The 72,089-nt window shown below is 35.7% G+C and overlaps 1 protein-coding gene, 1 long non-coding RNA gene and 2 other non-coding genes across 4 annotated transcripts; 2 read left to right on the top strand and 2 right to left on the bottom strand.

The window, feature by feature from the left end:
• The first annotated feature begins 2,706 nt into the window (after positions 1–2,706).
• Positions 2,707–9,932, top strand: LOC113287394 (casein kinase 1-like protein HD16). The gene is made up of 16 exons (XM_026536137.1): positions 2,707–3,667; positions 4,358–4,486; positions 4,578–4,651; positions 4,777–4,846; positions 4,941–4,996; positions 5,817–5,888; positions 6,055–6,149; positions 6,226–6,292; positions 6,497–6,626; positions 6,710–6,928; positions 7,019–7,161; positions 7,801–7,975; positions 8,069–8,159; positions 8,840–8,997; positions 9,088–9,276; positions 9,539–9,932. Exons 1-16 carry the CDS (start codon positions 3,089–3,091, stop codon positions 9,596–9,598), a joined length of 2,307 nt encoding a protein of 768 aa, XP_026391922.1. The 5' UTR covers positions 2,707–3,088; the 3' UTR covers positions 9,599–9,932.
• A 27,122-nt stretch (positions 9,933–37,054) lies between these two features.
• On the bottom strand, positions 37,055–37,141 carry LOC113292292. The gene has a single exon (XR_003331774.1). It is a non-coding gene; the product is annotated as a small nucleolar RNA snoR116 (small nucleolar RNA).
• Positions 37,142–37,202: 61 nt separating this feature from the next.
• LOC113292295 lies at positions 37,203–37,280 on the bottom strand. Its single transcript, XR_003331777.1, has one exon. It is a non-coding gene; the product is annotated as a small nucleolar RNA snoR117 (small nucleolar RNA).
• Positions 37,281–51,183: 13,903 nt separating this feature from the next.
• LOC113285607 lies at positions 51,184–54,084 on the top strand. The gene is made up of 3 exons (XR_003328786.1): positions 51,184–51,233; positions 52,603–52,678; positions 53,892–54,084. It is a non-coding gene; the product is annotated as an uncharacterized LOC113285607 (long non-coding RNA).
• The last annotated feature ends 18,005 nt before the right edge of the window (positions 54,085–72,089 follow it).

The following is a 72,089-nucleotide window of genomic DNA, read 5'->3' as shown; positions in this document are numbered from 1 at the left end:
AAATCAAAGGACAAGTGAAGTTTGGGGATGAATCTTCTGTATAAATTGAAGGGAAAGGATCAATTCTATTTCAGAGCAAGACCGGAGAACAGAAGCTTGTCACAAACATCTACTTCATCCCAAACTTACAAAGCAACATTCTAAGTTTAGGACAAGCTATAGAAGTTGGATGTGATGTTAGAATGCGACAAGATTATCTAACAGTTCATGACCCAAGTGGAATACTTTTAGTTAAAGTCTCACGCTCACAGAATAGACTCTACAAGATAAGTCTCATGATTGGAAGGCCATTGTGCCTGAATATGAGACTGGAAGATCAGACATGTAAGTGGCACGCAAGGTTAGGACACATAAGTTTCAGAACCTTAAAGGCAATGTCTCAGAAAAAGATGGTTCTAGGGCTACCACAACAAAACGGAGTGGTGGAGAGGAGAAACAGGACTCTAATGGAGATGACAAGAAGTTCTTTAAAGGCTATGCGGGTACCTAATTATCTATGGGGAGAATCTGCACGACACTCCACATACCTAATAAACAGGATACCTACGAAAGCTCTGAAAGACATGACTCCATATGAAAGTTTGCGAAAGAGAAAACCAAACATAGATCATTTAAGAGTGTTTGGTTGCAAAGCATACGCAAAAGTTGATTCTGCAACTCTTAAGAAACTGGATGATCGATCTCAGACTCTTGTGAATCTAGGAATTGAGCCTGGATCCAAAGCTTACAGATTAGTCAATCCAACAACGAAAAGAGTGATAGTGAGTCGAGATGTGGTATTCGATGAAAAAGCAAACTGGAACTGGAAAGAAACTAATAATTGACCAAGTAGGGATCCAGGAATGTTTCACATGAGATGGGGTCAAGTAATTGATGAAGGCGAAGGACCCATAATCATCAATACCAATGGAAACAATGATGTTAATCAAGTATACAGAAGAGAAGAAAAGGGAACGCTTCTTGTGATTGCAGTCTATGTAGATGATCTATTTTTGACTGGCAACTCCCTTAAGGTGATCAATGAGTTCAAGAGAGAAATGTCATCAAAGTTTGAGATGTCAGACCTCGGAAAACTCACTTATTACCTTGGCATAGAAGTCCATCAAGGAGTAGATGAGATTCAGATTAAACAAGAAGCTTATGCAAGGAGAATTCTGAAAGAAGCAGGACTTGAAACTTGTAATCCAACTAAGATACCAATGGAGTTTGGACTTAAAGTTTCAAAAGCACAAGAAGAAGCTGAGATTGATCCAACGAGTTATAGAAGAAATGTCGGATGCCTTAGATACTTGTTACACACAAGACCAGACTTGGCTTTCTCTGTGGGAGTAGCAAGCCGTTATATGCAGAGTCCACGCAAGTCTCATGGTGATGTAATAAAACAGATATTGAGATATCTAAGAGGAACAATCAGCTATGGATTGAAGTATGGTCGAGGAGGATCAAAAGGAATTGTTGGGTATAGTGACAGCAGTCATAATATTGACCAAGATGATGGAAAAAGTACAACTGGTCATATATTTTATCTAGGAGAAGCACCTATACATGGTGTTCACAGAAGCAAGACATTGTAGCCCTCTCATCCTGTGAAGCTGATTTTATGGCTGCAACAGAAGCAGCTAAACAATCAATATGGCTTCAAGAACTGTCGGGTGAAATCAAAGGAAGAGAACCTGAAAAAGTTCTCATCAAGATTGATAATAAGTCTGCAATTGCACTCACTAAAAATCCAGTGTTTCATGGGAAGACGAAACACATTCACAAAAGGTATCATTTCATACGAGAATGCATCGAGAAGGAGGTCATTAACGTTGAACACATACCAGAAACTGAGCAGAAAGCAGAAATATTGACAAAGGCATTAGCTCGGATCAAGTTTGAAGAAATGAGACAATTGATTGGAGTACATGATATGTCACGGGTAAGGTTAAAGCTTAACGGGGAGAATGTTGGTTAAACTTCAACATAGAAGTCACTAACAAGCTGGTTAGGACAAGATTAAGAAATTGATGTAATCCTAAGGAAATTAGAAGTCATCTAGTTCTAAGAAAAGGAAAGACATGTAATAAGGTAATATGACTAGGAAAAAGAATTTATAGTTCTATATATAAATACGATCACCAAAGTTGTGGTTGATCATATGAGCAAGATTAGAGCTTGTGTTTAGTTTTGAGAGATTTTCTAAACATCAATAAAGAAAGTTGTCTTTATATAAGCTAAGTTTCATCTTGCAGTTGCCATTAAGTTGTTCTATCTGTAAACGGTACAACTTATAAGACTCACTCAAAGAATTTATGTTCAGTTTATGTCGATTTGGTATTTGAATTCGATTCATTACTTAGCTTCACTTTATCGTTGAGTCAGGTGTCTGGCCATTTGTGTCTTCATATCTGCGATCTCTGATTCAGATACATGTAAGTCGGATGTTGTTTTTCTTTCAATATAATCGTGGATTATCAAATTTTTGAATTAAATTCAGACCAGCCCGGAAAAAAAAAGTGGATAAATGACACAATCCTTCTAGGTTTTAGTGGCTACTGCATAATGGTGCCACACTGCCACCATCTAAGACAGTAGGTACTTCTCATGGTGGTCACCTAATAATGCCTGGCCAAAATATCAAAGATTGGAATGCCCAATCCAATGTTCCCAACTTCAACCTACCTTTTTTCCCCCTTTCTTTAAGCTGGCAAAGTAGGCATACAGAACATGATGCTGGGTCGGTGTCTGAACTCGGTGACCTCTCAAGTCTTCCTAACTTATAACTCAAAAAACAAACACAACAAGCTAAAAAGAAACTCTTAGGAAGAGAAAGAAGGATCTCATCTCCGATCTCTTTCTCTTCTCTCTATCTCTTCCTCTTTTTGTAACTGTGCTTTAGTTATTGTTATTTATTTTATTTTATTTTTGTTAGGGTTTCTTTGATCGAGGAAAATCAAAAGATTGGTAATCGATTGAGATTGAAAAATAGTGATGGTGGTTGGATAGTTTTGTTGTTGTTGTTGTTTAAGTGGGGATTAAGAAATAGAATGATCAGATTTGGAAAAAAGGAAACTTGGGGTTATATGGGCGGTGGCATGAAAGAAGAATGCCAGAGTTGCGTAGTGGTGTTCGTCGTAGTAATCGAGGAGGAGGACGCCGCCATACTCATCAGGTTGTAGAAGAAGATAAAAAAAACCAACATCTCAAAGATCCGTTACTAAATATTGGTAAAGTTACGACTAGGTCTACAATCGCTAAATTAAAGGCTGCTGCTGTTGTTGGTGATGCTAAAGCTGAAATCCCCAATCTTACAAACCAAGTTAACAAGAGAGTAGCAGTAAATAAAAAGGATAAGAAAGTTACTGCAACAATCCAACCTTCTTTACCTAGACCTAGGACTAGATTAGGTATTGCTGCTGCTGCTAATAAAAACAGTAATCCTACCCAGGTGGTTGTTGTTGATGATGTTGATGTGATTGTGATTTCTGAGAGAAGTGGTGAATCAAATCGTCCGCTTTTTGGTAATCAGTTAATTCAAGGAGGAGGAGTTCAATTGGAAAGAGGTGAGAATAAAGAAATGATGGTGGGAGGAGGATGTGGAGATGATAGTGGTGGATTAAGTGCCAATAAGGTGGTAGCAGCAGGTCAGGAGGAAGAAGGCAATACTGCTCCTTTCCCTGAAAGGGTAATTCTTTAATAACCCTGCTTCTTCAGTTTTCGTGTCATTTCTATACTGCTATCATTTTTTAACAAAAACTGTTAGGGTTGTGAATCTGAAAGTAGAGTTTCTCAGTATCTCTTATCCTTATAAGAGGGAGCATTTTATTTGCTTTCTATGAGAACAGGTCATGAAATAGTTTGGCCACTTGGACCTGATGGAAATTCATGAACTTGGATCTTTTTTAATTGTTGTGTGTATTTTGATATTCCAAGTAGAGAAATGTGTAGATTAATAGACCAAGACTGGTTATATTTGAAATGGAACTTTTGAACTGTTGAACTGGGATCTCGGTGTATTTAAGAAGATGTCCATGTTGTGAACACTTAACAGTTTAGGGAAAAAGTGTAGAACGAGTGGAGAACTTGAGGTTAGTCGCTTAAGGTTTTTTTATACCCAATTTACTCTAGATCTTGTGGAGTGCTATTATGCATTTTCCATTATCCTTATCATCTCTGCTAGCCCCTTTTGTTGAGCCCTTATCAGTGCAAATCTTGCTAATTCTTTTTGTTCTGAATATGGGAAAGAATCTTTGCCTGTTGGGTCGCGTTTTTGTTTTGTTCTAGACTAAATTTCTTAAACGAAAATTCACTATGGCATCTTATTGTTGAGGTGCACTTCAGAGGTGTGTTAACATCTCTTCATTTGCTTGTTCAGGTTCAGGTAGGAGGATCACCAATCTATAAGATTGACAGGAAGTTAGGTAAAGGTGGGTTTGGTCAGGTTTTTGTTGGTCGTCGTGTTTCAGGTGGTACTGACCGGATATCAGGTCCCGGAGCTACGGAGGTAATATTAATTCTTTTTTCTTTATGATACGGAAATTTGCTAATCGCATCGCATACAGTTTTGTAGTTCTTATTTGCTTTCTCTCAAGCAGGTTGCTCTAAAATTTGAACACAAAAGTAGCAAAGGCTGTAATTATGGACCTCCATATGAGTGGCAAGTGTACAAGTACGTTTGAAAACCTATAGATTCTGGATACTTGACACTTACTGTTTTTCCCTACTTCTAAATGTACTCCAGAAACGTTCATACTTATTTGCTTGTCTTCTACTTCACATTTTTTTTTTGAATAGCACTCTTGGTGGTAGTCATGGAGTTCCTAGGGTGCACTACAAAGGGAAACAAGGTGAATACTATGTTATGGTATGATAACTGTCCTTAACTTTATGCTTAGCTTAATATTTATATAAAAAGCTGCTAAGGTTATATCATGTGAAACTGAATTCTAATTTTGTAGGTTATGGACATGTTGGGGCCAAGCTTATGGGATGCGTGGAACACTGCAGGGCAAGCGTGAGTATCTTCAAGTGTTATATATATATACAGATTTCACTGTTGCTTTGCATTTATATGGATTGGTTAACATTGAGGAACATCATAGCTCGCCGTTGAAGTTTAAATACATTGTTTTAAAAAAAAATCCTTGTCATTTGTTGGTACTTTTCTTGGTCCTAACTTTTGCTCATATATGTGCGAGCTAGGCAATTTTTTGTTTCCTTCAATATGATTGTGGAATAAAAATGGAATTGGTTTGAAGTAGTTGCATGCTTGCCGAACATGTGATTTGTACTTCAAAATGGTCTTCTTTAAGGATTCTCCTCAAAGATTCTCCTCTTCTACTGAATAAGACACACTTTGACGATTGCACATTTACCGACACAGTTTGATGATTGCGCATTTACCTGCTTGTCTTGCTTTTAAACTTGTTTTTCTCTCAGTTGACTCCTCCATCTTATGGGAAACTTTACCCCCAGACTAGCTTACCTTGTGTTATGTTGTGTTTGTTGTCAAATATGAAACTAAAGAATGCCATGGCAAACAAAGTGAACCTGTGATACATACTCTTTATGTTTTTTTTTCGCCTCTCTTGGGCACTGTTGCTGTCATCTTGATCCTTGTTTTTTACAGTTAGTAGATACAGTGCTGTGATTGTGGTCTGCTGTTTATCTGTATTAGATTGTCAAGATTGTCAAGGATTATATAGAAATGCCCTTATTTGTGTCATTGGTGGATTTTGGATGCTGTTTCTTTAGTTGTTTAGCGTGCTTTGTTTCATTGGTGGATTTTGGATGCTGTTTCTTTAGTCGTTTAGCGTGCTTTGTTTTATTTGCAGGATGTCCTCAGAAATGGTAGCTTGCATTGCTGTTGAGTCTATATCAATCCTAGAGAAGATGCATGCAAGGGGGTATGTAGTTACTATCCTATATGAATTTTTAATGTATTGATGTTTGGTTTGTTTCTTTGTAATCTACGTAAGAGATCCCGATCATTAATTTCTGAGTAATCTCTTTTATTGAAGATTTTTGTTTGGATGTTTCTCACTCTAATAATATGTGCCTTCTAAATGTTAGCTATGTCCATGGAGATGTGAAACCGGAGAACTTTCTTCTAGGTCAGCCTTCTACAGCGCAAGAGAAGAAGTTGTTTCTTGTCGACCTTGGTTTAGGTAAGGGAAGCTTACTAAACCTTGTTTCGTATGTTATATTTTCTTTTCTCCTCTTATTTTTTGTATAATGTGGCAGCAACAAAATGGAGAGATGGTGCTAGTGGCCAGCATGTTGAATATGATCAACGTCCTGATGTATTCCGGTAAATTGGCTCGCCTATTCTCGCTCCCGTTTCTTCTTCTTTTTTTTTTTTTTTTCTTGCTTCCCCCGCCATTCTTGTTCTTCTTCTTCTTCCTTGTTGTGTTTCTCTTTGCTTAACGAATTCTTGCTTACCAAAAATGATTTACTACCTAGTTTAATCCACATATTTCGTCATTGATATAATTTTGCACGTGAATATATGCAGAGGAACAGTTCGGTATGCTAGTGTTCATGCTCACTTGGGTAGAACTGCAAGTAGAAGGGATGATCTAGAATCTCTTGCATATACACTTATTTTTCTTCATAAAGGAAGATTGCCTTGGCAGGGTTATCAGGTAATGTTTTTAATTAGGACCTGTTGATTAGTGATCTAAAATCAACTTTGCAGTTCTTCACCTTCTTCATTTTTTGCTTTCAGGGAGACAACAAGTCATTTTTAGTTTGCAAGAAAAAGATGATGACATCTCCTGAAATGCTGTGCTGTTTTTGCCCCACGCCATTCAAGCAATTTCTCGAGATTGTTGTAAACATGAAATTTGATGAAGAGCCTAATTACTCCAAAATGATATCATTGTTTGATTGTCTAATTGGACCAAATCCGGCTATAAGACCAATTAATACTGATGGTGCTCAAAAGGTAGCACACGGTCATCTTTTACTACCTAAAGTATCTTTGTTTTTCTGGTTCAGTGCGAAGCTTATGTCTTTCGGTGTTGAATTTTATCAGATCATTTATCAAGTTGGACAAAAGAGGGGTAGATTAACTAGCGAAGAAGAAGATGATGGGCAACCAAAAAAGAAAGTCCGCCTCGGAGTTCCTGCAACCCAATGGGTTTCTATTTACAATGCCAGGATGCCAATGAAACAGAGGTATGCATAAGTTTAAGGTCCAAAATGAAGTGGCTTAGTGTTTGGTATAGATAACTAATAAAGGGAAAGCTAATTTTGCTTTGGGGAAAGCTGACTTCAGTCGAAGTAAAATGACTTGGGGGTAAATAAAACAACTAAAGATCTACTACTGATCTCCTTAATTACCTACAACCATTATTTTCGTTTCAATCCTTCCGAGTTTTTAAATAATTAAATCTGTTAACATCAGCCTCACCATTGATACTTCCTTGTGGGTTGTGAATTGTTATTGTTATCGACAAATTTTTATTCCAATCCTTCCATCACATTTTTACAATTTCTGCCCATTAGAATTGTGTTATTTTCCATTGTGATATGTCGCCCATAATAAGAGGGAGAAGGTGCTGAAAGAAGTAGCCTTAAATATCTAAAGATTCAGCCAATGGTAGTCTTTACCCATTGGGATTGGTTTTAGGCAGGACATAAATTGATATACTAGTATATCTTGATTCAAATATATACTTTATTAATGACCAGACAATGTCAAGCATCAATCAAATATGCAAACAGTTACTATCAGTTGCTACCGATAGAAAAAGAAAACATGAAACGAGGAGTACTTTCATATTTTCTAACCCATTTATCTTTCAAAAATTGTAGGTATCATTACAACGTGGCCGATGGACGGTTGGCGCAACACGTGGAAAGAGGAAATGAGGATGGTTTGCTTATAAGCTGTGTGGCTTCTTGTTCTAATCTTTGGGCACTTATTATGGATGCTGGAACTTCTTTCACAGCTCAAGTCTATGAATTGTCACCATTCTTCCTCCACAAGGTGAGAATTCATGTTGTGAGTTCTTATTTCTTTGGTGGAGGTCACCTTAAGGGGATCAATACATTTAACACCATTTTGTTTCAAATATCTTAGGAGTGGATTATGGAGCAATGGGAAAAGAACTATTACATAAGTTCAATTGCTGGTGCTAACAATGGAAGTTCCCTTGTGGTGATGTCTAAAGGTTAGTCTCCTTCTATTCGTTGCTTACTAGTCTGTGGATGAATGAGCGGGAGATGCTAAAATGTTTTTTTATGGAAGAATCATCAAACATGTGGGAAGGAAAGAAAAATGGATATTGTTGAATGCCACAGTTGTGAAATGGAAGATTACAGAATTTATGTTTTAAGTTCTGGTCTTTCAGTCTTTAGTTTCACATGTTTGAACTTCGTAATGTCATAGGCTTGGGTGATGGACGAGTTGGAATCTTCTAGTTCTGAATGCATCATGTGTCAAGTAACAAAGACATTGCGATAAGCTTCCGCGAAGATAATTTTCTACCTTCTCGTTGGAATGGAATAAACATACTAATGGTATACATGGTTCATTTGGACTGGTTTGTCTTTTTGATAATGGGAAACGAGTGGTTGACCTGTGGTGTGCAACAATTTCCTTCTCAATAGGTCGCTGATATAGTTACACGTATGACCAGGATAACCATTGTCTTGGCTACTAGTTTGTTAAGTATTAGGTCTGTCACCAAAGATCTTTGATTTTTTCTCGCTCACGTTTCCGCATGACATAAATTAACCTCAAATGTTGACGAAGTGTGTTTTTTTTTGTTCAGAAATTAGTTGTTTATTGTCCTATTGTGGACTTCGTAAGTGAATTTGTCATTGACAAAATGCGCTTGTATTATTTCAGGAACCCAATACACCCAGCAATCTTACAAAGTCAGCGACTCATTTCCTTTCAAGTGGATCAACAAGAAGTGGAGAGAAGGATTCCATGTAACTTCAATGGCAACTGCTGGAAGCCGATGGGGTGTTGTTATGTCTCGCAATGCTGGATTCAGTGATCAGGTTGAGCTCCATTTCTCATTTCATCCAAGATGCAGACCAGTTTATTTTCTTCTCAAAGCATGTATTATATATGTATCTCAATCTTTACAGGTCGTCGAGTTAGATTTTCTCTATCCAAGCGAGGGCATCCACAGACGTTGGGATGGTGGTTACAGAATAACAGCTACGGCTGCTACCTGGGATCAAACTGCTCTTATTTTAAGCGTCCCCAAAAAAAAACCTGGTGATGAAACTCAAGAAACCTTACGGACATCTGCATTCCCGAGTACACATGTGAAGGTGAACTCACTGATCTTCCTTTCTCTCTCTGTAACAAAAGCATTTGAAACATTTCTCTGTTGAAATTTATTTCTACAGTTAGAGAGTAATAGTCCATATATTTCAGAAGAAAAAAATATGTAAAAATTCGGCAGAACTGAAGTGAACCAAAGATAATTTGATAATTCGAATAGCGCCTATTTATTTGATAAAAGACTGATTACGTTTTTAGTTCGCAATTATTGGAGTTTGGCTGACACCTTAGTTTCCAATATGTGTGCAGGAGAAATGGGCGAAAAATCTCTATCTTGCTTCTGTCTGCTATGGGCGAACTGTCTCTTAAAATTTGAACTGTAACAGATTTCTCATTTTCTACTTCATATATAGAAGAAGAGTCAGGAAGCACGTAGAAGCCTCGAGTCAAGTCTTGTAATCCAGAGGGTGCTAAGAAGGCAACATGTACTTTCTGTGGAAGCCCAGGGAATATCATCATCTTCTTTTTTAATCTTTTTTTCAGTTTATATCGGCTTTTGCAGTTAATGTCATGTTAATTTGTATAGCTTAACTAGCAAATCTCGGTTGGACGAGCTTTAAAGAAATGCTCTTCATCCCATTGTATGAAATTATTTATAATACAACCTTGGTTGGGTAACCAACATCCTCTCCATTTTCCTTAATCAGCTCTCATACTTGCGTATAATCTCTGACGTATCAGCATGGAATTGACGCACATATTTGTACAGTGTCAAGTGAATTTTCTCACTTTATGCTGAAATGACGGTATGGGTGCAGATGACCTGACGGAACCACCATTTATTTTTCTATACTTATTTCTTTCTCTTGTTATGCGAGAGGGGTATTCCTAAACAGAAACAACACAGATTCTGATAGATTTGTCAAAGTTAAGAAGAAAGAGAAGAGTTTAGATGCTATTCGTGAACAAGTATACAATCAACATCGTGTTAGTAAACCTGGCGAGGTTGGGGTATACCCAATAAGATAAAATCTGGTTATTTTGAAGTAAAACCAAGCCACCCCTTAACCTTGTATTTTCTAAATGGCTGATATGTCATTGGTTAATTAACACTAAAATTTTGATTAGGTTAATTAATTGAGTTTAGATTAAAATTTTGTAATTAGATTAAACCTTTCATCTGTCTTATGAGTTCGATTTCGATCAAAAAACTTGGTTTTGAAAATGCATAAGGTCGGCAAGGTAAACGTTTGAATAAGGTGCTGACCAAAGGTTGTCGGCAAGGTCTACTTTGAATAAGCTGCCGACGAAGAGAGGCCGGCATGGTTTTCGGATGCAGAATACCCCGACCGATTTTCGGCCGGAAGGGTCTTTGAACGAAGTATACGCCGACTATCTTGGGCCAGAATTTTACGGTCGGCATGGAAAATTTTCCTACAATGTCGGCGATCATATGGTCGGCATGCACATAATTTTTAACACTGCTGGCTGACCTGTAGTCGGCATGATAAGGATTTATAACCATGCCGGCATGTACTTATACCAAACAGAAAACAAAATATGGGAAGATGTAATTCACTTCATTCATTCAATTTTGGTTACTACATTCATTGAAACATAAAATCTAATCCTTGTCGACGGAAAAACGAATGCACTTAGCATGTGCATCAAGCCTTTGAACCCCTAGGCGACCCTAGTGGACGAGTTATAGTCTCGTGAGGGCTTACATAGGTATACCACAAAACCTATACAAAAACTTCTAAAGCCTTCAATCTTCCTCCGACGAAGACGATACAACATCCAAGTAGTCCGGGTTATCCTCCGGGATTCTTTCGGCCAAGAAGTGATAGCTTGCATCGAACGCGAATGCTCCTCCCTTTACCTCCAAGTAGCGCGCTTTCACGACTTTGTGCTACAAAAACAAACATACATTTGTTAGTGGTGTTTCATTGGAAGATAAAAGAACATGGATCACGTAAAACTAACCACAAAAATACTCACAAATTGTGCAATGGACAAGGTGAAGGGGCGAGTGTTAAAAATCCAAGGTTGGAGAGCTAAAAATGCAAGTATCGCATTTTCAATGACTAGGTGCCTCTCATGCACTTGTTGAACACTTCTTGCATTTGGATTCCTAAAGTCTTGGATAAATTTGTTGTGTACCCTAGCCCAAAAGGTTGTGGAATCCACCCTTTCGGAGGATTGACGTCTAGGTTGTTTTTCCGCATACCATGCTTTGGTGATTGCCAAATCTTCATTTGAATCAAATGAAGTCATTGTTGTTTGTAGGGAGCTATTAGGTGAGTTAGATGGAGTGTATGATGATATGAGCTTTGGAGAGTATATGGAACTATTTGTATGTTGTTTTGTAGAGAGAAGTAGTGTATTTATAGGATGGTGGCCAAATTTGGCCGTTATAGTGCCCAAGTACAATTCAATCAATGAAATTGTACTTGCAAAAAATTTGAAATTTAAATCCACTGGCACTGTTTTATTTCACCTGTATGCCGAATAAGTAAGGCCGATATGGTCTGAAATTTGTTACCATGTCGACCTGATGATGATTTTAGGTATCAGGAGACCAGTTTATTTCGTGTATCCGCCGGAATTGTATTGGGTCATTAGCATGCCGGTTAGGATTTGTCCGGCAGGGTATGAATTTTGTTACCATGCCGACCTTATATGATTTTAGGCATCAGGAGAAGTTTTTTCTTCTGTGTATCCGCCGGAACTGTATTGGGTCATTAGCATGCCGGCCAGGATTCGGCCGGCAAGGTATGAATTTTGTTACCATGCCGACCTTGTATGATTTTAGGCATCAGGAGAAAGGTTTTTTTGCCACACATAGCCGACAAGGTCGATAACATACGAAAACATGTCCCATAAACCGTAAAAAACATTTGTCCACACCATTAACTTAAACATTTGTCCACCACAACATAAAGAAATAAACTAGGGAAGCATTCATTCACCACGACCACGGCCCCGTTTAGGAACACTACCACTGCTGCTACCTTCACCACCACGACCGCTACGAGCCCTCTTTTTTTCAGCATTCAGCTTGGCTTGTGCTTCCCTCCTAGCTTTTTCTTCCACCTTTAATTCAGCCTCAAGTTGCTTGAACAATTCATGGGCATCCTCATTGTCAACATTGCAAGCATAGTCAATGTGCTTGCTTTGCTCTTCAATCGACAAAGGCTCTCCTCTGTTCTTCGAGCAACACAACACCTTCACAAAGGTCTTCAATTTCTCCTTCTATTTTCAATTAAACAACAAACAATTAATAGAATGATTCGATAATGTAATCTTAAAATAGTAAGAGCAACTCTAAAATAATTACAAAGAACTTAAGACTTGTTGCTGGGTCTTTCGATGCCATCTTCCTATTACGAGCCAATTCTTCAGCAGTCATTTCCCTAATCACAGTAGGACGAGCCCAACCCAAGTACCACGCCATGTATTTTCACTAGCTTCATGACCGGTGGTCACCTCGATTTTACAGCGACGTCTACGGTCCAGCCGAACAATTTCTGGCTTAATTTGTAAATATCCTTGAAAGGAAACTTATTATCGAATCCCCCAGTGACTACTTTTCCATCAACCTCGAGGCCTAGAATTTGTTGAGCATCATCGAGAGTTATCGCCATCTCACCGAATGGGAATAACATTGTATCAGTCTCTCCATAGAACCTCTCATAGAATGCAGATACGGTAACTTTATCATGCTCAATATTCGAACTCTCCACCGCATGCCACAACCCAGAGTTCTTGACAATCACTTTCACATTCTCACATTCCTTGTCAAGATCCAAAGTATTAGTCACTGAACACGAAGCTTGGCGCCTCATGAGACGGACAACATGTTTGTGATCCTAAATACCAAAAAAACAAAATGAAAAGAAATACAAACACTTAACGCAAATTTAAGATAGTTACACACTTGAATAAAAAACAAAGACGGATTGAGATTACTTACGATAATATGATGGATCGTACATGTCCATGAGTCTTTGTATCCAAAAAGAACTTTTCCACCATCTCTTGGGGTCCCCCTTGGAAGCTCACCTTTTTTAAGTGTAAGCATCAAGTGACGGGGAGGCATGTGAGAATCAGCTGATTTAGTGATCACCCTCTTCCTCGTTCCGGTTTCGGTTGAAGTTGAAGCTTCGGTGGGTTGAACAATAGCTAGAGTTTGTTCTCCATCTCCATCTCCTTATTCTTCTTATTTTTCTTGTTCCTCTTCCTCTTCAACAATTTCATCTTGGATATTCTTACCTTTATCTCCATCACCATCGTCATCATCATCATCATCATCATCATTACCTCCTCCAACATCAGGCATGTCTTGATCACCATCATCATCATCATTGTTACCTCCTCCAGCAGCCGGAGTTCTTTCATCAACATCATCATCATCACCTCTTCTACCATATGGAATTGATAAGTCTTCATCTGGAGTCTCGTCTGAATCACTGGGTTCAGATGGTGGTTCAGAATCATTCGTTATACGGATCTTTGTCGTTCCCGGCATAACGCATGTCCCTCGATGTGTTAAAGTCAAGAATTTATCACCAACACGATGAGGTCTTGAAGGAGGACTAAGAGCTCTTAGAGCTTTCTTCTTTGCCTTTTCCAACCTGAACAAGAACAATTAAGAAAAATAAAATTACAGGTCGGCAGGGTCTACAAATATAACATATCCGGCGGAAACATGGCCGGAAGGGTTGGTATCTAAATTACATGCCGGCCAAACTACAGCCGGCAGGGTATCATTAAAATAGCTTGCCGGCTTATGACACATATGAACACAGTAGAAACAAGGATTTTTCACATTATAGGTCGGCAAGGTCCATAACCCATACATCGCCGGCTGACAAACCGTCGGCATGGTTTTATATAAATACCATTCCGGTTTTAAAAATTCAAGGCATCAGGAACCAATTTATTGAAACAAGTAGCCGGCAGGGTAAAAAATAATAACATGTCGGCTTCATTAAAAAACTGATACCGGCAAGGTCTACATCTGATTAACCTGCCGGCCCTGCAAGTAGCAGTTACAGATATTCAACATCCGACACGTTATTCAACCTAAGAGCCTGCCGGCCAAACCCTAACTATGAAAAGCTGGCAAGGTCGATAACATAATACCTTGCCGGCGTCGCAACTGCCAATTCACAACTTCGATTTTTCTGACCTAATTTAACATGCAAACATGAAATTGAAGTATTAGAGTGAGTTTAAGTATGCCCTTACTTTCTTAATTGCACCATTTCTCGTGTTTCAGCGCCTACGAATTCTTCTTTTTCAACCGTTTTTTTCTTTTCTTTTTGTTGAACTAATTTTGCAAATTCGGGGTTGTATTCATTGCGCTTTCTATTTGTTTGTTTCATATTACTAGCCCTAGGTGGTGGAAGATCCATTGATGAAGATCAATCGGATTTTTCGAATCGACGATTTTAACGAATTAATCAACGAGTTTTGGTGGTGGGGAATGGAGGAGCCGGTATGGTGTTTGAGGAGGAGAAGAGAAGAGAAGAAGAAGATGAAATGGAGAGAATGAAAACTGACTTAGGGTAATTAGGATTATAAAGGGTAAGGGCGGTTTTGTAACTTTATCCATTTGATCTCCCCCTTTTCCTTAAAAAAGTGTCCACTTAAAATTGGGTACACCCCAATCAAGCCAGGTTAGTAAAGACTTAAGGGGTGTTTAATGGATTTTATTTAGAAAATCATCATAACATTCCTAGGCCCATGTCTTCCAGATAACTCAGTTCGCTCTATCTCAGTCAGTGACACAAGTTTTCAAAGCCAAAGGACATGATCTGTTTTTTTTTGAAGCATGAAGTTATATTAAAATCAGAAGGAAATAACACTAGGGTACATTGTATCCATAGAGTCTTACACTACAATACCATCAATACACGAAGGTGTTTTGTGGTCCTATATTGTTGTAGATAGATTTCCAGTTGTGCTGTCGTCTGATGCTTTATTTGCTAAACCGTCTGCCGCTTGATTTCCTTCCCTGTAAATATGATTTATGGTGTAAGACGGAATTTGGTCCGGTCTAAGCTTGATTTCTGCTATCATATTGTTGAAGTACCAAGGTGGTTCGGTTGGCGATGTTAAGAACCTTAGAAGATTTTCCGAGTCCGTTTCGAATTGTACTTTTGTCCATTCTCTATCTGTAGTTGTTCTTGACGCTATGAGCATGGCCCAAGTTTCGGCAATGAGAGTTATTGTTATCCCTAATAGTTGTGAAATTGCTAAGATTGTGATAGCATTTTCGTTTCGGCAAATAATTCCCGCTCAAGACAGTTCCGGATATCCTTTAGCTGCTCCGTCCGTGTTGATTTTGATCCAGTCTGGGTGTGGTTTACTCCATCCTACTAGGATTGTGGTTGACTTGGGGATCATATGCATAATATTTGTAGATGATTGCATTTCTGGTAGCACCGGTGGGTGGTTCTGTTGAGCCCAAGTATAATCTTGTTGCAGCCGGGTAGCCATTTGAAGTATGCTTGTTGGATTCGTTTGCTTTTGGTATACGAAGTCATTTCTAGCTAGCCAAAGGGACCATAAAATAAAGAAAAAGGTGGTGATGGACTCGTTACAGATTTTAGCTTGAAGAAGTAGGGGTATGGATGTCTGAGGGTTTAGTGAAACAGGTATTCCCTGCTGGATGCTCTGTGGATTTGATATTCGGGGAAGTAGAAGGTTCCATGAAGCTACAACGATCAGATAGTGTAGCAGGATATGTTTTGCAGTTTCAGGGTCAGAATTGCATTGATGGCAAAGATTCGAGATGGTGAGGAGGATGTGATTGAGTAGTTGGAGGGTTGGTAAACCCTCGTTCAGTGCTTTCCACAAGAAAAGCTTTACTTTTAGAGGACAGGGCAGCATCCATAGGTAGCTAGTTGTAGGGGGTCGAGGGTAGTGGGTTGTGCTGCAATTGATCTGAGTTATCTGTTAGACATTTGTATCCTGAATCCGTCGTATATTTTCCGGATTTTGTGAAGGGCCAGATTATTCTATCCGGTTGGTTCTCATGTGGAAGGTGAGGTTGATGATTCTTTGCATTTTGTTTGGTGGGAGGATGCTCAGCTTTTCGTGGTTCCAAGACTGGGTTGAGGGGTCAATGTTATCAGCTACTGATTGTATGGGGTAGAAAAGTGTTGGATTTATGTTATTGTCGAACTGAGGGATACATTTTGCTTGGATTGGGGTGGTGGAGCCGTTTCCTATCTGGTGAAAGAGATACTTTTTCATGGTTGGTATTAGGGAAGCCATTTTCCTCCATAGGGGACTTCTGGACGAAGGTAGAGGGGGGATGCTTTGGAGGATTGTTTGATGTTTAAGGTATTTTTCGTTGTACAACAAGGCCACTATAGTTTTTAGTTTCTCATGTATGTTTCATATTCGCTTCATAAGTAGTGCCTTGTGATGCTCTTTGCTGCTTCGAATTCCCAAGGACATGATCTCGTATGAGCAGTGAAACAACAACAAGATACGCAAAAGAAAAAACTTGTATAAAAATAACATTACTCCCGTTTTTAGAAAAAATATGCGATCACTTTTTCATTTTTCAAAAACGGAGAGAGTAATACTTTGTGCACCTTTCATTAGACGGTATATGCTTATTGAATAAATAACTTTTACTGCTATTCATTATCCCGCGGATGATGTTTTCGCTTTTTCAAAAAAAAAAAAATTCCTTTTAAAAAGGGAAACTTTTGATTAATAAAAATTTGAGGTTACAATAGATTTACGATAAAAAACAGAAGAAAAAAAGAAAACAACAACATATCATAGAAATAAAATGAATAGGACCCGATTAAATTGGAGGAAAAATAGTTTTTTTTTTTGTGAATTAAATTCCAATCATAAAATTTGTTTTTCGTCGTCAAAAAGATCAGCGGTGAAAACTATATTGTCATATTTTATCTAATGATGAAGATTCTAAGAACTGACATTAAAGTGAAGATAAACCTTATAGAGGAGATAAGACCACCACCGTAGTGTAGACAAGTTGAAAATGTAATAACGACTAAGCTAAATTAACTAGCCAAACTAAAAAACAAGTAATAGTGAAAAAATCTATTCAGATCTCGAGCAGAGAAGATTTTCCAAAGATGGTTTTTTCATAGACAAAGGAGTAAGAGGGAGAGGAGAGAGAAGAAGGACTTGTTGTTTTGTTTTTTTAGATGATGTTTTGGCTTCTTCGACATTGAACATATGAGGTGTGAGTGTAGAGTGTGTTAGAGCATTTCTCGGTTGAATCCACTAGCGTTGGTATGTCAAGTTAGTTGTCAATTTTAGTTTCCAAAATGCATTCTTGATTTAGTATATTAAAGATAGTTTCAGACTAGATTAAGACTAAGAAGTAGAATCGAAGCTATCCTTGAAGGATGAAGTTTGAAGACTACAAGAAGACATCGACAAGGAATTCATCAACAAAGGTATGAGTTAATTGATTTCATTTGGATTCTTGTTCAATTCTACCTTTCTAATCTATCCAAACAAATGCTCACTTTATGGAAAAAATTTTATGACTGGTAAATGTACATTTATGTATATACACTCGAGGTTATTTGAGCCACGATTTTTTTTGATAATAACCTTTAACCCTGGAAAGGTTCTCATGTTATAGTGAATGAGCTTACGAATTCAAAGAGCCAAGAATCACTTAATTCCGAGTTATAACGATGAAGTTATGAGTGATTTATTAAAGTAACAATTATAAGTGTTGCTGTAATTGTTACAGTTCGTTAGTAGGAAACAATCCACAAACTGTTTGTAACGGTTCACAGACTTGAGCCCAATTACGTGACTAGAAGCCTTTTTTGGTCATGTTTGTGATGTTTCCTTATCTAGGCAAGATACCTATTACTCCAAACAAATTTGATTACCATATTAAAGTGTTTGTGATTCCTTCCTAAGTTAGAATGTGATTTATTCACATAAATACAATATTTGCTAGTTAATTATTTATTTAATTATTTTGGAAAGATTTGTAACTTAGGAAAGACTCCCAATATTAGGAGAGTCTTGAAAAAGGAAAATAGCTTTACTTAGCTTTCAAGCTACCTTTCACTATAAATAAAGGGTTCGTGAGCGCTACACGTTTTTCATCCCATTTGGAAAATTGGTGTAAGCTCATAAGGTTGTTTTCCATGTCTTCTGTTCTTCATGAACAAGAGTGAGATAAAACTCTTTGTATTGGGGATCACAAATCCAAGTTGGGTTTAATCTTCGTGATTGATTGTACAACTTGTAATCTAGTTTTTTCACCTCTTGTTCATTCTAAGGTTTTCTCTTATGTTCATAAACCCTAGGTTTTGATAGATTTCAGTTTCTGATCGTATTACCAACACTTGTTAGTCGAAATCGGAATCTAGAAAGAAAACTTCGATTAAGGTGTCTCGTAAAAATCCTTAAGAAGTTTTAAACAAGATATCTCTAGATTTATTCTAGTTATTCTTGTTTTAGAATTATTGGAGTTTTCTTAACTTAGAAATTGATCTTTGGAATCACCCAAGTTCAATTACAAAAATCAGGTTCACGGACTCCTTGTGTACGCATAATGATTGTAAGTTAAAACCCTAATCTACAAGTTTGTTTCGGTATCTCTACTTTTATTTGGTAGTTGTTCGAAACAAACACAAGATTTCCAAAACCTTGATTTACATCTAAAGGGAAATCAAATCGGTGCTTTTGTGAAAACAAAAGATCAAAAAGTATCAGTCGTGTTGTTGTATCTTCTAAAGAGAGCCTTGGGTTCTGCTAGAAGATTTACGAGAAGAATTCCTAAAGACAGTCGGTGTTGTGCTAGGAGTTCTATAAGTGATGAAGCAGGTATTACATCTAGTCCGAATAGGTAGTAGGAATTTGGTGTAACAACTTATAATCAGTGTGTGTTTATTCTGGACTAGGTCCCGGGGTTTTTCTGCAGTTGCGGTTTCCTCGTTAAATTTTTTTTTGGTGTCTGTGTTATTTATTTTCCGTATTATATTGTTTATCTTTATAATTGAAATTTCACAGGTTGTGCGTAAGTTCAATCAATTGGGAATCCAACCTTTGGTTGTTGATTAAATTGATTGACATTTGGATTTTGGTTTTTTATACCATCCAAGTTATTTCTTATATTCAATCGGGATCGCAAATTCCTATTTGTTTGATTGCGGATTGAATTGAGAAATAGAGATATAACTCTTTGATATACTTTACTCTAGATTGAGTCTGACTGTCTAGTTGATTCTCTAGAAAGTGTATTGGAGTAAGTCCTCTCAAATTGCCAAACAAATTGTTAGGTGTGGTTGTTAGACCCCCGCATTTTCAATTGGTATCAGAGCAGGCAAACACGTTAAAGACCTTATAAGTTTGTGTTTGTAGCGATCTGATATGGACAGAAGTGCTATGTCTATAAACGTACCTCCATCCTTCGATGGAACGAACTATTTATAGTGGAAAATTGCTATGCGTGCTTTTATAAAAGCGCGATATTTTCAATCATGGGTTCGCATTGTTAATGGCTATAATCCTCCATTAGTTACAATAGGCGGTGTAACTATTGCGAAGGATATTGGTGATTATGATGATCTTGAGATTCTTGCTGCCAAGCAAAAATCTGAAGGTTTAAATGCTATCATCCATGCCATTACTCCAGATCTCCAACATCATGTGACTACTTGCAATAAGTCTAAAGATGCTTGGGATATCTTAGAAACCATATTTGAAGGGAATGCCGCAGAGAAAGAAGCAAGGCTTCAATACCTAGCTTCTGACTGGGAAAACCTTCGTATGTCTGATGATGAAACCTTTGATGAGTTTAACCAAAGACTTTCTCAAATAGTTAACTCCTCATTTTCATTAGGAACAACTATTCCGGAGAAAGATATTGTGTGCAAAATTCCCAGGCCTTTACCTTTAAGATACAAGTCTAAGAAACATGCCATTGAATAAGCAAACGATATTTCTACACTCTCCAGGAATACTCTTGTTAGAAAGTTGAAGATCTTGGATGATGAACACCGATCTTGAAAAGAGGTGATATCTTTTAAAGCTGCAAACAATTATGAATCCTCTAAGGATAAATCTGGTTCGCCAGATGCTAAGGATGTTACTCCATGACAATTTAGAAAAATCTTGAGAGACAGGAAAAATAGTTTTTCTAAAGGTACAACATCTCCTAGTGATGATGTACAATGCTTTAACTGTCGTGGTTTCGGGCACCTTTCTTCAGTATGTCCTAGCTGGAGCCGCAGAAAATTGGCATATGCAGCAGCTTTGCCTACTCTTGTTGATGGACCCAAATATTATGGTCACCAAGAATACACAGGCGAGGTTGCATTAGCTTCTGGAAAAATTCTTTTGGATACTGATTCTGATTCTGATTATGTCGAAGAAGTGTTCCATAAAGATCCAGTTGCTAATAATCTTCTTAAGGAATGTCATCAAAAACTCTCGGAAGCTGAAAGCACCATACTCAGTGAGAAAGTTAAATATGACAGAATTCGTTGTCGGAATAAAGACTTGCAAGACCAACCTGATTCTATTGGTGCAAGAGATTATCTCAACGAAATACGAATGCTTAAAGAAGAAATTGCCGGAAGTCGAGATCAAGAAAATATTCTTCAAGCAAAGATAGATAACTTGGATAACATTGAGATGAACTTGTTATTTGATTCGGAACAAGAAGATCTTAAAGTTCAATGTGAATCATCCAAGAATGATCTAGTTATTGCGCTCGAAAAGGTCAAAAGGTTGGAAGAAGAAAACTCGAGCTTAAAAGAGAGTTTGTCTAGAAATAGCATCTCAGAAAAATTAACCTCGATATTGGGAGCATGTAGAATTCATCGTGATACACGAGGATTGGGCTCTGAAGGAATAAACGCTCATGTTATTAGCAAAGAGGTAAAATTTGTCAGAGCTAAAAATTCTTCTAAACCAAAACCTTCCATGATTGACAAAAGTGAAGGATCTCTACCAACTGCCGATGACGAAAAGAGGAAAGTCTGTCAAGCTCCAAAGCAAGCACATACACATTCAGGTAACACTAAACATAACTTTTTCCATTCTACTAAACATTGCTTTTATTGTGGAAAACCAGGTCACTTGCAAAGGAATTGCAGATATCTTAAACGAGATAAAACTAAATCTAATTCTGTTAAGATGACAAGATATGATGTTCCAAACTGGAGAAAAACTGAGTCTCATAATATTAGTTCTTCTAGTATTCTCTCCAATAAATTTCATAATTATATTGGGGAGAAAAAGAAATACGTTGCTCCAAAAGCTACTCGGAAATGGGTACCAAATAAGATCAATAAAGCAACGAGTACTATTAAGAAGGATCTCCCAGATAAGAGTTTGACAAGGGATAACATCTTAAAAAGGTACGGAACAGTTATTGAAAGTTTCAAGGAAGTTGTTAAATTCCTAGAGTCCATGCATGATTTTGTTTCGAATACCTATTGTGAACAAGATTTAGTTCACCTCAAACAACCTGATTGTGTTGGAAGTGCATCCTAACCAAGAATCCGTTGTAAATGTGGTGAGGATTGCAAAAACAACTGGGGTGCACATATTATATTGGGTATTTTTTATATGTGGAAGCATTTTTGCTTTATCTAGATTCATCTTATATTCTTGACGACAGTCATGTTGATTATCTCAATATTTTGAAAATTTCTTTGATGCTAATAGTGTGTGAAAACGGATATTATCATCCTCTAAGAATGTTTCAGTAATTGAAATAAAGAGTTTAGAATCTTGTAACCATCTTTGGATATAAGCATAGTGTGTTCGCACATTAGTGTATAAGTCCAAAACCGGGAACCAAAAGTATGCATACTTGTATTATACAAAATGGTTGAAGGAGACTGGGTAAGTATGCGTACCCGTATGCATACTGGCGGAATTTCATGTCCGTGAATTTATGCTCAGTTTGAAAACCAAACAAAACTCATCTGGTTACCTAAAGTACGCGTACCCGTACGCATACTGGTGGAAAGTTCACGTCCGTGAATTTCTGCTGAGCTTGAAAACCAAACCAAACTCAAATCCGGTTACTTAAGTACGCATACCCGTTGCATACTTAAGTGGGTTACTTTCTAAAATCGGTTGTGTACATGAACTTAAACATATATTATTAAGGAATGCAATCTTTTCAAACAGTATCTATAATGTTCATGTATTGATTCGAGTGAATGAAACCGATTTTGCTCCAATTGTGTTCTTGTATAATTCTATGAGAATATAGCAATTGAACAACTCTTTAACTAGTTTCATTTGAGTCATTTGAACTAGTTATAGTTAAGATGAATATGGATAAATACCACGTGTATAATTTTTAATTACCTAACTTGATTTGTGATTGAAATTCTTAAGTGTAATAGGTTAGAAGCAATAATCAAAGCCATTGGATGTTGGTTTTTATTGTCAAAGAATCTTTTTCATACACTTATCGTAACCTTTCTTGGTGTAAATCCTTGTGGAACCAGTTATTCTTCCTTCTAAGCATATCAATTCTTGTTTTTACAAGTTTTTATCTTAGAAAAGATGATCACAATACTTGATCTTCATGATTACATATTATTATTGTTACCATGAGACAGTTCTATTTATTCAGTAACACGATCTCATGAGATATTTTTAATGATTGGTCCTTAGCTCGTATCTCTTTATGGTATTTCTAAAATCCAATATATAAATCCTTCTCTCTGGAGTAAGGTCACTCTTGTGGTTCTTTAGCAAATCACATTTTATGGGGGAGAGTTCTTTTCGAACTTGTGCTTAATTGCCAAATCTTTGAGGGGAGAAGCGGTTGTGGAACATGTAGGGGCTAACTTGTATCTTAATAAACTCCTTGATGAAGTCACTACGTTTCGACTCTTTGATATCATCTAAAGTAAAGTTGATATGTTTTCTTTTGGTCAAGAAGTTTCTCTATGAAAATTTCATTAGGATCCTACTAGTTTTCGTACCTTTGCCAATTTAACAAAAAGGGGGAGAATTATTTTTTAGTTCACACTACATATACATATGGTTTACGGATCATTATGTAAGGGGGAGTGATTTTCATTGTGAGATGAAGTATTGACTAAGGGGGAGTGATACATATCACCGTAGCATTATTGTCAAAGTTGTGATACAATTGAACTTTGATGTTGTGTAATTTATGGATCTTCAACAAGTACAAGATGAGCACACACATAGTTGAAGAACCAAGGAAATCAAGCATGTCGGATTTTGGAGCTGTAATGCTTTTAACAAGTACAATCCATACGTGAAATGGTTTTGTCACTAAAATTGACAAAGGGGGAGATTGTTAGAGCATTGCTCGGTTGAACCCACTAGCGTTGGTATGTCAAGTTAGTTGTCAATTTTAGTTGCGAAAATACATTCTTGATTTAGTATACTAAAGATAGTTTCAGACTAGATTAAGACTAAGAAGTAGAATCGAAGCTATCCTTGAAGGATGAAGTTTGAAGACTACAAGAAGACATCGACAAGGACTTCATCAACAAAGGTGTGAGTTAATTGATTTCATTTGGATTCTTGTTCAATTCTACCTTTCTAATCTATCCAAACAAATGCTCACTCTATGGAACAATTCCTATGACGGTAAATGTACATTTATGTATATACTCGAGGTTATTTGAGCCACTAATTTTTTGATAATAACCTTTATCCCTGGAAAGGTTCTCATGTTATAGTGAATGAGCTTACGAATTCTACGAGCCAAGAATCACTCAATTCCAGCGTTATAACGATGAAGTTATGAGTGATTTATTAAAATACTCCCTCCGTTTCTGGAAAAGAGATACTTTCATTTTTTCAATTTGGCCTATTTTTAGGCTAAAATGAAAAAGTGAAAGTATCTTTTTTCCAAAAACAGAGGGAGTAATAATTATAAGTGTTGCTGTAACTGTTACAGTTCGTTAGTAGGAAACAATCCACGAACTGTTTGTAACGGTTCATGGACTTGAACCCAATTACGTGACTAGAAGCCATTTTTGGTCATGTTTGTGATGTTTCCTTATCTAGTAAAGATACCTATTACTCCAAGCATACTTGATTACCATATTAAAGTGTTTGTGATTCCTTCCTAAGTTAGAATGTGATTTATTCACATAAATACAATATTTTCTAATTAATTATTTATTTAATTACTTTGGAAAGATTTGTAACTTAGGAAAGACTCCCAAAATTAGGAGAGTCTTGAAAAAGGAAAATAGCTTTGCTTAGCTTTCAAGCTACCTTTCACTATAAATAAAGGGTTCGTGAGTGCTACACGTTTTTCATCCCCTTTGGAAAATTGATGTAAGATCATAAGGTTGATTTCCATGTCTTTTATTCTTCGTGAACAAGAGTGAGATAAAAGTCTTTGTATTGGGGATCACAAAACCAAGTTGAGTTTAATCTTCGTGATTGATTATACAACTTGTAATCTAGGTTTTTCACCTCTTGTCTATTCTAAAGTTTTCTCTTTTGATATAAAACTATTCAAGAGTTGTTGATCATAAACCCTAGGTTTTGATAGATTTTAGTTTCTGGTCGTATTACCAACACTTGTTAGTCGAAATCGGAAGCTAGAAAGAAAACTTCGATTAAGGTGTCTTGTAAAAATCCTTAAGAAGTCTTAAGCAAGATATCTCTAGACTTATTCTAGTTGTTCTTGTTGTAGAATTATTAGGGTTTTCTTAACTTGGAAATTGATCTTTGGAATCGCCCAAGTTCACTTACAAAAATCAGGTTCACAGACTCCTTGTGTGTACGCATACTGATTGTAAGTTAAAACCCTAATCTACAAGTTTGTTTCAGTATCTCTACTTTTATTTGGTAGTTGTTCGAAACAAACACAAGATTTCCAAAACCTTGATTTACATCTAAAGGGAAATCAAATCGGTGTTTTTGTGAAAACAAAAGATTGAAAAGTATTAATCGTGTTGTTGTATCTTCTAAAGAGAGCCTTGGGTTCTTCTAGAAGATTTACGAAAAGAATTCCTAAAGACAGTCGGTGTTGTGCTAGGAGTTCTATAAGTGATGAAGCAGGTATTACATCTAGTCCGAATAGGTAGTAGGAATTTGGTGTAACAACTTATAATCAGTGTGTGCTTATTCTGGACTAGGTCCCTGGGTTTTTCTGCATTTGCGGTTTCCTCGTTAACAAAATTTCTGGTGTTTGTGTTATTTCTTTTCCGCATTATATTGTTTATCTTTATAATTGAAATTTCACAGGTTGTGCATAAGTTCAATCAATTGGGAATCCAACCTTTGGTTGTTGATTAAATTGATTGACACTTGGATTTTGGTTTTTGATACCGTCCAAGTTGTTTCTTATATTCAATCGGGATCGCAAATTCCTATTTGTTTGATTGCGGATTGAATTGAGAAATAGAGATATAACTCTTTGATATACTTTACTCTAGATTGAATCTGACTGTCTAGTTGATTCTCTAGAAAGTGTATTGGAGTAAGTCCTCTCAGATTTCCAAACGAATTGGTGGGTGTGGTCGTTAGACCCCCGCATTTTCAGAGTGGACTTACCAATAATACTTAAATGCCAAGCCCATGGATCTCGTGCCTTTTCAAAATTGAAAGGTACTTCTACAATAGTTGAAAGACACCATTATATGGACATAAACACTTCTTATCCCCCGCTTCCGTCCCTCCTTTACCCAATGCGTCTCAAAAGTATTTTGACATCAATTTTGGCTCTGCACTCTGCAGCCTATTTGAAAATGTACACACCAAACTGTACAAATATCACTCGTCGATTGCAGAAAGAAATTGGTACTATGATAAGTATTTCAGAGAAAATCATAGCATACCTGAAGTTCGAAATAAAAAATACGTAACTACCGTATTTTGAACAAACTGTAGTATCCTGGGTAGAAATTGTGAATTACTCCCTATTTGGTAGATTATTCTATCTAGATCGTTGTCATATTAGAAGAGGTAAACGACTTTTACTGACATCTTTCCCTTATATCCAAGAATCCAAAATAGTTTATTTTTTGGGTTAGCAGTATGAGATACGTCAATAACTAAAATATTTGGGCCACAGAGTGAACAAACACTTGAGGATTGTAGTTTTCCTTCGATGTCTCACATGGGGTAGTCAATTAATATTCCTGAAGATTTCTGGAGAGATACACAATTTCTTGTTAGTGGATCTAGTCTTTTTGAAAATCTATGAAATTCTTTGTTATTGAACATAAACTTTAAAATCATATGTTAGGATATTTGAGAGACTATTCAGTTGAAATAGGCTTGAGAGAAGTCTCCCCAAAGTAGTAATATTTTAAGAGACTTATATATTTAAGTTCTTTTTTAATATTTTTAAAAGAATATGTAACGGGGTGTTAGTCAAATAAGACTTATAGAGATATCAAGAAAAAATTTATACAATAGATTCTGAGAAGTTCTATGTGATTTCATATATTTTGGGACACTTTCTGAGTGACTTATCGGAAAAAAATATTTAGGAATTTCATCTTACGTGTATCATAAAAGAAAAAAAAATCTACGAAAATTATTTTGCAAAACGAATCCGTTAAATAATTAAGTGAAACAAAGTTTGTGCATGCCTTTATAGAAATTATGACCATTATGTAAATCAAGTTGAACGTGAACACAAGGGATTGGAAGTTGTCAAAAAATCTTATGAGTTTTGTAATGGAACATTAGTTTTTCTTTTATTTATACAGACTTAATCTTAGCTTATTTGGTTATTATTATTATTATTCCTTAAAAAACGAAGAACAAAGTCTCTCAAAATATTATTTTTGAGAAGTTTTTCATGCCATATGGTATATTTATAATAAAAGTATATGGAAATCCTTAACATAAACCAATAATTTCAAAAACTAAATACAATAACACATAATGCTAAAGACTTATCGAAAGTCTTTATTCAATAACAAAAACTTTCAAATATTTTTAGAAATTCTTTATTGACTGACAAGAGATTTGGATTGTGTCTATAATTCCTTATAAGTCCAAGTTCAGTAACCCCCTCCAAATAAAATAATGAAAAATTATTAAAGAAACTGATAGCACATAAGCATGAAAGAAATGACATATTTGTGTATCCTCCCAAAGAATTTCCCATCAAACAAATTTTACTATTATTTTGAATTATCTTTTTTGTGATAAAAAATATTTTTATTATTTGGTTAGTATTTTTTGTCTATAGGTATAGGTAGTATGTGAAAACTCTCCAAAAATCAATAAGATTAATCTATGGAATCTCTCAAATAACAAGATTCTCAAAATATTCAGAAATCCTGATTTCCCTCTCCCTTTAGAGTTCAATAGTATATATATATATATTTATTTTTTTAAATTATAAAAACTCTTGTATTACCAAAGACGAAAGAGCCAAGGCGTCTAAACAGAGAACTATAATATGGGATATTGCCTGCCCATAACTAAGAAATCGACACTAATAAGGGACAAGGAAACATTCTTGTATCGGTTGTTCATCGCTTCATCTGCATTGAAACAACGTCATCACTCTTACTATTTAGTTTGTTTATTAACGAAAATGAACCCAATATTTATATTTGGGTTATTTGATTATTTCTTTTTTCTTCTAATAGTGGGTTATTTGATGTTTGATACTTAGGTGTTGTCCAAAATTAGTTTTGGTCTAACATTTGTCCACCTTAGTAGTTAGTGTTTGATATCAAACTCATCATATTTATCAATTCGCTTCATACTTCTTGTCTATGTTGTCAACTTGATTCGAAAACAAACTTACTTCTCCTAATTCTTCAGGGACTCTAATCATTCTTTAATCTAATCTACATCACTCACCATCACAATAAACGAATAACTTTATTGATGATGATTGAGGTGATGGAGCTAAAAATGAAGCAACACCTATTCTGATTATGATTTTTAATTGAATTGGTTAAAGAGAGATGAGTTCAGATACAAAAGATTTAACCCTAATCATAAATCTAACCAACAATCAGTAACAATTGAATCAAAATCATTAGGTACACTATTAGGGTTTTCCTGAGTTAAGAAGAAATTAGCGAAAATTAAGATTTTCTTCTCAAGATTCATGAATCATTAGGGAATTGGGGAAATTGAGAATTTTTACTTGTGGTTTGTAGAGATGAATATACGATATAGTGGTTTATTCTCAAGAACACATCTTGGGTGCAAATATTATAGAGAGAGTTAAGTTGCAAAAGAAGAGAGGAGGCTCCGAAAAGAGAAGAACGAAAATATTTAGCGTACAAATGTCTTTTGTAAAAATGTGAAGGCTAAAATAGTAAATACAAATATATACATATATGTATATATATATTTAATTAAAATTAGTTTTAATGAGTCAACGCCAGTCAACATCTTTTCCAAGTACCAAAGACCAACTTGGACAAATATAAGACCAAGCACTAAAACCTGTCAAAACCTAAGTACCAAACTACAAACAACCCGATTGTTTTTTTAGAGTCCGACTTTGTGTACCCACGGGTGCACATTCCTCCCCTCTTGATTTTCTGGAGTTAACGGGATTTTTTACCGTTTTAATTTATTTTTCTTTCATAATTTCGTTTAGAGAAAAAAGAAAATACAAGTTCCAAAGAATATTTCCCTTTTCTTCATCTTTCTTCTTCCATCTTCCTTACTTCTATGTTTCTGTCTCCCTAAGATTTCTTAATCCCACCCAACCTTAGATATTTTCCCCCAAGATTTCTTAGACCTCTTAAGCTAAGAAAAATTCATCAACAAGAGTAACTTTAAACTCCAACCCAATCTTAGATATTTCTTTTATCCACTAAAATTTTCTCTGATGGGTTTTCTCGTTTTCTCCATACACCCTTTTACAAACCAAAATATTATGTTTAATACCAGATTAGATGAATTATCAGTTGGTGTATTGCACCCAAATCGTTTGATGAAGGTATGAAATTTCAAAGATTCGAATACTATGGTGATTAAAGCAAAGTGAGAAGATTTTTAGTGGTCCTAGATGGGTTCACTGTTTAGTAATTAAGTTGGGGTTAAATTCAGAATTTTGTTGTTGGTGAATCTCTGAATAATTGATGAGTATATTATCTTTGATTTGATTTGATAGATGAGGGAGTAATCCCATTTGATGAGATTGAAGCAAAAATATTGTTACTTAAAATTTAGCAATTCGTCGAGTTGCTAGGGAGAGATGCGAAAGAACATTTGAAACTTTTTAATTATGTTAAACAGACAGAGTGATGAAGAATCTGAAAACAGAAAAATAAGGAAGATGATGAGTCATTAGAGAGAGAATGTTATAATTTTAATAAATAGATAAATAAAAGAAGAAAACATATTCCGTCAAATAAGAAACCCAATAAACAAGGGAGGAACGTGCACCCCGGTTAAGCCGGGGTGCACAAAGTCGGGCTCGTTTTTTTACAAAGATTTAACTGAATTTGTATAATAAATTAAACTGATTTTACTAGTGTACTCCTGAGGTGGGCTTATAATTCTATGAACTTAACAAGACCATTAACCTTACGATAATGATATACTATTCTACTCTTATTCTTTTGCTTTAACCCTAACTCTTCACTTTTTCTTTCTCCGCTACATATTGTTAGTGGAAAGTTGAATCCCGCATATGAAGAACACAACTTAAATCTATTAGATAAATTTCATCAATTACATAATCAAATCGCCAACTAACAGTATGCCCTGGGCCCTAAGTAGAAGTTGGTTATCTAGCATTACCACGTTCTTACACAAAGATGTGAAAGTTTTAGTTCAGCAAAAAATCAAGATATATATTTCCTTTGACAAGTTAATCAGTATTTTTATAACTAAGATTTTTTCAAGGGTTATTTAGTTTTTGTCACTTACATTTTGACCAACATTAATGTTTGGTCTAACATTTGTCCAATTTAGGATTTAGTACCCGGAAACGACGGTGACTATCTTTGACCGTGTTTGATAAGACTTCAGTTAAATTTGTAATATAAATAATACAGAATATACAGATATATCCCTGAAATGGGACTAGGATCCAACGGCTCTGATGAAACCATATTTAGCCGACGTACGAGATCAGATACCCATTAAACATTTAACCCTAATTCTTCTTCCACCTCATATCTGAACAGAAACTAAAAATAAAATTTCGATTACATTTGTTCAATTCCGACGGACCAGATGCTGCTAACAAAAACATAAGATCACCTCTGCCAATAAAGCAATCAAGAGCTACGAACATGAATTTCAAAGGATCACCTCTACAAATGGATCAATCAGGAGCTAAAAACAAACTAATTGTTCGATCCCCTTTGTTCCCCTTTGGTGATCCTCTTAAGATCACCAATTGTATTTTCTTCATCTACGCTTTCAATTCATCATCGTAATTATCATTATCCACAATCATTACCGAGAAGTGAATGAAGATGGAAGCCAGCACTCCACGGAATGATATCTAAGGTTGCTGATCCAGTTCAACTCCTAGCCATGATTAACTCGATTGCTAACAGCAACAACGGAATGGAATTGGGGTTTGCTGTATACTGAAATTGGGTAAATTGGGTTCGATTTGATCATAAAAGTAATGGAGGTGCAGATGATGATTGGATAGCTAATGAAATTGAATTGGAAGATACCTTGGGATTTAATTGATTCTCTCGAATCTATAATGGGTTTTGTAATTGATGCTGACAGAGATTGCAAATCAGTGAAGGCAACAGTGGGTAGTTTCTATTGCAGCAACATCAACAGATTTGGGGGTTTTTGGTTTGAATTGTGAACCTTGGTCTCGATTCAGAAAATAATTGACTGTGAACTAAGCATCAAGGCTTGAGTGCTCATTGTCATGTTTGTTCGAGTGGCTGAGATACCCTTGACAGTGGTGATGTATTCTCAAAATTATTTTAGAGCAGTCTACCTGTTGGTCTCTAACTTCTCTTAAATTCTCATCAGAAAACTTAATATTCACTCCTTCAAATGGATCGAGAAATCCCACCTAAAATCTCTTTATAGCGAAGGCATCCGTGGATATTTTTTTCCCCTTCAATTTGAGGTGGTGGCGCCGGCGATATAAGTAGATTTTATGTCCCGAGGGGGTGTATTGGTGGGGAGATATATTCTTAAGAACATAAGATGAGAAATGAAGGGCCTGTTTGGTACAGTTTTGAAAAACAGTTTTCAAAAATAGTTTTCCACTGTTTTTAAAACATACCCTTTTTTCCGTGTTTTCATTTTCTAAAAATTGTTTGGTAAACTGTTTTTGAAAACAAGGAAAACCAACTAAATCAGATCAAATGTAAAGATTCGTCTAAGAGATAGTGATATTAGCCATGACTCACTTGCAGTCATTCCCCATCTCTTACTTTGTTCTGAAAAGAAGAAAAGAATAAAGAAAAGAAAAAAAGAGAAAACACAGAAAACAATAATTTGTTGTTTTCATTTTTTTGTTTTTAAAAACATAAAACAGATAGAAAACATTTTCTGAAAATGTCCTTACCAAACGCGTTTTCTCCCATTTTCTGTTTTCTCTGTTTTTAAAAACAGAAAACTGTTTTTGAAAACTATACCAAACGGGACCGAAGTCTTTGGGTGCGTAGATATCAATGTAATTTTTTTTAACAAATAAGGGGTATAATTGTAAATGGCTAAATATTTAAATGGTTAATTTAATCAATATTTGACTTAACAGAGTCAAAGATAGTCAACGTTATTTTCAGGTACCGAATCCTAAGTTGGACAAATGTTAGACCAAACACTAACTTTGGACAAAATATAAGTATCAAAAATCAATTAACCCTTTTTTCAACAATCGATTTTAGAGACATATCAATTTTTGGTCTCTAGAATAACCCTAAACAAGGGGTAGAAATGAATTCTTAAAACTATTTTTCAAGAGTAAAGATGAAATGGTTTTTCTTTTCTGATTGATTTAATTCCAGGTCGTATGATCATCTCACTTTCTCTCCTTACAATTGAATCAGTTGAACAAACCACCTTAACTTGAGTTTTCAATTCATCAAACATTTGAAGATGATAATAATTTAGGGTTTTTTTGAATTAGGGCAAAATTAAGTTTTCTTGTTAACAATCATCATAGAATTGGGGAAATTGGAAACCTGTATTTGTGGACTTTGTTCTCACTTTCATTTTTCTAATTAAGCTTGTTGTATTGTGTTTGAAGATTGTTTCAACTAAGGTTTCTTGTATAATATAAGAAGAAAAAGAATATATATAATGTGGTTATTTGGTAACAAAAAGAAAATGATGACCGTAAGAAGTTTATTTGTAATGAGCGAATAATAAGTCTCTTCTGCGTTTGTCTTAATGGAGAATGAAGAACATTTGATTTTACAATCGCCATTTTAGAGAGTGAGCAACGTTGCAGAAAAAGAAATGAGCGTACAAAATGAGATAAACAGAGGAAAGAGTGGGGTGTTAATATCTGGTGTAAGTGTTTAACAAGCAAAAGGTTAAATAATATATATTTAAATATTTGTATGGTAATATTAATTTAAATTAGACTTAACATAGTCAACGAAAGTCGACACAATTTCAAAGTACCAACCCTAAAGTTGGGAAAATGTTAGACCAAACGCTAAAATTGACAAAATTTAAGTACTAAACATCAAATAACCTTTTAGATTTTGCAAAAACACATTAAAAAGATAGATGGTTCAAAGTATCAGGCTTTTCTTCACAAAAATTGCATTTAGTATCTAATGATTCTAAATAACACCATAATATTTGTCTAACGGGCATTGATGCATTTCCATAGAAACATTTTTATCCTTTGAGGTAAGTTTGTCTTCCAAAACTATTTTTCTGAAATTTCTACAGATCATCAACAATGCAATTTACTCTATTAATCTGTCATACGAGGATTTTACAATAAAATTGTTATTTTTAGTGAATTCCATCCAGGTTTATCCTTTCCTAAAGCATTATCAGAATATAAAAAAAAAAGGTTAACGGTTAGAATTTTCTGAGCAATGATAGGATGAAAGTTATCACTCATTTTGGCTTGGTTCTAATTATTTGTGTCAGAGCCAATCAAATGTGATACAAGTGTTAACATGTTGTTTTTGTTGGAGAAAATCCAAAGTTGTTTTTAGATCAGGTATCCATAAGTGACTCCATAAGCTTTTGGATTTACCATCTCCTACTTCCCAACAAGTGTATCAATGAACAAAATTCACATCCTGTAAAACACAGTTCCACATCTAAGAAAAATTATGATTCTTTTTAAGCTTAAAAATAGAACTATTTTAATAATATTCTTCATTCAGGATTGAATCTACAAAAATTAGTTTGACTTATAATCCACCAAGCAATCTTAATCATCATCGCATGGTTCATTTTTCCTACTTCTTTGAACATCCATACTAGTAGGTTCGCAAAGGAAATTCCAAGACTTTATATACATAACTTTAAATTATCTTCTTTAGCCCCACCAAATATCTCTCTGAATAGAGTTAATTATATTGATTATCTATTCTGGCAACCTAAAACACCTCATTTGGTAAACATGGGCCATGGGTAGAAGATCTTTATTAAGAACCAGTTTACTTGTTTGATTTAAAATCTTGTTTTTCTAACCTTTCACCCTTACTTTTCTGGAAAATTGTATCATAAGTTTTTACTTTAGAATTACTAATGAACAAAGGTCCCCTCTTTATGTCTATATTTGTTAATTTCTAAGAGAATGGACATCATCATATGCATCTTAGAATGAGTTTTCTTACTAAAAAAACATATCTGACTTATTAAAATTTATTAATTGACAATAGGTCAACTGAAATCTTGATGAATATCGAATACATTCTTACAAGTTTGCAAGTTTTCCGTAGTGAAGAGAGAACAATCGTCAGAAAAATAAAATAAAATATGTAACACATGTTTGCTATTCTTGCTAGTTTTTATACCCTGAATCTGCTTAGATTTTTTTTAGAAAGGGGAAATCTTGAAAACATATCCATACATATTAGAAACAGATATGGGGATAAAAGATCCCCTTGTCTAAGACCCCTAGTAATCTTAAACAATTCTCTAAGGTTACCATTTAGAAACACAACAATATAAGGAGTTGAAATGCATTACAAAATTGATTTACACCATATTAGAAACCTAAAGCTTGCATAACTTTCATTTAAAAAAACCAATTGACTCTATTGAAGGCTTTCGATATGTCAACTTTCACTCATAAACAACCAATTTTAGTTTTCTTATGCTTGAGAGTATGTATTAACTCATAAGTTACAATAATGTTTTATGAGAACCAATTTTGTATGGTAAGTTTAAGATAGTAATAGTATTAGGTCCTTTACGGAAAATTGGATTTCAGATGCTTCTTATTATCTTTGTCTACACTACCATAATCCCATGTTAATAGTGACAAATTTTACTAACCAAGAGTTGGAATTTTGAGCTTGTTGAAGCCTGCTTCACTATTGATAACTCTCACATTGAAATTCCTTTATTAGGTGCAGATATGCTTATTTAGTCCCACTCTAGAAAAGGTGATTTTTATGTCAAATATTTTTATAAGCAACTTGCCGAAGAAAATCCTCAGTTTAGTAATCCCCATAGCATAAAATCATCCTGAAAAGCTATTTGGAAAATCTAATTAGATGATTCAGCGAGTATAGACGTTCCCCACACCCACTGACGGACTCATCAAGGGGCTAAAGGGGCTATAACCCGGGTGTGATTTATGGAAATTTATTTTACCTATGAGTAATCTGAATGTTTAGAAAGTTTAACCCACTTATAGCTTAACATGTGTACAAATTAGTTAAGAAATTACAAGAACTTACTGAACTTTACTTGTAGTTTTACGTATTTTCACTTTGTTCCTTTCAATATCAATCGAAACTCATTCTTTCTTCCTTTAAATTACTCTTATACTACATTTTCTACACATAATTTTTACAATATATATAGTCTAAAGATTTTCTGTGGCTTAAGGCCACTTAGTGATCACCTCACACCATGTACTAGCCCAACCTCATACATGATCCTTGGTCCGTCCCTGCCCACACCCAAAACTAACATAGGGGATCCGAGTATGTCGGTTTTGACGAGTGGGTCGTTCTCCCCACACCTAAGGGTAACCGAGAGTATCCATGCAAACATGCTCCAGCCGGGACAAAAGAACTCAGACAGATATGGGAGAAGAGGCCTATTGCTTATCCTCCCATTCTCTTCCTATCCTGTATTCAAACTATGTTTTTTTTTCCTTTGCTTTTGTCCCTTGTTTTCTTAGCATTTTCCCGGATCCAAGTTTGTGTACGAGGCTTAACAGAGGCGATCCATGTATTGTGTCTGTCGTGAAGGGGGGTTGCCATCCTCATTGGGAATCTGATTAGATTTAGACATTACAAGGCATTTTTTATTTTCCATTTTCCATTTTCTTTTACAGTTTTGGCTAGTGCTGCACACGGGTCGGGCGGGTCGAGTTTCATCTAATACCAATTACCAACCCAACTATAGAGGGATTTTATTTTTATAACTAACCCCATCCGCTCAATTTGCGAGTCGGGGTTTTAACCCGCCCGCTAAGCGTCGGCCAGTTTCGGGTTTAAATCCGCTTTAACCAGATTCAGGAGATGAAAACCATGTGGTGCTTCGTATTAATAAATGTCAATCTCATTATCAGTTGCTATAAAGAAGATCTTGTGTATTCAGGGTTCGCGCAAACATATCTTAGTGCCTACTGAACTGGAATTTGCATAGTAAGAACTCAGGTAATGTAACTGGTCATGAATGATTTTTAGTACTTAGTTCTTGGAAGATTATAGAAACAAAATCGACTAAATACACTTAAACACCTCTCTCTCTTTGTTGTAGGGAAGTAGTTATTGAAAAACGTTTAAAAACAAAAAAAAACAAAATAGATCACCAAATCCAATGGTCAAATTCTAGCTATACATATTATTCCCCTTCCCACATCAATCCATTACCAGAGAAACAGTGAACTACTACTAGGGTTTCGATTGATAGAGGGCTAGGATTAGTTTCTATCAATTATCAATATTTACCGGGTTTTTGGATGAGTTCGGACGGGTTTTTGGATGGAAGGCTAGGATTTGTTTCCACATTTACGGGTTTTTATATTCATAATCAACTACCAATCCGCTATGGACAGGTTCGGTTTAAAAACCCACGTCTAGTTTTGGCTTAAAACCTTAGCTCATACACAATCGGGATAGACAATAAATCCCCACGCCCAATTTTTACTAATACGGCCAGTATATATTACACCACCCCAACTATACCTAAACATTATTATTATCACACCATCAATATTGCTTTCTAATATTAGGCCATCAGATGGTGTTTATATTATAGTTCAGTATAGGAACAACTTATCTTGGGCTCGGTTTAACTGATAATCCGGCTTTTCATTTCATTGCTGGATGAATACAGTTGTTGAGTGCGATATTCAACTAGTACAAAAGTTTGAACGCGAAGTCATATGAGAAATATACCATGCTTATGGACGGGTTCATTCTCAACCGAAAGTTGTTGCCATTGTACGCAAATTGGGTTTAAATATGGAAATAGATCGAATGAAATCCTGTTATTATACAGGAATGGATGCTTCGAATAAAACCTAAAACCTAAAGTATATGATATGATTTGTAATGTTTAGTTAATGTTGGAGTTTCAATGCGTTAAATTGCTGGTAAAAGAAGGCAATTAATGCAGAAACCTCATCTCAAAATCGATATTGGCAACGTTCAGCACTGAAATCACTATTGTAAATAAGTGTATCAGCGACTCTAATTTGTTGCATTCGACTAAAATAAGTTGAATTGGAAAACAGAAGTAAAACTGGAAAATAGGCTCAGAAATCAGTAATTATTTTTACATCAACAAGCTTTTTAAAGCTCTCAAAGTTTGATGGTATAATTTTAGTCATCACAGCCTCTAATTCTTTGATAATGAAGAAAAAATTAAAAAAAAAGTATATTAAACTGAAAAACAGATACAACCTCAGAAATTTTTTAGAGATTCATCAACGAGTAGATCTCTCATATGGTACGGAAAATATCTAACATCATTGGCTAGACTGTTTCTAGTTTGATTACGTAGAAACAATAATCAAATCTAGAAAAATACAAAGAATGAAACGAAAACTAATAGCACAACGGCGCTGAAAACCTAGAATTTAACCAGAAAGGGCAAACATCGGCATAAGGAGAAATACCGAGAAGCTGAGGGATTGGAGGCTTTATAAAGGCCGTAAGGAAACCCTAACCTATGTTGTTAATTACCAGAATATCCTCTCTGTCTTAGCTGAAGCCCTCATGGAGGTTCCCAGTTCCCATGGTAGTCATTCCTTGGGAATCATTTCCGTGGTGACTCTATAAGGTTGGGTTTTATGGAGGTTCCCCAACGTTTTCTATTAAGTGGGAATCCTTGCGAGAAGAGTTTTCAAGCAGGCAATGGTTGATTGTTTTGAGAAAGTGAAAAACGGTTAATGATTATTGGCTTTTAGATTAAAATTTTTGTAACTTGGTGGAGTCCATAAAGAAAAAAAGTGGCATAACTTCTTAGAAAACGGGTAGTCATTATCCGTTTTGACTTAAAATTTGTATAAGTGGGGGAATAAATTAGAAAACGGACAACCATTATCTGAGCAACCATTACCCGTTTTCTTTCTCAAAACCGAGCAACCATTACCCGTCCATAATACTAATAGAGAACCACCGTTGGGCCTAGGCACTTCCCAAGCTGACGTCGAAAGGAAATTGGGAAGGGCTTGGGATGAGCCATAAGACTCCGTCTAAGGCGCAACCATGCTTCCAAATTCATGGCGAACAAAATGCGATAAAATGTAACACACGAACATAAATTTCATACGAGGTAACTTGCACAATGTCAAACTAATTATCACTTGGGAAACATAAGGTTCGGTCCAGAAACCCGTTCAAGAATATAAGTTAGTCAATAGGTATGTATTAGTCTAATAGTTATTTAAAAAGATTTAAAGACGTTATTATCCTTTGCATAGTTTTCATAATGCACATATGTAGAGAATAAAACCCTCAATACAACTAACCAAGTGTACATCTTGTGGTTGCTATCTTCTTAACAATCTCTGTCTATATTAGATCACGCAAGATGTGTCTTCAATAGGTTGATACGAAAATATTATGGTGTACTTTGTATCCTTGTCATTTCATGTGTGGATATGGTTGTTCAATATGTTAGATTTATATAGGTTTGTGCATAGTTGTACATCTTTGTGGTATCTAAAAGATATATTGATCGTTATGCTGTTTTGAGTATTATGTATTCTTTCTTAGTTCTTATTTTCATTTTTCCATTTTCGTAAATTAATAGAAACGTTATAGATACGGTTTTCATGCACTCAACGATTATTATTTTTTTTTGAAAAGGATGCAGAAAAAAGAAAAGAAAAACACGAAAAATTGTGGCTCACTGAGTTGCAATTAGATAAGCAAAAGAAAATCCCGTTTTGGCATATCTAAGATTACTTTTCTATAAAGAAGAAAAGGAATAAACTTCAAAAACTTAGAAAAAGAAAGATAAATGCTTTAAGAATTCAGATTCAATATTGAGCATTTTGAAATTATATCGTCATGATTACACTACCGAAGATTGTTTAGTTTTTACTGTCATGAATAATAAGAAAGTGGAAGTAAAGATCATACTTCAAGAGTTATCTCTGATTTTTGGACTGGAGATGGTGGCATTATGTAAAAACAAATGCTGAAATGACATTTGGTTTTGTGATAAACATATTAAAATGGAAATATCGGGTAAACTGAGGAAATATAAGTAGAGCAAGCAATCTTAAACATAATGAGGTAAAACCCAAAAGTGAATACGCGGACTGAAATAGATACCGAAGATTTGGTGAAGTTGTTTGGTTGTGTCTATGCATCACAGTCTTTTTTACCCAGGAAAATGAAAGCATGATTACGAAAAACCTGCAAACTACTTTGAATCATTGGATATAATGAAGACAACTTGAAAGCCGATTCATATTCACACTTATCTGATGAAGAGCATTAAAAAACATATCCATACACCGTTATCTTTTAATGGTTGTGTGATATATTTGTTAATAAGTTTACATGTACACACTAAAGTTGTTGATGTGTCTTGTACATCTGTATTAAAGTTGCGCCAGTCATGTATACTTTTTGTTCGTCGACTTCTATTGCATTTCTAACTCTTTAACTATTTCTTAATGCAGTATCGGTTTGCTGAACACAATAAGAGCATGGATCCGAGCAATAAAAAAGGTGGTCTAAGGCTAATAAGGTGGATCATGAGCGACATTGGTACTATAATTGAAGAAAAAAAATGCAATGAACAAGGTATCTCGATTAACTTTCTTACCATAGTGATTTATGTTATACATGTACAATAATTAATATACACCTTAAATTCAAGTGTACAAGATTGTACACCGGTCATAAATTTGAAATTTTATCTTGTATACAACAATACACACCTTAAATACAAGTGTACAAGATTGTGCACTGGTGACGAATTTTAAATTTGTCTTGTGTACAACAATATTCACATGTAAGACCGGTGCACAAGATTGTACACTTATGATCAATATTTAAATTTGGCATGTGTACATTGTTCTTGACAGAGTTCTCATTTCATTCAACGTACCCTCCCCTTCACAGTTTTCAAAAACTGTGTATACCCAACTGAAGCCGACATCAACTTTTCCCATGGTACAATGGTCATTTCCTTACGTAAACTCGAAAGGAATACACGAAATACATAATCATCCAGCGAGGCATAATCGCTAGGATTGGAGTAATATCCAAGGCACTGAGGTTAATACATGTCTAGTTTTATTGTATTTAATATTCATTTTTATGTATTGTTGCAACGTAATTTATATATACCAACATTCTATGTTGTATAGTCAATGAAAAACTTGGCACAATTATCTTTTGAAAAAACAATAAGCTTGAGAAAATTTTGTATGATCGTTATATATACGACCATTCTTATCTTTGTGGCCCATTTGTGAGTCCATTCTGTTCTGAGCCATCCCAAGATGAAACTTATGTGCACGAGACATTTCGTATGATGAGATTAGGTAGTTACGGGGAGTGTAGTTGTAAAAGTCAAGCTATTGGCGGTTTGGATGATCGAAGTTATGGGTATCACCCGGATATGACTCGGGTGGATATTAGTGATAAATTTCATATTCGTGGAATAAGTTAAGAAGAGAACCCTTATTTGAATTCTAATGTAGATTTAAATATGTATATGGACTTTATCGTTGATATCCATGTTGGGAACCGAGAGCAGAGGTCATTTGATTTAATTCCGCTATGATTGTATGGATCAGACATTTTGATGTATGGAACACTTTATATTTTCAAATGAAAAAAAAACATTATATGTAATTTTTGAATATATTTACTATACGTCAAATTTTGTTCAAGTTAATCCCTATCTAAATCAACAGTGGCATAAACTAATGACTCATGAAGATATAAGATTTAATTTATAGAAACGTAATTTAGGATCGTTGAACTTCATGATAATCACACGATAAAATATGCAAGAATTTTTAATGGAGAATACTTGGTAGCGCTAATCCGTGTTACGGTACCGATCATCTTTGTAGCAGCGGTAATACCTTGTGGAGGTCATGGTTTCTCTCTCTTAACCTTATCCGTAATGAGTAAAATCCTTGGATACAATAGTAATGGTTATTGTTTCCCTTTCATAGGTAGAGAGAGGACCAATTTCCTAGGGTTTCAGTATTAGACATTAGATCTCGACCGTCCATCAAGGAAGAGCATAAATAGGATACTAACTCCTTATATAAACCATTGATTAGATATTTAGCAATATCCTAAATATAACCAGATTCTCACATGGGCCCAATAGGGATAGTTATCATATAAGAAATTATCTTACATTCTCCCACTGGTCCATGTGATAATCTATAAATGGTAATTGCAGGAAACATAAAGCGCGCGTAATTGTTAAATAATAAGTTTAGTGGTTAACGTAATACCTTGATCAAATAAGCTATTCATGCGAGTCGTAGCGGTTTCACATTGTCTTGTTATCAACATGTTCCCTTCCATGTACCACAACATGAGTACCTTGCTCAATTAGGCCTTAAATAGGAGTATCATAATGGTCCAGTGATGTCTTTGAGAAAGACGATTTCAGTTAACATTCATCCATTCACATAAATGTATACTAAACATGGATACAGAAATAATTCAGAATAACATTAATAAGATCTCAATAAGTGTCCAAAAGTAAGCACATAAATTAGATGAGTTCAATAAGCAATTACTCCCACAGACCTGAGATTTTAATCTTTTATTAAGAGGTCTTAAAAGGTAATTATTCATTAAGTGCATCGCCGAATGCAATTGTGCTTAAGCGATAAATGAACAACTATTGTTTCTGAATTTCCTAATTAATTCACGCATATATACTCAAGGTTCATGTGTTTTGTTCCCTTCGTATACATATCGTACTTTAATGCTGCGAAGCTAATACGATAAATTTCGGCAATGTAGAGAGAAACCTTAAGTCTCTATATATCGCATTCATAAATATTCAAACTCAATTGTGGGACTAGTATTAATGGATTCTTTCTTTATAGAATCCATACATCCACAAAAATTGAAGTCTGAAAACCCAATCAACTCTTGTTGGGTTTGCTAACTAATTATAAGACATAAGTTAAAATAGTATCTCAAAATTATTGATAGCTTTCCTGTAATTTGTTCTTTGATTCTTTTGGCATTTAGTTAACATATCAACAATTTGTCATAAGTTTCATATCAGAGACGTAATTAATATTAAATTTATATCTTCTATCCAACATGAAATAAAATCTGTTAGATATGTTATTATCTCAAAATTCCTTGAAATATTCGATATATGCCTTATATGAGAGCTTTAGTAATCCATATGATATTACTATCACATGGTAAGCTTCACTGATATCCTTTATTTCAAAAAATATAGAGATATGCATAAAGTCAAGATCACTACTCGTAGGTAGTATGTCTTAACATACAAGATCAAGAGTATGAATTTCTCCCACTTATCTTGAGGTATATGCATAAATCTGTAATAATTTCATCCAAAACTTGAAACATTTATAGTTTTGTTGAATTTCATATATCATTATGGGAGGCTGCTTAAATTTCATACTTTTATTTTTAAAAATTTGTAGACTAAAATTTATCATTAGTAAAGGCTATTTTCACATTTAATTAATGCAACTCTTAGGTCATACTGAGCTACTAATAGTACTATGATAATTCTGAATAAGTCTTTCTTTGACACAAGAAAAAAAGTTATTCATAATCAATGCATCGTTTCAAAGTAAAATCTTTGGAAATAAGTCTTGCTTTATACCGTTTAAAATTGCTATTACAGTCGTATTAGGTCAGAAAGACCCACTTTCATACAACTTATTTGTGTCTTTCGAGCAATTAAACAATATATGAGACTTGATTTTCAACCAATGAATTTTTCTCACATAGCATCAATCCATTAATCAAAAATGTTACACATAATATTTGTGACCTAAAACCGAGTCTTTGTCATTCCATATCAAAATGTAATAAATTCTTGTAAGAAATCACTGAAACAACATGAATAACTTTCTTTCAATCTCTGTTTAGACCTTCTTAATACCGGTTCATGTTGTTATCAAAAAATTTCTTTATTGGCAGTAGTTATATTATGGAGTATTAAATCAGTAATTTGTGGTCTTTCACTATTTAACATTCTGATAATGAGAAGATTCACAATATCTGTAGAAATCTTAAATAGAAATCTTAAATAAAGGGATCATTATCATGATTTCTTGAACAAATATATCCACGTACTCCCACTGATTAAGCCATCATTAACGAATTTATATTTTCGGTTTCAATAAGTCACATACTATGGTTAGAACGTTAAAGAATACCATTTGGATTATTTAGGAAAACAAATGAACCAATAATAGTTTCCAATTTCCATTCTTTGGAATGTAAGCCCTCACCTCCAACTGAACAACCATAACTTAAAGGTGAGTTAAACTAGGTTTCCAGCCATTCTAGTCCAAAGTGTGTCTTTGAAACTTCTTTACTCGGAAATCTATTTAAATTACACAGTTGTTGAAAGAACATACATTCACTGATATGTGGTCATTATGCATAACTCATCATGCTTCTAACCATTTTCATAAAAGTATTATTTTGCCTTTTGTTATACACCATTATGCCAAGGATAAGTTGGCCTTGTGTATTGAGCAACAAATCCAAATTTTTGGAGATACTACGTAAAAGATTTAGGATATTATCCTGTTTTGTCATACCTTTCACAATATTCACCACCTTTATCAGACTTTATGATTTTCACTTCTCTATAATTGCCTCTCAATTTCAATAATGAGTGTTCGAGAAAACATCCACGGATTGAGATTCATAATGCAATTGATAGATGTACACATTAACGCGAAAAATCATCAGGTGACAAACAATTTTATCTTCCATAAAATGGACCACCAAAAGTCTACAAAATAATCATAATCAACAATTAATAAGAACAAAAGCTGAAATTTATAATAGAGATAAATGACAATTAAGCTTACAATAGTTTCATACCTTCAATAAGATTCTCTTGTGGGTAAAACCTTATCAAGGAACAATGTGAGACATGAAAAATATTAGTACATATTTTACCTTCTCATACACACAACATTATGTTTGTTTAATACCACAACTAGAATCACCTGTGGGAGAATCTCGTCCTATCAAGTATTAATAAACTCAAATAATTCTAATGTTCAACCTAATACATCGGAATAATAGTCACATGTGGGAAGCTATTATTTTACATGTATATGAAACATTTAGATAAACTTAATGCTTGTTTAAACGTGTGAACCAAAACTACTTGTGAGCAGCATTGTTCTAATCGTTAAGTCAAACTAAAAGGACTCAAAATATACAATACTTACAAGATAAGAGTTTAGTATCACTGTGGTGATAACTAAACAATCCAGCAAATATGTACAATTCCAAATATCACGCTATCTTTTCTTGTGACATTGCATGGTCCTAATCAATGATATGGACATCCTTGATCTGATCATAAAATTAGTAGATTATAAACAATTATGAGTAACCCTGAAACATTAATCATAAGCATTTATTCAAAAAGCATGTCATATATAATTTGTGAAAATGTCCAACACCCTTTAATTAAAAAAATATCCAAACATGATGAACCTTTCATAAACCAAAATCGAGCATTAAGCAAGTCTATAAGTATAATTCAATAATAAAATTTCGTTGAAGAAAGTTCTTTCATGCATCGCTAGTTAAATTCTTATGATTAATGTTATAGTGTAGATAATGATTTTCACAAATATAAGAAATAACCCAAAAAACAATAATTCTTTATTTCTTCTTTAAAAAGTGCACCGAGCTTTAGATTTAAGGTAACATATTTGATTGCGCATTTAAAATATGAAAATCCATTATGGGTTACTCAACTTGAAAATGCTTTGATTTAAGTAAATTTTATTTTATGAATTTTATACGAAATAATGAAAAATTATGTCGCATTTTCTTAATCATGATCTTTATTTTTATGTCAAAGTGTAGTCAAAACGAGAAATGACATTAGACATTCATTTAAGCATAAAATGATTCAGATCCATAATATATGATCAAATAAAGATCACATCCTTCAATAATTTTCTTAAACATATGAACTCAAATTACCTGTGGGTAATTGTTGTTCTAATATATTTAAGCAAAAGAATTTTATAAGCACTTGACATTATAACAATTATGACTGGAAATTATTTGACGTCACTGTGGTGATTGCCAAACGACTCAAAAATAATGTCATTATTATAATAACTCAATAGTTGTTGAACCTTGCTTTATGGTTTGGCATATTAATTCATGCTTACAATAAACCTTTTATTATTGCTAAGATAAAACACTCTAGTATCACTATGGTGATAACGAAAGAGTTTTGGCATAATGATCTTAAGGACAATAATCTCATTCGATAAAAAAAATATCAACATTGGGAGAAAAACTCATAGCATAATGCACAAGCACACAAACCATATCATAATGCACAACACAAATTTAATGGTGTCAAAAATGGTTTTGATCATAAAATTTATAATGAAACTCGATAAAAAAATCGTTTTATTGTTTCGATAAAGCGGAAGTGTAAACTAATTTACAATAAAAATTGGTTTCATTAGTTTTAAAATTAATACTTTCTCATTATCTTAATATTAACTAACACGTAAACTTGCCCACAATAAAATATTAATGTTTCCAATTTTTGATGTCTTAATAACCATTCACGTTATGAAAATATTCTGTTTATCTTCATTTGCTTTGGAGCACTTATTGATTCATTCCATAAAGATATAATGCCTAATAAATATTTTCTCATTTATATCATATCTCCAATTTACCTCCCTTTCACATACAAGGCAAGTAGAATATATGGACTTTAATGGAACAATTATGCATGTTTATGATTACCTGATGTCGACATTCTTCCATTTCATTTATCATCATTATTAAGGTCATTATTACCTCATATGCTCATTATATACCATTATTTAAAAATAATATTCTTACAATGATTTTTTCTATTGTTTACATGCCAAAAATAAAATCATCAGGCCAAAAATAATCTCATTAAGCAAAAAATGTTAATTTTTATTTACATAAATAAAAGGGTAGGACATTAGTATTAAATAAAAATATATTTTCCTCCAACATTAAGTAGGTCATTAATGCAGAAATATATTTTTTCTTCCAAAATCAAGAGAGAGATAATATAAAATATATAAGAAATCATAAGTAATAATGGCCACAAGATCTTAAATTACCATAATTCTCAACTGACTTGATTTTGATGAGATAATGAAAAATTACACAGGATTTTTGACGAGGGAATGGAAAATCACACAGAAACTTGATGTGTGAGTATGATATGGGTCATGATAGTTAGATGAGAACAGGAATGCAATTCCATAAGAATGATTATGATCACATAAAAATAAAATAAATACTCAAACCAAAATTTTATTTTCCCCGATATTATTATTGCATATAATAACGGACGATCATGTGTTCTAAACACAAGCTCTATATGCCAACTATAAGATTTAATTTATAGAAACATAATTTAGGATCGTTGAACTTCATGATAATCACACGATAAAATAAGCAAGAATTGTTAATGGAGAATACCTGGTAGCGCTAATCCGTGTTACAATACCGATCATCTTTGTAGCCGCGGTAATACCTTGTGGAGGTCATGGTTTCTCTCTCTTAACCTTAGTCATAATGAGTAAAATCCTTGGATACAATAGTAATGGTTATTGTTTCCCTTTCATAGGTAGAGAGAGGACCAAGTTCCTAGGGTTTTAGTATTAGACATTAGATCTCGTCCGTCCATCAAGGAAGAGCATAAATAGGATACTAATTCTTTATATAAACCATGGATTAGATATTTAGCAATATCCTAAATATAACCAGATTCTCACATGGGCCCAATAGGGATAATTATCATATAAGAAATTATCTTACAGAAGACACGATAATAAACTAATGACTCAAAATCAACAGTGACATAAACTAATATATTCTAATGTAGATTTAAAAAAATTCTCAATATCAATGCCACCGATTTGAAGACACGATAATAAGAATGATTTCGAGTAATTTTTATTAGTTGAAAATGCGGGGGTATAACAACCGCACCCAAAAATTCGTTTGGAAATCCGAGAGGACTTACTCCAATATACTTTCTAGAGAATCAACTAGACAGTCAGACTCAATTTAGAGAAAAGTATATACAAGAGTGTAATATCTCTATCTCTTAATTCAATCTGCAATCAACAAATAGAAATTTGCGAGCCCTATTGAATATAAGAGTAGTAACTTTAACAAGATATTATGGAATCACAAACGATGAGACGAAGATGTTTGTGATTACTTTTTATCTTGCCTATCGGAGATATCTCGAGCCAATTATTCCAATTGTACTCAATAAAATAGAAACAACAAGATCAGATCACGCAACTACAAAGAAAATAGTTGGGCCTGGCTTCACAATCCCAATGAAGTCTTCAAGTGGTTAACCTACAAGGTCTCGAGAGAAACCTAAGGTTAAAGGAGAATCGACTCTAGTTATGCAATTAGTAACACATAGAGGTGTGAGGATTAGGTTTCCCAGTTGCTAGAGTTCTCTTTTATATAGTTTTCAAATCAGGATTTGCAATCTAAGTTACCTTGGTAACAAAGCATTCAATATTCACCGTTAGATGAAAAACCTGATTCAACCAAGTTAATATATTTCAACCGTGAGATCGAACTTAGCTTGTTACACACAAATGAACAGTACCCTCATTTTAGGTTTATGCAACTGTACCTAAACGTGTACACCATGTTGGTTCAATAATAGTTAACCGAGGTTAGCCATATGATTACTCTCATATCAACCTTGTTCATCTTAAACATAACTAGTTCAAATGACTCAAATGGAACTAGTTAAAGAGTTGTTCAATTGCTATATTCCCATTGAATTATACAAGAACACAATTAAAGAAAAATCGGTTTTCACTCGAATAAATTCATGAACATTATATCCATAGTTTGCAAAGATTGCATTCCTTATTATATAAATGTTTAAGTTCATGTACACAACCGATTTAAGAACTTTAACCTTCAAGTATGCAAACGGGTACGCATACTTGAAATAGCCGGACCAAAATTGTGTTTCGCCAGTACGCAAAGGGGTACGCGAACTTCCAATTACAGCAGAAATATTCGGACATGAACCTTACGCCAGTACGCGAACGGGTGTGCATACTTAGGTTCCCGGATATCTCAAGCCAGCAGGTACGCGTACGGGTACGCATACTATGGTTCTCGGACATGGATTATATATGTCAAGAGTACACAACATGGCATATCCAATAATAATTAAGTGTTCGAAACTCTTATTTCAATCATTTAAACTTTCTTAGAGGATGACAATAGCCGTTTTCACACACTATTAGCATCAAAGCAATTTTCAAGTTATTGAAATAATCATAACGAAACATTCCAAGTTTACATTAAATGATTGTATCACACAAACCATGTAAGATGTTTCTCGGAAATTTTCACATGATCATATATTGACTTGCGTCAAGAATATAAGATGAACTTGGTCGAAGCGAAAGCTTTCCAACACATATTCCGAGAAATATGTAAGCGAGTTAAACTCAACTCGAAATCTCAAATGTGTATAATAGAAAACTATATCGTAACACGACTTATGTCTCAATATAGGAGATAGAGTAAAAATATACTTTCCAAGTGATAGATGAGTTTCAGTCTCCACATACCTTTTGTTGGTGAAGTTCCACAAGCTCTCCTTAGTAGTTATTCGTCTTCAAATGATGAACGCCGTGAAGTCTAAGGCTCAACTACACAATCTATGTCCTAGTCCGAGACATCTATAAGTAGACTAGAAATCAAGACTTATAGTTTTGATCACTAACATTGACAAACATGCTTGAGATAGCAATGCATGCGAGTTCGACCGAGCAGTACTCTAACAATCTCCCCCTTTGACAATTTTAGTGACAAAACTATCAATACATATGGATTACAAAATAAATAAAACTTTGTAGCTTCTCATCCAAATGCTTGATCTCCTTGGAATCTTCAACACGACTCGAAATATTCGTCACTTCCAAGTACTCCATGATTCTAAACGTGTTCAACTCAGGATCATAGTTCTTGAAGATCCGTAGCGATAAGTGATTATCGTCGTATGCGTCAAAAATAAATTACTCTCTCACTTACTCAAAATATATAATATAGCAAGGGAAAGAAAGGATCGTTCCCACAGAGAGGACTAGGTTGTGAATATGTTTCGATTTCTTATGTAAAGCAAGGGAGGGATTTTTCTGATTTTTAATAAACTAAGTTATACTAAACACAAATAAAGCAAAGAAAACACGCAAATCAAGATGTAAAGATATTGGTTAAGGATTTTGTTTTCATTCACAAACATGTCCATGTCTTAATAACTAGAATTGATATTTAATCTCTCATTATCAAAATTCCTAGAATACCTTGTCGAAAGGATATCCCGCTAATTTCCTCTTGTCATCAACAAACACATTAAAAGATGTGAATATGAATTCTACCAAAAGAATAACCTAACGCCTTACGCTAATCAAGTTCAATTCCCATGGAGCATTAAGATTAATGAAATAAGGCTAATTAATGCAATCGAAATACATTGCGCAAACAATTTAACAAAGCTCATGGTTCACATATGATTACAAGGATGTATCATTACAAGTTATAACCATATTTATGCTACTTGTATTCAAGGATTATCGCTCGATGATGAACCCTAAACTAGCTATAGATATAAATATGAGTTCCACCAATTTGCAACTTGACAAAAAAACAATCCATCATGTTGTAATACGTCAATCATACAACTATATTTTCAGAGAATTATGAACGATAAATATGAGACAAAACTAATATATTGAATCAAAGAATCATGTTATGTGAAATCCAATTAATCCATAACGAGTGATGGAACCAGGAAATTACGTCTGGGCGAGCTAATTTCTTTTTTCATTCATTTCAATTTCAATAAAAATAAATGCAGTGAAATACCTAACACGAGCATTGCACGATGTGTCATCGTATTGCCTTCTTTTCCTTAAAGCACAAAGCAATGAATCAAATATGTTCACATTATGGAAATCAGTACATCTAGAATTGACCTACATTATATATGCGACAAGTAGAGAGGAGACGAAACCTTAAATTTGGAAAACATATTAATATGTCGTAAGTCATAATTTCGATTTGACTAGACGGCCGAAGGCCGCCCGATTTTTTTCTGGTATTCTAAGTTATTTTTGAGTTTGTGAAAATAATGAAAGGATTGTTAAATTATAAAACATTTTAAATTTGTGTATATAAGCATAACAAATCATGACATCTGTTAAAGATAATTAATAGGGGGAAAACCATTTTTGCTAAAGAGAAAGTCGGTTTTGGAGTGGATTAAAAAAAAAACTCATCTCCCACTAATAATCGTTTTTATTTTCATTTTTATTTTCCATACCACTCTTGTTAACTAAAAAGTAAAAATTAGATGGCACAACCCAAATTCATTACTTTAATTTCAAAAGACATGATTTGCACGGAAACGGAGTTCAAAATTATATTTGCTGTCCACCTTTTATCTTACCTTTCCTAATGGCGCGACCCAAATTCAAAGGGAAGTAGGAGCCAAGGGCTGAAGGAATAAGGACATATTATTACTTCCCACATTGACAATCACATTTTAAAGCTGACCCTAGCTTAGGACTGCCTTGTATGTGGAAAATGACAATTTCTCAATTAACGGAGCCAAGTTACTTAATCAAGTGATGATAAAAGCAATACGAAAAGATCTCGATCTCCAACGATCAGATTGTGCACGCACCGCCATCTAAGTTTGCATTCATGTACTCTAGTTGCTTCAAAAAAACAAAACAAAAAAGTACTCTAGTTATTAGGCTTAGTTAATTGAATGGAAAATTAAAATTAAAATAATTATTGCTAATGAGAAAGTATTTTTTTAAATCCACCTCGAAATTGGCTTTCCTTTTATTAAAAGTGGCTTTCTCCCTAACAACTATCCTTTTAAATTTGTAGGGATTATTACCAATAGGTACTAATATAGTGGTCTTAGTTAGTGTCAGGTCTGTCCATTAAGTACTCACTAACCGGAGGTCCTTCTTCTTCGATTTTGGACCAAAAATTCAATTCCAGAGTCCATACACGTGTGATACCTAAGAAGTACATTTTCTAAATTCTCTAAAATAGCCCACCTTATAAACACGGTAAAAAGAGATTATGTTTAATTTATTTTCATTTCATTTTCATCTTTCTTCCTCAATGAAAAATGTCTGCGAGAGATCCGGCTATGAAAGGTTTGTGATTAGTCTCTTTGTGTTTCCGATCTTAAAATGGATTTTAGATTTGTAATCATTGTATCATAATTTACGTATTCATATATAAATTTTCAAAAAGAAACGCCTTTTGACTTTTTTTTTTCCGTCTCTAAAATCATAGATCTGATAAAACGAAGCATCTCAATGATTGTGTATACAATCTTAACGAAAAAATATAGTTCACTTTTGAAAAATGATAAGATCTAATCGTTAATTGATTTTTTCACTGTGTTTTTAATTTCCATGCTTGATTTGTTACGTATTTCTTTCATTTCCATAAAAATAGTTTAGATCTACATGGGTAATCATGTTTGTTCTTCATTTCGTCATTTGGTTCGGCTATATTAGTTTCATTTTGTTGGTTTTAGATTTATTTCAGTTTGGTTTTGTGTATGAATTAACAGTACATATATGCAATACTGACTAAAAACATAACTTATTCTTGAAAATCTGATCATATAGTGGATTTTATGTGTTTTTGTTTTGATTGATGTTCTTATTTTGTGTTTGTGGCCATCTTTTTATAAATTCGTTCATAGTTATGGTTTCTATGTTGTTAGTTTTGGCATGATCCTACAGTACATATATGTCATACTGAAAAACGCTTTGATTTTAATTATACTACAGTATAATCATTTATTTTATATGATCCGGCACGGTACACAGTGAAAAACTGTTTAAATTTTGTTATACTTTTAAATTCATCACTTAATACCGAAGATAAAATGATTTCTTTGTATCTATAAGATATATACATCTATCTTATAATTATAGTGGTTTTATTATTGTCCAAAGAATTGAATAATATACTGTCAACAAATCGAGTGCATAATTCATATACTGGATGGAAATCAATCCTTAGCGTCCAGGAATATCAAGATTGGGCAAGGAATAGGGTATGAAGGATATGCATGAGATTGAACTGTTCAGGTTTATTACTTGAATTATGAACTGGGAGCATATTTGATATACTGCCAATTAAATGAGTGCATAGTTGATATACCGTGAGTGTATCAAGTTTTGTTTTGATATATTTGAAGAGAAAATAAAACCACTAAGTTTTCTGAACAGTGCATATCAAATGTACTGATTATAATACTAGACTTTATACTTGAATATAAGGCATTAATTTAGTTTTATTTTATTTTTTAATTTCCATATCATGGTACATTAATCTCAATAAGAATTGTCGCCTAGTCCATTGTCCAATTGTTAGGTTGTCTTATCACTTATTCAAATTAGCAGTGTATTAGAAATCGTTTTTTATATTTTTGTTCTTATTTTATGCAAGTAAGTTGTGCATTTTAAATTCCATTGATTATTTATGATATTTTCTTATGATTTTCAGATCCTTGATGAAGAGTTAGAAGGTCCAACAGATCAGTTCGACTAAGAGAATAAATTTCAATTTCCAAGGTTTTCTAGTAAGTGTCTTGTGTATTCTTTTTACCATGATCTTATTCTGATTGCACTTGCACATAAATAAACACCGTTTTTAGAAGCATTTCTTACGTTCCCAATAACATGTCCATTTGTTGATGGTGTAATAAATGAGAGAGTAATTTGCTAATCCCCTTGCAACCAAGAAGTTTTGAATACGTCCGTCTTCAAAAGTAATTTTGAATTATACGTGTGTAAGTATCCCTAGTCTCCCCGCCGTATAGATATAGAGTATATAATTGGCATCTGCCCTGTTTGGTGACCTATGGAAATTACCTCTCTTGGCCCATAATTTTTTAAGAAAACACCATGTATAAGTGCTGCACTCATGCGAAAAGCAGTGTATAAATGATGTACTGTGATATTTCAGATCTAATATTTGTTATAATATATTTATTTCTTCAAACTTATGGATCTAAATTATTAATATTTTTCTGCAACAGTATATACGGATAGATGCCTATTTGAATTTTAAACGGTTCGGCGGATATGTACTCGATTAATTGCTGCAATTTTCGGCTTCTTGTTCTTAGTGAGACATACTACCACCTAGCCACCATTTCAGCTTAAAAGATACTTGCATTGTGGACTCACTTTTCCACTGAATAATAGAACGATTATAACCAATTTAACTAGAACATAAAAACACATACAACATATCCATTACCTTCAAACTCTTGATTACACTAAAACATAATATAACATATTACACGATATTCATCATCTACGGATACTTGATTAAACTAGAACCTAAATGATTAAACTAGAACATAAAAACGCATTACATCACCTTCAAACTCTTGATTAACAAAACATAAAAACACATTACATCATAATTATTACCTTTGAACTAATCAGTCAATTCCACTTACTGACAGCTAGCACATTTTCAGAAACATTTTCCATATGTACTTTTTGCTTTAGAACGGTGCGTTTCCATGAGAGGATTACTACCAAGAGTTGTCGCATGGAATCATGTTTTTGCATTCGCTATTTTTTCCTTTAGGTTTGAAGTTTTTGCACAATTCTTCTATTGTTTCTTCTTTTTTACTTTTCACAGCATCCTCTAGCAACTATGTTTCTTCTTCTTTACCTTTCTTCTATTGTTTCTTCTTTTTTACCTTTTTTACCTAATCTTATCTATTACTGACTCAATTACCTTATTGATGCCGGAACAACCTCTTTGTGGACACTTAGAATACATCCAAGGGGACTGCATCAGACTACAATTATCCATGAAACATAATGGAAAAACGTCTTCGAATTCCAAATATACTATTTGTTTTCTTTTGCTTTTAGAAAACATTTTTTGACGATGTTGAATGAGAATGAATTGGGTAAGTTGTTTTTTTTTGAGAAAGAATGATATAATATTGCGTGTGTTAGAGCATTGCTCGGTCGAACTCGCATGCGTTGCTATCTCAAGCATGTTTGTCAATGTTAGTGATCAAAACTATAAGTCTTGATTTGTATCCTATTTATAGATGTCTCGGACTAGGACATAGTTTGTATAGTTGAGCTTAGACTTCACGAGGTTTATCACTTGAAGACGAAGAACTACTAATAAGAGCTTGTGGAACTTCATCGACAAAAGGTATGTGGAGACTTAAACTCATCTATCACTTGGAAAGTCTATTTCTACTCTATCTCCTATATTGAGACATAAGTCGTATTGCGATATAGTTTTCTGTATACGCATTTGAGATTTCGAGCTGAGTATATCTCGCTTACATATTTCTCGAAATATGTGTTGGTAAGCTTTTTCTTCGACCAAGTTCATCTTATATCATGAGAAAATTACCGAGTAACATCTTACATGGTTTGTGTAATACAATCATTTGGTATAAGACTTGGAATGTTTCGATAATGATTATTTCAATATCTTGAAAATTGCTTTGATGCTAATAGTGTGTGAAAACGGCTATTATAATTACAGAAGAATGTTTCAAATTTTTAATGATTGAAATAAAGAGTTTAGAATCTTGTAACCATCTTTGGATATAAGCATAGTGTGTTCGCACATTAGTGTATAAGTCCAAAACCGGGAACCTAAAGTATGCATACTTGTGTGTATTCAAAATGGTTGAAGGAAACTGGATAAGTATGCGTACCCATACGCATACTGGCGGAAGTTCACGTCCGTGAATTTCTGCTGATGTTGGAATTTCAAAACCAACACATTCAGTTACCTAAGTGCGCGTACCTGTACGCGTACTGGCGGAAAGTTCACGTCCGTGAATTTCTGATGAGTTTGGAAACCAAACCAAACTCAAATCCGGTTACTTAAGTACGCATACCCGTACGCATACTTAAGTGGTTACTTTCTAAAATCGGTTGTACATGAACTTAAACATTTATCAACAAGGAATGCAATATTTGCAAACCATGGCTATAATGTTCATGTATTGATTCGAGTGAATCAAACCGATTTTGTTTCAATTGTGTTCTTGTATAAATCCATGAGAATATAGAAATTGAACAACTCTTTAACTAGTTTCATTTGGGTCATTTGAACTAGTTATGGTTAAGATGAATAAGGTTGGTGTGAGATTAATCATATGGCTAACCTCGGTTAACTATTTGTGAACCAACATGGTGTACACGTTTGGGTACGGTTACATAAACCTAATTGAAGGTACATTTCATTTTTGTGTAACAAGCTAAGTTCGATCTAACGGTTGAAAGATATTAGCTTGGTTAAATCAGGTTTTTCATCTAACGATGAATATTGAATGCTTTGTTACTAAGGTAACTTGGATCACAAACCTTGATTTGAAAACTATATAAAAGATAACTCTAGCAACTGGGAAACCTAATCCCAACACCTCATGTGTGTTACTAGTTGCATAACTAGAGTCGATTCTCCTTTAACCTTAGGTTTCTTCTCGATACCCTGTAGGTTAACGACTTGAAGACTTCATTGGGATTGTGAAGCCAGACCCAACTATTGTGATTGAGTGCAACTGTAAAATTAGCTTGAGATTTATATCTCCGATAGGAAATATATAAAAGTAGTCACAAACACCTTAGTCTCATCGTTTGTGATTCCATAGTAACTTGTTTCGCTAGTCGATTAAGTTTATTGTGAGGTGTTTGATAATACTAGGATGTTCTTCGGGAATATAAGTCCGGTTTATCAATTGGTTCCTGTTCACCTGGATTTATCAAAAGACGGAACAAAAACTCTTGGGTATTTCTGTGGGAGACAGATTTATTTAATCTTTTAGACTTTTCTGTGTGAGACAAATTTGTTTATCAAGTCTTCGACTTTGGGTCGTAGCAACTCTTAGTTGTAAGTGAATCAAGTGTGTAGTATCCTGCTGAGATCATAGACGTAAGGAGCACAACTGTACCTTGAATCATTGTGAGATTGATTAGGGTTCAACTAGAGTCCAGTACGAATTTAATTGGTAGTAGGCTAGTGTCTGTAGCAGCTTAATATAGTGTGGTGTTCAATCTGGACTACGTCCCGGGGTTTTTCTACATTTGCGGTTTCCTCGTTAACAAAATTCTGGTGTCTATGTTATTTCTTTTCCACATTATATTTTTTTATATAATTGAAATGTCACAGGTTGTACGTTAAGATCAATCAATTAGAATATCCAATCCCTGGTTGTTGATTTACATTGATTGACACTTGAACATTGGTTTTTGGTACTGTTCAAGTAATTTTCTTATATTCAACCGGGCTCGCAGATTTCTATTTGCTGATTGCGGATTGAATTAAGAGTTAGAGATATTAAACTCTTTGATATACTTTATTCTAATTTGAGTCTGACTGTCTAGTTGATTCTCTCGAAAGTGTATTGGATTATGTCCTCTTAGATTGCCAAACAAATTGTTGGGTGCGGTTGTTAGACCCACGCATTTTCAATTGGTATCAGAGCAGGCAAACACGTTAAAGACCTTACAAGTCTGTATTTGTAGCTATCTGATATGGACAGAGGTGTTATCTCTATAAACGTACCACCAGTCTTCGATGACTCAAATTACTTATGGTGGAAAATTGCTACACATGCCTTTCTTCAAGCGTGTGATTTTCAATCATGGGTTTATGTAGTTAGTGGCTATGATGCTCCTGTTGTGGCAGCAGGGAATGCGACCGTTTCAAAGAACATTGGTGCATACGATGCCGTAGAGATACTTGCTGCAAAGCAAAACTCCGACGGTTTAAATGCCATCATACATGCCATTACCCCAGATCTTCAGTACCATATGACTACGTGCACTCGGTCTAAAGATGCTTGGGATATATTAGAAATCGTATTCGAAGGAAATACCAGTGAAAAGGAAGCTAGGATTCAAAACCTTAATTTTGATTGGGAAAACCTTCGTATGACAGATGAAGATTCATTTGATGAATTTAATCACAAAGTTTCTGAAATTGTTAATGCATCTTTTGCATTGGGTAAGACTATTCCTGAAAAGGACATTGTAATGAAAATTCTCAGATCGCTGCCATCTAGATACGATTCTAAGAATCATGCCATCGTTGAAGGAAATAACCTTGATGCTCTCTCCATAAATACGTTGGTTGGGAAGCTAAAGATCTTTGATCATGAGTGTACATCCAAAATTGGAAAGGATGTTGCCTTCAAAGCACATAGGAACACTAAATTACTTGACAAAAGTAAAAGTTATGTCTCTGAGGATGATATTTCTGAGACAGATTCATCAGATGAGATCTTGACAAACCAGTCTCTATGATCACAAGACAGTTTAGGGATCTTCTATTGAAGAGAAGTAAACGGTTTTCCAGAGATAAACCTAGGTCGTCAGTTAAACCTCACAATCACATTCCTTCTAAAAACAGGGATGCTGACGAGGATGATGACGAGGATATGCCACAGTTCTTTAAGTGGAAAGGTTTTGGTCATTTTGCAAATGAGTGTCTGAATCGTAGAAAATACACTAGAAACAAAGGTCTTGCTGCAACCCTTGATGAATTGTATGATCACTATGATTCCAATGAAGACGAAAAATCAAGTGTTGCACTTCTTTGTGAAGATATTGATTTTGATAATTATAGAAATACATACATCAATCTTGATATCCTTCCATAAGAAGACTCAACCAATCTGGAAGAAGAAATTAACCTTTCTGTTGGAAACTCTATGTCTGATTTTTCAGGTTCCACTCTGTACCTAACAGCTTGCACATCTCGGGCGTCTGAATCATCTTATCCAGTGACATGTTCTTATTGTTCATTCAAGGGCCATGAACTTTCGAATTGTTTCAAGTATAAACACAAGATGAGACATGTCAAGAGACTTCAAAGAAGAGAAAATCGCCTAGCAAACAAGCTCAAACTTGTTCAAAAAACCGCTGATGTATGTAAGATTTTATCCTCTTCAAAAAAGTTGGTTTCCAAAGACATGTCAAGACCACTAGAGAAAAGAGTATGGTCTAAACAATTTGATAGACATGGTTCTATGAATTCCTTTCAAAAAGGTTATGGTGTACAAATTGTTGTTCACCGTAGCACAACTTGATTGTGTTGTTTTTGTGCATCTTATCTCATGTGCCTGATCAAAAGAGACAAGATTATGCACACCTCAGGCTTTAAGAAAAGAAAAGTAGTTTTTTTTTTTAGTTTTTTTTTTTGCTTTGGTTTGCAAATTTTGGAATTTTTTCGTATCTAATTGATATTGGAAGGGACCTCTCTGTCTTATGAAAGAGGGTTATTCTCGACAATTCTTCTCTCTCTAGGGTTGTGAATTGTGCGGGCGTGAACCTATGCTGTTTAAGGTTCCGTGACCCTACATTCTTTTTTCCTTCTCTGAAACTCTTTTCATCTTAAGACTGCCTGTTGAGTTTAAATTGTGATTTCCTCTCACAAACCCATACACGTATGGAGACTCCAAGCATCATGTATTCTGATGGAAAAGATGTTAATATGATTGTTAAGCCATCAATCATGAAGGAAAAAGATAAATCTCTGTTACCTCCAACTTTGAAAAGAAAAAAAAAGGAATGTGAGGAAGCCAAGAGCTGTTCCTTCAAATTATCAGAAGTTTTCTGATGTTCTTGAAGAGTTGAAGGAAGCAAGGAAGGAGATTCAGCAAATAAAATCTTTTGTTTTGAGAACTCTCGAAATTTAGAAGGCCCTGGTTCGACATCATCAGCCTAAAAGGTTTGTTGGAATTGACTCTTTTCTCCATGAACCTTATGTTCCCATGGCTGTTGACGACAAGGAGTTCGAGGACGATAAAGATTCTTCAGAGGTCTCAATCTCTAGTTAATCTTCTTTTGAGAATTTATTTCTTGTGTTTTTAAAAGAATAACTAGGGTTTGGAATATCCATTATTGTGAGTACACATAGCTATGTCCAACGATTTTCATCTTTAATGTTTTTAGATTTATTTATTTAAATTCTAAGTTTTTTGGAAGATGATTTTTGTAATTTTAATCTTTATGATTTTAAATATTTCAAATTGTTATGGGATATGTTGTTTACGTCCGAGAACCTGTGACTGTCCTATACTTGTTCAAAAGTTATCTCTATTATGTCGGTATGAAAGTATTGACAGAAGATAGAATGAACTTTTGACATTACAAAACTTAAAGCCTTTATGTCATTGCTTTGATGGCAGAAAGGATAAAACTTTTGTTTACAAGGATTAAATCTATTGTATGTCATTGTGCAAGTAGTGATGGAAAATAGAATGAATCCTTGTCTATTCCACAGTATTGGTCAATCTCCGATCCACAGTTTTGTGCATATACTGTGTTGCTCCATAAGTTTTCTTATGTTTGAGCATGACCAATTGAATTGATCATTCTCTTTTGGTCAGTTTAGTTGTTGCTCCGTAAGTTCTCTTATGAAGAGCATGACCAATTGAATTGATCACTTTCTTGTGGTTAATTTAGTTGTGTAATTCCGATGAATTAGTCATGGGTTTTCTTGTGGTTAATTTAGTTGTGCATTTCTATTGGATTAATCATGGGTTCTTTTGTGGTTAATTCAATTGAATACTTTGGATTCAAATTCATGTTTTCATGTGATTTGGTTACGTCCAAAGAAATCCTTATTTTCTTGTGAAAGTAAGGTCGCCTTTGTTGTTCTTTCGGGAATGTCATTTTATGGGGGAGAGTTCTTTTTGAACTTGTGCTTAATTGCCAAATCTTTGTGGGGAGTGCGGATGTGGAATATTATAAGGGTTATCTTGTATCTTTATAAACTCATTGATGAATGCATTTAGCTTCGGCTTTATGATGGCATCTAAATAAGTTGATATGGTATTCTCTTCTGGTCATGAAGTATCTATATGAAAATTTCATGAGGATCCCACTAGTTTTCGTACCTTTGCCAATTTATATTGACAAAAACGGGGAGAATTAATGTGTAGTGTGATACTACAAATAAATATGGTTTACGGATCATTATGTAAGGAGGAGTGGTTTTCATGTTGAGATGAAGTATTGACTAAGGGGGAGTGATACATATCACCATAGTGTTATTGTCAAAGTTGTGATACAATTGAAATTTGATGCCGTGTAATAATACTATGACATTGTATAACTATTATTGAGAGCACTTTGTTTTCTCATTGTTATCGCTACGGATCTTCAACAAATATGATGTTGAAATTACAACCTTTAGGATCATGGAGTACTTGGAAGTGACGAAGATTTCGAGTCCCGTTGAAGATGCCAAGGAGATCAAGCATTTGGATGAGAAGCTACAATTTTTATTTATTTTGTAATCCATATGTATTGATAGTTTTGTCACTAAAATTGACAAGGGGGTGTGAATACCAATATTCCGTGGAGCACGTGTCACGATCTTAGTGGCCGCTTACAAGATAACTGTATAGCCATTGATGTACAGAGGAACCTGAGAAGCAGAAGATACCTTCGTAGATCTACTTTATCTTCCCCCAAGAAGGGATACCTCAACGGCTAAGATGAAAATAGTAAAAGCCTAGTCTATGAGGAGGCAGCCGGCGAAGGGACAGAGGTAGATGACATATCTAATCAGAATTAAATGCACAAATCTCTTATCTACATGCATAATCAAAGCACGTGGAGAGAGATGATGTGGTGGTACCAGATTAGCAGAGGCTTGCGGTGAACGAAGGTACAATCTGTACTAAGGTTGGGAAGTTTCCGAAGGAACGTGGGTCAGTTGAGGTGGCAAAGTTCGACTGGAGAAAGCACGCGGCGAACGAAGGTACCATTGGTACGGAAGGTATATCAGGAAACGATGGATCCAAAGACAGCAAAGATATACCTGGAGCAGAAGGGGCTATAAATACCAAGCCTCACCAACAAACTAAAGACATTCAATACCTAGGACAGAAGATCTTGTCTTAAGCTTATACCTCTTTAAGGTTTAGAACTTAAGTATTTACTTCAACTTGAGTTCTCTCTATTACTTTGGGAAGCATTTAAGATCTTTGTAACCATCATAACATAATACAAAGCAATCACTCATTACCCCGTGGACGTAGACTAAAGTCGAACCACGTAATCTCTTGTGTTTCATGATAACTTAGTTCCTTTCACATTATATTTGTGTTCTTTGTTATTATTGTGATCTTGAGTATATTATACTACTTAGCATTATCAGTTCAAAAGAGGCATCAATACTACTTAGTATCTGATTCTTTGAGTTGTATACATTACGTAGACTATAGGAAAACGAGTAGTCACAGTTTGGCGCTAGAAGGTTTTTGCTCATCAACTTGAGTTTTTATATTCCGTAATTAATTTTACTTACGCATCATCTTTAACGAAGAGATCTGAGTTCAACAACGATGGATCTCACTTTCTAGTGATTGGTTCGTCCATTGTTCTCGCAAGTTCTTTGAGTTCATAGCCTCTAAAGACTAGCAATCTCACAGATCTACAAAAGTCTTCACAAAAACGTACACACAAAACGTTAAAACTTTTGTTATGTACTAAAACGCCATTTCCAACAAAGCATCCGTTAGATCTGAGTACCTCTGACTACGGAGGAATCTCAGTGAGATTTTAAGAAAAAAAAAATCTTCTAAAGCATTTAATAACCTTGTTTTTTTTAGAGAGATCTGACAGCCCTTTTTAATTGGTTTTCAATGTTTAAGGTTGTTTCTCCCAAGGGTGTCATAAAAATTTAATACCCGTCTTTCAAAACGTCATTTTTCTGAAAAAAGATGCTTAGCCATCTTCTGTGTCAGAGCATTAATTGCTACTTTTGACGAAGGCACCCAAGTAGCAAATTTCTGCCGTTTTCTGTGACCGCAGGATAAAAAGAGCCAAAGGCATGCAGAAACCAAGTGATGTACCAACAAGCTCACGACCAGCAATCACGAGAGGAAGATCTCAAAGCCGTCTCAAGCAAACCATAGAACCGAAGCATAGGACGGACAAAGTGAAATCGCAAGAAAAACGATTGATAGCAAATCACCTATTCCTGCTGAAGGGATGGGGCAAACATCGGGAGCTCAACCTCTTTACGACATGCCGTCGCTGGAGCATCCCACCATTACGAAGCCACCTGCGGACAACGCAGGGTTACTCAGAACCTTAGTTCCTACAGGACGAGGGTTGGGAAACCTAACTTCGTCATTGAATAAGGAGTGGATAACTCTGAGGATCTGGGCGACAACACTCCTCAGGGTGGTGGAATCCACAATAAAGAACAAATGGCAGCACAAGTAGCAGCTTTACTACTCCGTAACAAGGAGCATGAGGATGCAATGCACGAGATGGTCCAGGAGAACCAGAATCTCAAAGACATGCTGGACATATAGATCGAAGGTTCCCAAACTCACCCTCCGTTAAAAAGGTATGAGAACGGAGCTATCTCATGAAGACGAAGGGTGGATCTTAACCCACCAAATCCAGACGACACGGACTCAACCTACAAGCCCTCTCAATCCTACTATGATGAGGCATTTTCCATAGATGCTCACAATGTGAACATGGTTATGGAGCAAATGGAGAAGATGCGAAAAGAAATACAAGGGCTGAAAACCGGCCATGCAGGCGCAAGACTAGAAGAAGTGCTCCATGAAGCGACAACATCTCCGTTGTCCCTATGCATTTTGAGGGAGCCTATCCCTGCGAAATGCCCAGTACCTGCGTTTCAGACCTACAATGGTACCTCTGACCCCGCAACCCACCTACGATACTACACTCGTGTCCTTTCCCATTGAGAAAGAGATGAGGTAGTACTTTGTAGGTATTTTCCTGCAATCTTGACAGGATCGGCATTGGAGTGGTATGAAAATTTACCAGCAAACTCATTTGACTCCTTTGAGCAATTTTCTACGGTATTCTTGGAGTCATACATGTACAACAAATCAACAAAAGCAGGGTTAGATAGGCTATTTGCTTTAGCTATCGTACCTCAGGAAACATTAATGCAGTACACAGACAGGTGGCAGAAGACGTGCCAAGCAATCGGAAAAGTCAATCCAGAAATTAACATTAATTGCTATAAGTATGGACTTGGTAGAACCTCAGCTATCTTCGTGGAGCTTCACAACAGAGCCCTTTATTTCGAAGGAGAACTCAGGGTTGTCCAAGACCGCTACATCAGACTCGAAGAAATCCATAAGGACAACCCTAGGGAACAAGCAAAGACAACAACAGCTCCACAACGAACCAACTCTCTAGAACCAATTCCGGAGATACCTAAGAAGCAAAATGAGACTGGGGGCAGAACCAGCTCTCGAGACAAAAGATCAAAATACGGAGATGGCAAAGGCATATGAAAAGGAAGAGACGAGTTCGTAGATAAGATCTACACAAAGATAAATACCACATTCTCCCATATCCTAAGCAAGGAAGGATCAAAGCCGGGCTTTCCTTACCCTAATACTAGGGGAAAGCAACCAGATAAACGAAGGAGGCTAAGGAGTACTGCGAGTACCATCAGTACTATGACCATACAACTGATACATGCTATCACCTAAGGAACACAATTCAGAAATTCATAGATGAAGGAAAATTCATGGAGTACGTAGATACAACCAGCTGAAACTGAGGTGGCCCCGAAGAAAAGGGTAGAATTACCTCAAGACGAAAAGACATCAACATGATCACCTTCTCCAACGGAGGTCAAGAAGAACTGCTCGAAGACATCCTCTAGTTAGCTCGAAACAGAAGAAATCTAGAAACCCATGAGGTGTTCAAGCTAAGCGGACCACCTACTAGCACTTGGTAAGAATGGATGGCCACGCCATTAACATTCTCAACAAAAGACGTCAATCAGGAGGTCGAAATACACAATGATCCACTTGTGATCACTCTTCCAATCCATGGATGGTACGTTACGAAGGTCCTCGTTGACGGGAGAAGTTCATTAAATGTATTTTTTTTTACGAACCTTACCTACGCATGGGTTTGTCAGCGGAGTAAATGGATTCTTCCACTTGCATAATAAACGGTTTCAATGGAGCAGTCTCTAGACCAGAAGGAGAAATTATCTTACAGGTACGTGCAGGACCCTTAGTAACCAATATAAGGTTCTGCGTGGTGGAAGCACCTTCGCCCTACAATGTAACCATGGGCATACTATGGGTCCATAGATTACGAGGAACAACCTCGACATATCATCAGTACCTTCGATTTCCTACATCCATGGGTGAAATGGAAATCTAAGGTGATCAGCAAGACGCGAGGCTATGTAATCTAGCAGAGGTCAGATTCAATGAAGAAATAGCTGCTGCACAACAACATGAAAGAAAAAGAGGAAAGGAAAACACCAAAGAAGTGAAGGACGAAGCCTTCTTAGTACCCGAAGCCATCTCAGTTACAGATACAAGCACCTCCGCCACCCCAGAGGCAAAGTCTCTTCCAAATGACAATTACAGAAAATCACTCCTCAACGTCCTCAGAAACAAACCTTCTCACCGGTGGAACCAACAAAAAAAATCAACATCGGAATGGAAGCAGGGCCAAAAATGATCAACATCGGAACTTTACTTGAAGAGGAAGAGGAGATGCAACTACAAAGCCTACTAAGAGACTAAGCAGATGTATTTGCGTGGTCAATGAAGAAATGCCTGGAATTGACCCGAATTTGGTCTCCCACCACCTTCAGCTCAAATCAGAAATACCACCATTCAAGCAACGCATCCGTAAGGTGGCAGACATCTACCAAGAAGCGGTAGAAAAGGAGTTACAAAATCTACTAACCACAGGGTTCATACGAGAAGTCAAGTATCCCACGTGGATATCCAATATGGTGATTGTGCCCAAGAATAACGGAGGCGTACGCATTTGCATCGACTTTAGAAATCTCAACAAAGCGTACCTTAAAGACAGCTACCCGCTGCCAAACATTGGCCAACTAGTCAATGCAACCAAAGGTCACCAGAGGCTATCCTTCATGGATGGATACTTAGGTTACAACCAAATCTCCCTTGCAGAAGAAGACCAGGAGCATACTGCGTTCTTTACCCCACGAGGCTTGTATTGCTATACAAGGATGCCTTTTGGACTAAAGAACGCAGGGGCAACATACCAGCGATTGGTAGACAAAATCTTTAAGCCGTGGATAGGCAAGATACTGGAGGTCTACGTGGACGATATGCTTGTCGAAAGCAAAGAGGATAAAAAACACCTGTGAGACCTAAAGGAAATATTCGAAGCCATGAGAAGCTTTCACATGAAGGTAAACCCGGAAAAATGCACGTTCGGAGTAACCTCAGGAAAATTCCTAGGATAATTGGTAACTAAACGAGGAATAGAAGTAGACCCCGAAAGGGTCAGAGAAGTAATGGAAATGCCATCTCCACAAACACTAAAAAGAGTACAAAAGCTAAATGGAATCTTAGATTCCATGGGAAGATTCGTAGCAAGATCATCAGATAAATGCAAAGCATTTTTCGATACACTAAGGAAATGAAGCAGGTTCATGTGGACCACGAAGTGCGAGCAATCTTTCCAGAAAACCAAGGAATATCTGACTTCAGTACCCATCCTACAGAAGTCGGAGCCAGGTGAAATTATCACCTTGTACTTAACAGCAACAAGCTACGTGTGAGCGCAGTACTGGTACGAGACCAAGGACAAGGAGAAAAGCCCATATACTACATCAGAAAGACACTCAGTTCGGAGGAGCGTAACTACACCAAGGTGGGGCAACTTATATATGCCTTAGTAGTGGCAACACAAAAACTAAGGATATATTTCGACGCACATACCATCCGAGTCTTTACAAAGGCTCAGATAGGACAAATCCTCGACAGCACGGAGAAAATTGGAAAGGTGGCAAAATGGAATGCCATGATCAAGCAATTCCACATAATCTTTGAAACCAGGAAGGCTGAGAAATCACAAATCTTAACAGACTTTCTGGCGGACCTACCTCTCAATGACGAAGCGGAGATAGATGACATCCCAGGAATGGAGGAAGATAAGCAAGAACCAGAAGATCTCTTGGAACCTCAGACTTCACGGAGGTGGGATATATTCGTAGATGGATCCTCCAATGGAGAGGGCGCAGGCATAGGGATTGTAATAACAACCCCTATCGGAGACCGAATCATCTATGCGTTTAGGTTAGAATTCGACCAATACACTAATAACATCACAGAATACGAGACGGTCATGCATGGTCTACGCTTGGCACGGGAGCTAGGCTTATCAGATGTTTGTTTAACTAGTGACTCACAGTTAGTCATTAGACAAATCGTGCTCAAATATCAAACTTTGGATCCAGTACTATCTTCGTACCTAAATTTAGCACAGGAGCATGCGTCAAAGATCAACAATGTTCCATTCAGACATGTCTGTCGAAAAGATAACAGACACGCAGATGCCTTAGCATTCATATCATCAATGCTAAGGGACAGAAATACCACCTCCGTGCAAATCGGAAGGATATACGATCCTTCGATAGAGGGACCAATATCAGAAGCTGAGGAGGCTTTGCTCGTTCAGACTCGATCCATGAGAGAAGCTGAGAAAGGAAAAGAAGACAAAGAAGAACCAGATGACGAAGTCGAAGAATCTGACAAAGACCAATCTATGTCGGACGAAGACAATGAAGACGAAGCGAAGGATGATTGGAGGATTCCAATTCACCAATACCTTGACAAAGGTACCCTACCAGCAGATGTCAAGGAGGCTCGGAAATCAAAAGTAGCAATGTATATATTGCGTGACGGAATACTGTATAGAAGGTCATTTCTTGGACCTCTGATGCGGTGCCTCTCACGAACTGAAGGCAGAAGAGTACTCCATGATATATACAACGGAGATGCCGGCAACCATAGTGGAAGAAGGTCCTTGGCAATCAAATCCAAAATGCAAGGATACTACTGGCTAAGCATGGACGAAGATTCAAAGAACGTGGCTAAGCGCTGTGAGAGATGCCAATGCTCTTCCAGGAAGATTAAAGCACCAACAACGGATCTTAACTCAGTCATCAGCCCTTGGCCATTTTTCAAGTGGGGGGTTGATATTGTTGGACCTTTTATAGAGGGAACCTCGAAGAGAAAATACCTTATTATGGCTACGGATTACTCACCAAGTGGGTGGAAGCAAAGGCTTTGGCGAGAATTAGGGACACAAATGTCTTTAAGTTCTTGTTTGAGCAAATCATATGCAGGTTTGGAATACTGATGAGTGCCAAATATTGTATATATTTATCCCTTTTTGTTGGCATTTAACTCATCTTTTGTGCATTAATTCTACATTTTATCCCATATTCTGTATTTTCATTGTTTTCAAGAATAAATATTTTTCTTACTTAATTTTGCATTTTTAGGTAATAAATAAAGTTTGGATGAATAGCAGAGCGGAAAAGAGCAGAAAAGTAGTGAAAAGCCGGGAGAAATTACACAAGGAAGCCGCGAAGAATGTTGTGCACAAGACCAAAAGGCTAGAAGTGGGCTTGAAGAAGAAGAATTGTCCTTAAAGAAGATATGGGCTTGGCATACCCAAGGCCCAAAACCCTTACTCAAACATATTTCCACTATCCAAGCCCGTCTCGGATTTCAGCCGTCAGATCGAAGCATCTCAGCATCCTACGGTCGCTCCATCATCGCACATCAAACTCCGAAGCCCCCGCTTTACATCGCAACGCCCATCTCCATCTTGGGTCGTCCGTTTTGCTACATCCATTCATCCGACGGTCGCTCAACGCTTACCTCCGTATCGCCGTTGGATCCGCCTACCATCTTCCCATCCATCGCTCCTTGTCGCAGATCATCAAACCGCGATATCCCCGCTTCACACCGTAGAACCCGATACCCTATACCCAAACAAACACTTCCTTTCTCCCAAAACAGTCGAGCTCCTTCCCCTTCTCCCAAAATCAGTTGCAGAACCACCACCACCTCCATGCGCTGTCTCTGCAAACTGTCACTACCTCGCCTTCTCCACCACCATCACTTCTTCCCCGACCGTAGCAGATACCACCATCACGTCCCCTTCTTCTCTAGCCATCTATTACATCAACTTCTCAACCCGAAAACCCTAGTTTAGAAGTTGATGAAATAGGTGAGGTTAGAGACAGAAATTGAAGCAGCCGAGAAGAGCAGGAAGGTCAGAGGAAGCATGGGCCGAGACTACATGGAAGAAATTTCCTCGATTTGGGTGAGTATCACTAACCCTAATTTCTCTGTAATTTGGGGGTTTCTCTAGAAACCCTAATTCATGTTGGGACCGTACCAGGAGAGGATTAGAGTAGGGAAGTGGGCTCAATTAGACCCGTGACATTAGAAAAACAGTAAACCTAATTGTACTGTTTTATTTTGGGATTTTGGGAAAATGGGTGATAACCCTAATTTGATGTTTTGGGTATAAATATAACTTGAGGGTGTGTGTGAGAGGATATGCTGGAATAGCCAGTGTCCAGAACTTAGTTCTGTTAATGTTCAATTTCAGTTTCAGTTTCAAATCAATTTTAGTTAATTTTCAATTTCTGTTTCATTTCATGTTTAATTCCATGTTCATTTAGTTTATGTTTTTATAATTTCTGTTTGTTTCTAATCTCAATTTAGTTTTGTGTTTAATGTTAGTTCACTGTGATGTTTAGTTTCTTCAATTTTCCTAGTGCATGTTCCTGTTGATGTTTGTGTTCCATGTAATGTTAATGTACCTGTTATGTGATACATGTTTAGTGGAATGTTAGGCTAGAAACCTCAGTTCACTGATTTGATTGAGCAATGGGAGAAATTAGTGCTCATAGCAAGCTAATTCTCTTTCCATTCCATTTGTATGCTTAGGATGCATTGTTTTGATTGAGCAATGGGAGAAATTAGTGCTCATAGCAAGCTAATTCTCTTTCCATTCCATTTGTATGCCTAGAGCCACTGCCTTGGCCTTGCATTGTCATCACTGTTAGCTTCACCATCTCCCCTGCCCTTGGCTTAGGCCTTGGTTTACTTCCATTGTTCTTGTAGTTTCATTGTACTTTCATATTTACTTCACTGTTACATTGTGTGTACTTTTCCTCATTCCTTCACTGCCACTGTTTTACTTTCACTTGTCCTTCATTTTGTTTGCTATTTTCTCCTGCTGCATTCACTGCCTTGTTGTGCTGCTGCTGTGCACTGCTTTTGCTGCTGCTGTGCACTGCTTCTGCTACTGCAGCTGTCTGCTTCCACTGCCCTGCAGCCCTGCTGCTGCTGCTGCTTTTCTTCCACTGTTGCTGCTGCTGCAACTGAGCTTGGCTCACAGCAATCCAAAAGCCCAAGCTCAAACCAGTCCAAACCAAGCCCAGGTTCGAAGACCAAAAGCCCATCAGTCCACTGAACTTAACCAAAGCCCAGGTCATAAGCTACAAAGCCCAAGGTTTAGTTCACAACCAAAGGCCCAGAAATAGGTTCAGAACAAGAAAAGCCTAGCTTAATCTGATGCTCATCCAACTGAGCCCAAGGCTCAGTTCACTCCATTGAACCCATTATCACACAAGCTCAGTTCACTTCAAAGGCCCAAGGCCTAAAGCACTTCATTATCAAACAAGCCTATAATCCAAAGGTACCCTAAGCCCAAAACCCAAAAGGCTTCATAGTTAACCAACAACAATTTAGAGCCCAAATAGCTAGAAACACAAAACACACCCAGTCTCTGTGGATCGACCCGTACTTGCACGAGCTACAACTGACGACCGTGCACTTGCGGTATTACTGTAGGCCCGTTTCATTTCGCTTAAATTTATACACTCCTCCGGGCCCACCAAGTTTTTGGCGCCGCTGCCGGGGACTGGTGCTGTGTTTTTCTTGTAGTTTTATTAGCTATTTTTGCATTTCACTGCATAGCATTTGCATCTGCATCTGCTTCACTTCATTTGCTGTTGGACCTGCTGTTCTGAACCAGTTTTTCCTCTGCTGGGACGCCACCAAGGAAAAGAACCAAAGCCCAACTGGGTTTTTGCAACAATATCAGAGCAGCTGGGCTGTGCTTAAAAGGTAACCCATTTAAGAGAACCCGAATTGTGGGCTTGTAATATTAAAGCCAATTTTTGGGCTTTTTATTTTCTGTTGGGTTTGTAATTAATTTCTGTGGGCTTGTTTGTTTAATTTGTGGGCTTGTATTTAATTTTTGTGAGCTTGTTTAATTTTGACTGGTATTTTGTATTCTGGGTTTTTAAACCCAGCTGAGCTTGTAACCGATCACGCTAGGTTAACTCGTTAGTGGGCCGAGTACCCAAATTCTAGGCCGAGATTTTGGACTCAGTTTCACCAAACGTTTTCAAACCAGCTGAGCCAAAGCAAACACAAAACCAACAGTGGGCTTGCTCCCATTCAAAAAACCAAATTTTATTTTCTTTTTTTTTTTTTAAAAAAAAAAAAAAAAAAAATTACTTGCTCCCAAATTCTAAAACCAAATTTTATTTTGCTCCCACATTAACAACCAAATTTTTCTTCTTTCTCCTTATCCCATTAAAAACCAAATGTTTTTCTCCCATAAAAACCAAAGTTTTCCAAATGTTTCCCTAAAAACCAAAATTTTCCCAAAAATCCAAACCCATTAAAAACCAAATAGTGGGCTTTGTGTCTTTTCAAAATGGGCCAACCTAATGCTCTCCATGAATACATGTATCCCACAATAAAAATTCCATCATCATGTATTGTATTACCTCAAACCAATACCCCTTTTAAAATAAATGCAAGCATGATACAAATACTTCCTATATTTCGAGGGTTCGATTCTGAGAACCCCTATACTCATGTAAGAGAGTTTGAACAAATTTGTCGGACTATGCAACCTGATCATATGTCCGAAGACTCTCTGAAATTGCGTTTGTTTACATTTTCTCTAAAGGAAAGGGCCAAAACATGGTTTTACGGTTTGAGACCACAATCAATCACCACTTGGGAACAACTCACTAATCAATTTTTCCAAAGATTTTTTCCACATCATAGGACCATCGCTATTCGTCAAAATATCAATTGTTTTGTCCAGTTGGATGAGGAAACTGTTTTTCACTATTTTGAACGTTTTAATGAATTGTTGAGTGAATGTCCGCACCATGGATTTGAGAAGTGGAGACTTGTCGTCATCCTCTATGAGGGACTAGACTTTAAATCTCAAACCATGGTTGATTCAATGTGTAATGGTGAGTTTATTGATAAATCTGTGGATGATGCATGGAATTTTTTAGCCGAGATTGCAGAGAAAACCCATCAATGGGAATACGTTAGGGAAACAGGAACAACACCACATGATATGAGTCACCCCCATGAATTAGAGTTTTATTCTTGTAATAGCTCCGACCTTAGGATTGAAAATTATCCTAGATTGCAAAATCCCTATCATGATGATGATGATGACTATGATGTTATGTTAGAAGAACATGTCTATACTGAAAATGTTATCGAACCTTTGGGTTCAAATACATTAGGCGTCTCTGCCCCGACCTTAATGCATGATATGTCTTCTAATATTCCATGTGATGTTTCCCCTGATGAGCCGATACACGAGGATAAATCTGTTAATGATGTTGATGACTCTGATTGTGATCTTGCTAATGTGATTGATGATTGTAAGCATGATGTGATATGTGTAGATGATTTAGGAGATTTTGATTTGATTGATAATGATGTGCCTATTCTTCTACATAAGTCACAATCTGATGGCCTTCCACCCAACCTAGATTTGGTTTGTACCCATATTGTCAAACCAACTTTTCTAAGAGTCCCTAATCTAGGTTTGGAACTGTGTGCTTCCCAAGTCCTCTTGGACTATTTTGCTTCTAAGTATAATACATTTGAGGAACCACAGTTGGAATTAGCATGTTTGCCCGTCCCTAGCACAGTTCATTTCGAGCTAGACCTTGTGCATGATGAACCCCCGAAACTGCGCGATTTTGTTTTCAAAATTATATCTTCTGTAAAATCCAGGTTTGGGGGTAGCTCATTTTGTTTCGCAGCTTCACTTGCATGCCTATCATATTATTATTGTGTGAAGCTGTTGAAACCTCTACACTTTGTCTTTTGGGTTGATCCT

The sequence above is a fragment of the Papaver somniferum genome, chromosome 6 (genome assembly GCF_003573695.1).
Source record: "Papaver somniferum cultivar HN1 chromosome 6, ASM357369v1, whole genome shotgun sequence".
Lineage (NCBI taxonomy): Eukaryota > Viridiplantae > Streptophyta > Magnoliopsida > Ranunculales > Papaveraceae > Papaver > Papaver somniferum.
This window is presented reverse-complemented; position numbering and strand designations above follow the sequence as displayed.

Coding starts and splice junctions, on each gene's coding strand:
- LOC113287394 (XM_026536137.1), top strand. CDS start 3,089: ATGCCAGAGTTGCGTAGTGGTGTTCGTCGTAGTAATCGAGGAGGAGGA. Junction 4,847..4,940: donor AAGGTGAATACTATGTTATG/GTATGATAACTG, acceptor CTAATTTTGTAG/GTTATGGACATGTTGGGGCC. Junction 6,929..7,018: donor ATACTGATGGTGCTCAAAAG/GTAGCACACGGT, acceptor GAATTTTATCAG/ATCATTTATCAAGTTGGACA.